The 62516-nt window shown below is 45.7% G+C and overlaps 1 protein-coding gene across 2 annotated transcripts; it reads right to left on the bottom strand.

Moving 5' to 3' along the window:
- Nucleotides 1–22100: 22100 nt before the first annotated feature.
- On the bottom strand, nucleotides 22101–55868 carry zgc:154093 (uncharacterized protein LOC777623 homolog). 2 transcript variants are annotated; one of them, XM_055663777.1, is made up of 2 exons: nucleotides 55168–55868; nucleotides 22101–23300 (listed from the first exon to the last, which is right to left on the bottom strand). In XM_055663777.1, exon 2 carries the CDS (start codon nucleotides 23086–23088, stop codon nucleotides 22363–22365), a length of 726 nt encoding a protein of 241 aa, XP_055519752.1. In that variant the 5' UTR covers nucleotides 23089–23300; nucleotides 55168–55868; the 3' UTR covers nucleotides 22101–22362. The 2 variants fall into 2 exon arrangements, with proteins under 2 accessions (XP_055519752.1, XP_055519753.1); XM_055663778.1 differs by lacking the exon at nucleotides 55168–55868 and adding an exon at nucleotides 25851–25946.
- Nucleotides 55869–62516: the final 6648 nt, after the last annotated feature.

Consider the following 62516-nt stretch of genomic DNA (forward strand, 5'->3'; position numbering starts at 1 on the left):
GGTATCAAGTGAAACCAATGTGGGTCAAATCGTGAAGTGAAAGTCCAGCACGCGCTGACTGTACACCACAGCCACCTCACACTTCCCCTTTGTGTGGTCTTCCAGCACTGCAGCTCCAGCTTCAGCAAGATCAGATGATGTTTGGTTCTGGGACTCAATGGTCAAAGCCCCTTCATTTTACAGTGGTGATTCAGTTTAGAGATATAGCGTGGAAACATAGAAACATAGAAACATAGAAATTAGGTGCAGGAGTAGGCCATTCGGCCCTTCGAGCCTGCACCGCCATTCAATATGATCATGGCTGATCATCCAACTCAGTATCCTGTACCTGCCTTCTCTCCATACCCCCTGATCCCCTTTAGCCACAAGGGCCACATCTAACTCCCTCTTAAATATAGCCAATGAAGTGGCCTCAACTACCCTCTGTGGCAGAGAGTTCCAGAGATTCACCACTCTCTGCGTGAAAAAAGTTCTTCTCATCTCGGTTTTAAAGGATTTCCCCTTTATCCTTAAGCTGTGACCCCTTGTCCTGGACTTCCCTAACATCAGGAACAATCTTCCTGCATCTAGCCTGTCCAACCCCTTAAGAATTTTAAGAAACAGGCCCTTCGGCCCACCAGGTCCGTGTGCCGACCAGCGATCCCCACACACTAACATCATCCAACACCCACTAGGGACAATTTTTACATTTATACCAAGCCAATTAACCTGCAAACCTTTACGTCTTTGGAGTGTGGGAGGAAACCGAAGATCTCGGAGAAAACCCACGCAGGTCACGGGGAGAAGGTACAAACTCCGTACAGACAGCACCTGGAGTCGGGATTGAACCCGGGTCTCCGGCGCTGTGAGGCAGCAACTCTACCACCGTGACTGCCCGTGGAGGGTGCTCTACCAGTGTCGCCATTATGCCACCCTTATGCCACTCTAGTGCACCCGTGGCCACTCTCTGAAGCACCAGGCCTCTACACCAGATAGGCCCTCACTGTGACCACACACACACACACACCAGGTCCAAGCCTGTGCATTACTAGCCAAGAACCTGTGGTGGCACACATTGGCACGGCCAGCAGATCTGGAGCTCCTGACCCGGGTTATAAGTAATAGGAGCAGAATTAGGCCATTCGGCCCATCAAATCCACTCCGCCATTCGATCATGGCTGGTCTATCTCTCCCTCCTAACCCCATTCTCCTGCCTTCTCCCCATAACCCCTGACACCCATACCAATGAAGAATCTATCAATCTCTGCCTTACAAATATCCATCGATTTGGCCTCCACAGCAAATAATTCCACAGATTCACCACCCTCTGATTAAAAAAATTCCTCCTCATCTCCTTCAATCCTGATCTCCGGTGCTGTCTGTGTGGAGTATGTGCACCTTCTCCTTGTGATCTGCTCCGGGTGCTCCGGTTTACCCCTCCCCCCCCCCACGCATGCCAAAGATAAGGTACTAGGGGCGGCACAGTGGTGCAGCGGCAGAGCTGCTGCCTCACAGCGCCAGAGACCCAGGTTCGATCCTGACGAAGGGAGCTGTCTGTGTGGAGTTCGCAGGTTCTCCCTGTGACCACTTGAATTTTCTCCGCGATCTCCGGTTTCCTCCCACACTCCAAAGACGTGCAGGTTTGTAGGTTAATTGTCTCCTGCAAGTTGCCCCCAGTGTGGAGGATAAAACTAATGTGCTGGGTGTGTGGGAAGGAACTGCAGATGCTGGTCTAAACCGAAGATAGACACAAGAAGCTGGAGTAACTCAGCGGGTCAGACAGGCAGCATCTCTGGAGAGAAGGAATGGGTGACGCTTCAAGTAACAATCGATCACAAGACATTTGTAGATCATCAAAGATGAAATGAGAAGAGATAGCTAGGTCTCTCAATCCCAGTGGTATTAACTGAGTGTATATTCATTGGTCATATAACCATATAACCATATAACAATTACAGCACGGAAACAGGCCATCTCGGCCCTACAATGCCGTGCCGAACAAATTTTTTTTCCCCTTAGTCCCACCTGCCTGCACTCATACCATAACCCTCCATTCCCTTCTCATCCATATGCCTATCCAATTTATTTTTAAATGATACCAATGAACCTGCCTCCACCACTTCCACTGGGAACTCATTCCACACCACCACCACTCTTTGCGTAAAGAAGTTCCCCCTCATATTACCCCTAAACTTCTGTCCCTTAATTCTGAAGTCATGTCCTCTTGTTTGAATCTTCCCTATTCTCAAAGGGAAAAGCTTGTCCACATCAACTCTGTCTATCCCTCTCATCATTTTAAAGACTTCTATCAGGTCCCCCCTTAACCTTCTGCGCTCCAGAGAATAAAGACCTAACTTATTCAACCTATCTCTGTAACAATGTGTGCAATGTCATGGCCATTTGGGTGGCACGGTGGCGCAGCAGTAGAGTTGCTGTCTTACACCTGGGTTCGAACCAGACCATCAGCCACGATTGCATTTCGTTGTCTCTGTACTGTACGCTGACAATGACAATTAAAATTGAATCTGAATCTGAACGGTGGAGTAGACTGGATGGGCCGAATGGCCTAATTCTGCTCCTACAACGTGAACCTGTGAATTCCACCTCCTCACAACCAACTGTTCACAGATTTGAAGGTAACAGAAATGCTGGAGAAACTCAGCGGGTGAGGCAGTATCTGTGGAGCTGTGATGTTTCGTGTCGAATCCCTAAAGATTTGCAGAAGGTTCTGAAGGTCTGAAGAAGGGTCCCAAACCGAAACGTCGCCTGTTTCCTTCGCTCCATAGATGCTGCTGCACCCGCTGAGTTTCTCCAGCAATTTTGTCATTGATTCAAGATTCAAGATTCAAGATTCAAGATTCAATTTAATTGTCATTTGGACCCCTTGAGGTCCAAACGAAATGCCGTTTCTGCAGCCATACATTACAAACAAATAGACCCAAGACACAACATAATTTACATAAACATCCATCACATCGCTGTGATGGAAGGCCAAAAAAACTTATTGATTGTTGGTCGGCATGGACTCGATGGGCAGAAGGGCCTGTTAATACGCTGTATCTCTAAAACTACAAAACCACCAGACAAAAATGCTGGAGAAACTCGGCGGGTGAGGCAGCATCTATGGAGCGAAGGAATAGGTGACGTTTCGGGTTGAGTCCCTTCTTCAGACTCGAAAAGTCACCTATTCCTTCTCTCAATAGATGCTGCTGCACCCGCTGAGTTTCTCCAGCATTTTTTGTCTACCTTCGATTTTCCCAGCATCTGCAGTTCCTTCTTAAACTAAACTAAAACTACTGGTCTTTTTGGATGTGTTCTGTTTTTATCTACACTCACGGCTAAATTTTGACCAGTTGACGTTTCCCAATATTGGCCCCTGACCAGCGGACTCTTGCCCAATTGCTGAACCGTTGACGATCACCCTAGACTTCCCCCTCATCGCCACTTCCCCACCAGAGTTGGGTCATGAGTGAACCTATATGTCATAATGAACGATCAGTATTTCTCCACCACTGCAACTCTCGTGAACAACAACCGCAGCAGCATGTTGCAAAACACAACAGTTCATCATTACCGAGCGAGGCCCCACCCAAGATTCAAGATTCAAGAGAGTTTATTGTCATGTGTCCCAGATGGGACAATGAAATTCTTGCTTTGCTTCAGCACAACAGAACATAGTAGGCATGAATACAGAACAGATCAGCGTGTCCATATACCATTATATAAATATATACACACATGAATAAATAGGCAGATGAAGTGCAAATAAACAGATAATGGGCTATTAATGTTCAGAGTATTGTTTCAGTTGAGTTTAATAGACTGATGGCTGTGGGGAAGTAGCTATTCCTGAACCTGGACGTTGCAGTCTTCAGGCTCCTGTACCTTCTACCTGAGGGTAGCGGGGAGATGAGTGTGTGGCCTGGGTCCTTGATGATGCTGTGTTCAAGAAGGAACTGCAGATGTTGGAAAATCGAAGGTACACAAAATGCTGGAGAAACTCAGCGGGTGCAGCAGCATCCATGGAGCGAAGGAAATAGGTAACGTTTCAGCCCGAAACGTTACCTATTTCCTTCGCTCCATAGATGCTGCTGCACCCGCTGTGTTTCTCCAGCATTTTTGTGTACCTTGATGATGCTGCCAGCCTTTTGAGGCAGCGACTGCGATAGATCCCCTCGATGGAAGGGAGGTCAGAGCCGATGATGGACTGGGCAGTGTTTACTACTTTTTGTAGTCTTTTCCGCTCCTGGGCGCTCAAGTTGCCGAACCAAGCCACGATGCAACCGGTCAGCATGCTCTCTACTGTGCACCTGTAGAAGTTCGAGAGAGTCCTCCTTGACAAACCAATACCAGCAATACCCATTGCCATCCATTCTGATTTCTGTCGCGGCAGCTGATATCTTTCAGAGAGTTGACAGAAACAGACCGTACCCGACTGGTCGTTGTCAATGTCCAAGTTCTATCCAAACTTGCTCCCATCCCCTCCCTCACCTCCCCTCCCACCGCCCCTCTCTTCTCCTCTCCAGCAATGTCCTCTTCTTCCCCCTGTTTTCGGGAAAGGAACACAGGGCCGGCACGGTGGCGCAGAGGTAGAGTTGCTGCCTTACAACGCCGGGTTCGATCCCGACTACGGGTGCTGTCTGTACGGAGTTTGCACGTTCTTCCCATGACCGCGTGGGTTTTCTCCGGGATCTTCGGTTTCCTCCCACCCTTCAAAGACGTGCAGGTTTGTAGGTTAATTGTCTTGGTGTAAATGTTTCATTGTCCCTAGTGTGTGTAGGATAGTGTCAGTGTGCGGGGATCGCTGGTCGATGTGGACCTGGTGGTTTACGCGCTGTGTCTCTAAACTAAACTAAACTGAACACAGAAAGTCTTTGCTAATGTCTAGGTTGTGTGCAAACTTGCTACCACCCCTCCCTCTTCTCATTTCCCTCATCTCACCTGCCACCTCTCCTCTCCAGCAATGAGCTCTTCATCCCCTTGAACACAGGGGTGGCACAGTGGAGCAGCTGGTAGAACCACTGCCTCACGGCGCCAGACACTCCGGTTCGATCCTACCCTCGGGTGCTGTCTGCGTGGAGTTTGCATGTTCTCCCCGTGATGGCGTGGGTTTCCTCCGGGTGCTCTGGTTTCCTCCAACAAAAACGTGCGGTGGATGGTGGATGGTTGCAGGTGGATGTACAGAGTCTTTTACCCAGGGGAGGGAAATCAAGAACCAGTGGACATAGGTTTAAGATGAGAGGGGATGAGATGAGTTTTAATCAGAGACTAAGGGGCAATGTTTTCACACATAGGGCAGTGGGTGTATGGAGTGAGCTGGAATGAGAGGTAGTTGAGGCAGGGGTATAACAACATTTAAAATAATTTAGATAGATATATGGATAGGAAATGTTTAGAGGGTAATGGGCCAAATGCGGGCAATTGGCATAGAGTGATACAGCGTGGAAACAGGCCCTTCAGCCCAACTTGCCCACACCGGCCAACATGCCCCATCCACACTAGTCCCACCTGCTTGTGTTTGGCCCAGATCCCTCCAAACCCGTCCAAACCCGTCCTCTCCGCCTGGGCAGCTTGCGTCCGGATGGCATGAACGTTGAATTCTCCCAATTTTGCTAGCCCTTGCTGTCTCCTCCCCTTCCATTATTTATTATGTAAAAGAATATGTGTGTTATGATTGTGTTTATGATTTGTTTGGTTGTTTTGTTGTTTGTCTTTTGCACAAAAGTCCGCGAGCATTGCCACTTTCATTTCACTGCACATCTCGTATGTGTATGTGACAAATAAACTTGACTTGACTTGACTTCCTTAACCCTCGAGCTGTCTCCTCCCATCCCCCCGCCCTCGGGCTCCTCCTCCTCCCCTTTTCCTTCCTTCTCCCCCCCACCCCCCATCAGTCTGAAGAAGGGTTTTGGCCCGAAACGTCGCCTATCTCCTTCGCTCCATAGATGCTGCTGCACCCGCTGAGTTTCTCCAGCAATTTTGTGTACCTTCCGTCCTATCCATGTATTGTTTCTTAAACGTTGGGATAGTCCCAGCCTCAACTACCTTACCATTGTGCGTGGGTGAGTGATAGAATCTGGAGGGAGGTGGGGAGAATCAAATGGGAGGGGTGCAGATTTGGTGTAAGTGGGTGCTGGATGGCCGACTTAATTGTAATTGTACATATAAAAGTGCAGGTCACACTTGCAGATGCAGACTGCTGCCACCAGGTGGGGCATTGGCTCCAGATCTTCACTCCAGGACTCTGGTGTGGAGCTGGAGTGGTGATTGAAAGAGACTAAAGGGCCTGTCCCACCTGGCGATTTTTTCGGCGACTGCCGGCATCATCGACTGACATATCAGGTCACCGAAAAATGTTGGCGTGACAACGCTTGGTGTTTTTTATCAAGTGTCGCGACATTTTCTTTGTTGCCGCTGGATTTTGAAATGTTCAACATTTTTTGCCGACACTGATATAACGCAGGCAGTCGCTGAAAAATTTGCCAAGTGGGACAGGCCCTTTACATGGGCAGGACCAGGACAGTGGATAGTGAGGCTCGAGAGGGATCTAGGGGTGCAGGTACATAGTTCATTGAAAGTGGCAGCACAGGTAGATAGGGTGGTGTGAAGGGCACTCAGCATCGCCAAGGACTGCTCTCACCCCAGACACAGACTGTTTACCCTCCTACCATCCGGGAGGTGCTACAGGTCTCTCCGTTGCCGAACCAGCAGGTCCAGGAACAGCTTCTTCCCTGCGGCTGTTACATTACTTAACTCTGTACCTCGGTGATTGCCAGTCAACCCCCACCCCCCAACACTCCTTCCCCCAGATAAATTGCACTACTATGACTGTATGTACGTATATATATTTATTGCTCATTATTCTATGTTTGCTCTTCTGGGTGAGATACTAACTGCATTTCGTTGTCTCTGTACTGTACACTGCACAATGACAATAAAGATTGAATCTGAATCTGAATCTGAATCTGAAAAAGGCTTTTAGCACATTGGGCTTCATCAGTATTAAGTATAAAAGAAATGGGTGATGTTTCAGGATGAGACCCTTCCTCAGACTCTCAATCTGAAGCAAGGTCGCAAGCCAACAAATTCACCCATTTCTTCTATCAAGAAATGCTGCCTGTCCCGCTGAGTTGCTCCAGCATTTTGTGTCTAACTTTGGTGTAAACCAGCATCTGCAGCACGTGCGCGCGCGCGCACACACACACACACACACACACACACACACAGACACACACACACACACACACACACACACACACACACACACACACACACACACACACACACACACACACACACACACACACACACACACACACACACACACACACACACACACACACACACACACACACACACTCTTACACACACACACACACTTACACACACACACACACACACACACGCGCGCGCACACACACACACACACACACACACACACACACACACACACAGTCACACACACACACACACACACACACACACACACACACACACACACACACACACACACACACACACACACACACACACACACACACACACACACACACACACACACACACACACACACACACACACACACACACACACACACACACACACACACACACACCACACACACACACACACACACACACACACACACACACACACACATCGTACAGACCTTGGCTGGGAGCCTGGGGCTCACCAAAATTGTTCCCAATTGTGCCCCGCACCTCCTAAGGCCGGGACTAGTGTAGATTGGGCATGTTGGACAGTGTGGGCAGGTTGGGCTGAAGGGCCTGTTTCCACGCTGTGTCACTCTCTGTACACAAATAAAGTACATGAGTCATGTTGTTTTCAATGCCAGAAGGACAAGTCGCAGGGCCAACTATCACAATGCTCCCGAGATACAATGTATCGTTGACCTGTGAATCCCACTTCCTGTTTCCAAGGCTACCAGAAAGAATTAATTCTAATTTTATTTAAAAAGGAAACACGAATGAAGCAAAGGAAATCCTTTAAGGATCAGGAGAATGAATGCGTGAGATTGGAACAGTGTTTAGTTTACTTCAGAGATACAGCGCGGAAACAGGCCCTTCAGCCCACCAGTTCCTCCCAATCCAACGATCACCACACACGCAAACACTATCCTACACACACTAGGGACAATTTATACTTTTTACCAAAGCCAATTAGCCTACAAACCCGCACGTCTTTGGAGTGAGGGAGGAAACCGGAGCACCCGGAGAAAACCCACGCAGGTCACGGGGAGAACGTGCAAACTCCGTACAGACAGCACCCGTAGTTGGGATCGAACCCGGGTCTCTGGCGCTGTGAGGCAGCAACTCTACAGCTGCGCCACCTTGACAACAGGGTAACGGAAACACAGGGGAGGCCACTCACTGTTGAGCCATCCAAATAGACAGGAAGGAACTGCAGATGCTGGTTTAAACCGAAGATAGACACAAAATGCTGGAGTAACTCAGCAGGTCAGACAGCATCTCTGGAGAAAATAAATAAGTGACGTTTCGGGTCGAGACCCATCTGCAGACTTCAGGTACAAGTCAGAACAAGTTGATCTTCTTCTCTTCATGCGTACGGCGTGCACAGCCTAAAGTTGTAGGACAACTTGTTCTATTTGATTGCATTCGTTAAAACAGGGCGGACCACGTGAAGGTTGCAATCGCCCGCCCCAACAAGTTGATGAAGCGTTAACTTTCTCTCGCCACAGATGCCGACCGACCTGATGAGTGTTTCCATCATCTTCTGATTATACAACAGTGTTCTAGAACCTGCAGTTTTTTTAAATTTGCAACTATTTTATCAGCTTGATGATTTCAGCTCCATACATTGGAGTGACTGTGGGATAAACTCAAGGGCAGCAACATCTAGAATAGCTTTTATGATTATTGGCGCAAATAAAATATTTCTTGCTACAATGTTGAGAACTATCTTGTACTTTCTGTATGTGGAGCGGGGCCTTACAACGCCCGGCGCGGCTTTAATTTGCCGCGGACTTGCTAGCGCCCGCCGGGGGCTCCAACACCAAGACCCGGGGCAGGGCCTTATATCGCCCGTCGTGGCTTTGAGTGGCCGCGGACTTCTAGTGCCCGCCGGGGGCTTTGACCTCGACTTCGGGAGAGGAATGGAGAGACAAGACTTTGCCTTCCATCACAGTGAGGAGGAGACTCACCGTGATGGATGTTTGTGTAAATTGTGTTAAGTGTGTGTCTTGGTTCTTTTCTTGTATGGCTGCAGAAACCAAATTTCGTTTGAACCTCATGGGAATTTTCGAATGACAAATAAAAGGTATTGTATTGTATTGTGTGCTCTGCCAAGGACAAGAAGGCTCTGCAGAGAGTAGTGCGTTCGGCCGAACGCACTATGGGAACTTCACTCACCCCCCTGCAGGAACTATACAACAGGAGGTGCAACTCCAGAGCAAACAAAATCATGAGAGACCTCTTCCACCCCTGCAACGGACTGTTCCAGCCGCTACGGTAAGGCAAACGCCTCCGTTGCCATGCAGTGAGAACGGAGAGGTTGAGAAAGAGTTTCTTCCCCAGAGGCAATTCGGACTGTAAACGCCTTTCTCACCAGGGACTAACTGTACAGAACATTTTTCCTTCTATTATTTATTATGTAAAATAATATGTGTGTTATGATTGTGTTTATAATTTGTTTGGTTGTTTTGTTGTTCCGCGAGCATTGCCACTTTCATTTCACTGCACATCTCGTATGTGTATGTGACAAATAAACTTGACTTGACTTGACTTGACTTGACTTCTACACTGGTACCATCCTACACACTAGGGACAATTTACAATATAGAGTAGCCATATAACCTACAAACATGAACGTCTTTGGAGCACAGGAGGAAACCAGAGCACCCGGATGAAAAATGTCCACGAGTAAAAAAGGTTGTGAATTAGGTCATGAAAGTGGGACAGGCCCTTGAGGCAGCAACTCTACCGCTGCGCCACCGTGCCACCCCACGCAAAACAAAAGCTGCTCACGTGACAATAACAAACCAAAACCTTAGCAACATTTATTTTAAAAGTCCAAAACTGTCAACCGAAGTATGTTCCACCGAGCTGGTCCACTGGTGTAAATGCTTTCCTTAATGCCAAGCTAAGCTGCTTGTGAGAGGATTTGTTTATTAATAGAAATACTGGTTTAAAAAAAAAATCCCATTTTGAGAGAGTTCCAGATTGAAGCAGGGATGCAACAGATGTTTGGGGACCTCAGTGACATCTCATCACTTAACGGGAACAGAGGGATCCCAACAACACAATGAGATCAATCTCGTGTGGAACAGCTAACCTAGGCCAAACGCCTCCAGGTAGTCCTGGGAGGAAGTCCCGATTTAGTACAAAAGCTGATCCTTAACTTGACCTGCGCCTATTTTTCCTTGCAGGTCTCTCATTAAAGGGGAATATTAAACAAATGACAAGAGCCATCGACTCCCATTCCCGTAAACCACTGCCGATGCTGGGAAGAGTCCGTATAGTGGAGAGCAAAGCCAGGAAAAACTAGGAAATCAACGGCTAACGTGACTAGCCAGGGAAAGGTCGAACACACTAGAATTATAGATGTTTACGAAAGAACTGCAGATGCTGGAAAAATCAAAATCGAATGAGTCATCTATTCCTTCGTTCCATAGATGCTGCCTCACCCACTGAGATTCTCCAGCATTTTTGACTACCTAGAATCATAGATGGTCACTCTATAGATAGTCTGTGCCGGCTCTTGGAATGAATCGGTCAACTCATCCCAACCCTAGTCCCACTCCCCCCCCCCAAGAAAAGATGCAAAGTGCCCGAGTACCTCAGCATCTCTGAAGAAGGATCTCGGCCCGAAACGTCACCTATTCCTTTTCTCCACAGATGCTGTCTGACCCGCTGAGTTACTCCAGCTTTTTGTGTCTATCTCTAGAGAACATGGGTAGGTCGGGAATCAATCTAAAGAAGGGTCCCGACCCGAAACGTCACCTGTCAATGTACTGCCTGACCCGCTGAGGTACTCCAGCACTTTGTCTTTTTTTTTTGTAACCCATCATCTGCAGTTCCCTGTTTCTACATACCCCCATGTGACCAATATCAGGCCTGACAGAATCTGCATCTACCTCCCTTTGTCCTCATTGTCTCTGAGATTTATCTGCCAGGCACATTCACAGAGACACAGAGCTAGAGGCCTTGAACCGATTAACTCCATGCCAACCATCAGACCGTCATCTACAGTCGTTGTACACCAACCCCATTTCATTCTTCACACATCAACAGTAAGTCCATTACCACAGTTGTGGCCATGTACATGGCTGTATAAATGTGCTACTATTTAATTTCTGGGCAAGAACTGAGGCAAGACAAATTAAAATTGTCTACCCCAAGACAGTGTATGGGACTAGGGGAGAATACGTGTTCGGCACGGACTAGAAGGGTCGAGATGGCCTGTTTCCATGCTGTAATTGTTATATGGTTATATGGTTATAAGACAAATGAAATGCAGTTTTGAATACTTACAAAATTCTTAAGGGGTTGGACAGGCTAGATGCAGGAAGATTGTTCCCGATGTTGGGGAAGTCCAGAACAAGGGGTCACACAGTTTAAGGATAAAGGGGAAATCTTTTAGGACTTAGATGAGAAAAACATTTTTCACACAGAGAGTGGTGAATCTGTGGAATTCTCTGCCACAGAATGTAGTTGAGGCCACAGTTCATTGGCTATATTTAAGAGGGAGTTAGATGTGGCCCTTGTGGATCAGGGGGTATGGAGAGAAGGCAGGTACGGGATACTGAGTTGGATGATCAGCCATGATCATATTGAATGGCGGTGCAGGCTCGAAGGGCCGAATGGCCTCCTCCTGCACCTATTGTCTATGTTTCTATGTTTCTGTGAATAAGGCAGGCTCTTGATCTCCAATCGTTTTCAATCCTTTCTCCTGTTAATCTTAGATAGACACAAAGTGCTGGAGTAACTCAGCGAGACAGGCAGCATCTCTGGAGAGAAGGAATGGGTGACGTTTTGGGTCGAGACCCTTCTTCAGAACCTGTTAACCTTTCCTGTCGTAAGGAGAACCAGTCCAGATTATTCACATTCTTCCCTTTATAGTGTGTGGGTGTACACTGTGGACGGCTCGATTGTAATCATGTATAGTCCTTCCGCTGACTGGTTAGCATGCAACAAAAGATTCTCACTGTACCTCGGTACATGTGACAATAGACTAAGTGGAACTGAACCTGCTGAACTGTTGGGCTGTTAGAGCCACAACCCGACAAAGAGTCAGCATCTCAGAAGGATAAAAACATTGGAAACTTGCTATCGCTGTGCATAAAATGCTGGAAATGTTCGAGTCCCAGCGCCATGGGAGTAATTACAGAAAGAAAAGCATTTCCTCACATTTTCTGGAGTGAAATGATTACTTAATTTGAACAAAACACTTTCCCAAAATATTTCTTCCCAAGTAAACAGTCCAAGTTTCCCAACAAATTGCAAGAACTGCTCGTTAAATGAAAATAAACATTGGCTTTAATTCTCTCCCTTCAGTTCTCATGTTGGGGTTTGCAAGAGAACATAACCATATAACCATATAACAATTACAGCACGGAAACAGGCCATCTCGACCCTTCTAGTCCGTGCCGAACACATAATTTCCCCTAGTCCCATATACCTGCGCTCAGACCATAACCCTCCATTCCCTTCCCATCCATATGACTATCCAATTTATTTTTAAATGATAAAAACGAACCTGCCTCCACCACCTTCACTGGAAGCTCATTCCACACAGCATAGAACATAGAACAGTACAGCACAGGAACAGGCCCTTCGGCCCCGCATTGTCCGTGTGAAACATGTTGCAGTTGTATAAGACGTTGGTGAGACTGCGTTTAGAATATTGTGTTCAGTTCTGGGCACCATGTTATAGGGAAGATTTTGTCAAACTTGAAAGGGTTCAGAAAAGATTCATGAGGATGTTGCCAGGACTAGAGGGTGTAAGCTATAGGGAGAGGTTGAGTAGGCTGGGTCTCTATTCCATGGAGTGTAGGAGGATGAGGGGAGATCTTATATAGTGTACAAAATCATGAGAGGAATAGATCGGGTCTTTTACCCAGAGTAGGGGAATCGAGGACCAGAGGACATAGGTTCAAGGTGAAGGGGAAAAGATTTCATAGGAATACGAGGGGTGACTTTTTCACACAGAGGGTGGTGGGTGTATGGAATGAGCTGCCAGGGGAGGTAGTTGAGGCAGGGACTATCCCATCGTTTAAGAAACAGTTGGACAGGGACATGGATAGGATAGATTTGGAGGGATATGGACCAAGCGCAGGCAAGTGGGACTAGGGTAAGCTGGGACATTGTTGGTCGGTGTGGGTGAGTTGGGCCAAAGGGCCTGTTTCCACACTGTATCTCTCTATAACTCTACAGGGAGTGGTTGAGCAGGCTGGGACTCTATTCCTTGGAGCGCAGTTGGCTGATGGGTGAACTTATAGAGGTGTACAATAATAGACAGTAGACAATAGGTGCAGGAGTAGCCATTCGGCCCTTTGAGCCAGCACCGTCATTCAATGTGATCATGGCTGATCATCCCCAATCAGTACCCCGTTCCTGCCTTCTCCCCATATCCTCCGACTCCGCTATCTTTAAGAGCCCTATCCAACTCTCTCTTGAAAGTATCCAGAGAAACTGCCTCCACCGCCGTCTGAGACTGAGAATTCCACAGACTCACCACTCTCTGTGAGAAAAAGTGTTTCCTCGTCTCCGTTCTAAATGGCTTACCCCTTATTCTTAAACTGTGTGTGGCCCCTGGTTCTGGACAAAATCATCAGAGGAATAAATCGGGTAGACGCACTGAGACTCTTGCCCAGAGTAGGGTAATCGAGGTAGCAGAGGACATAGGTTTAAGGTGAGGGGGCAAAAATTTAATAGGAACCTGAGGGGTATCTTTTTCACACAAAGGGTGGTGGGTGTATGGAACAAGCTGTCGGAGGTGGTACTTCAGATTCAGATTCAATTTTAATTGTCATTGTCAGTGTACAGTACAGAGACAACGAAATGCATTTCGCATCTCCCTGGAAGAGCGACATAGCAAACGATTTGAATAAATAATAATAAGTGTCCGGGGGGGGGGGGGGGGGGGGGTGGTGATTGGCAGTCACCGAGGTACGTTGTTGAGTAGAGTGACAGCCGCCGGAAAGAAGCTGTTCCTCGACCTGCTGGTTCGGCAACGGAGAGACCTGTAGCGCCTCCCGGATGGTAGGAGGGTAAACAGTCCATGGTTGGGGTGAGAGCAGTCCTTGGCGATGCTGAGCGCCCTCTGCAGACAGCGCTTGCTTTGGACAGACTCAATGGAGGGGAGCGAGGAACCGGTGATGCGTTGGGCAATTTGAGGCAGGGGCTATTGCAACGTTTAAGAAACATTTAGACAGGTACATGGATAGGACAAGTTTAGAGGGATATGGGCCAAGCGCAGGCAGGTGGGACTAGTGTAGCTGGGACATGTTGGACGGTGTGGGCAAGTTGGGCTGAAGGGCCTGTTTCCACACTGTATCACTCTATGACTTTGACCACCTCCCTCCTGGTTCTTTTGCCGATTCCTTCAAATCCGTGAGCTCAAACTCCTGACTGCCCTGGCGGCAGAAACAGTTTCCTCTAATTTATTCCATCTGAACCTTTCACAGTGAAAATACAATGGCCACAAACTCCACCCGTTTGCGTGCGAATGCTCGTGAATGTTTAAAGATCTGGTCTCATTTATTACAATACAAGATATTGGCAGCTGATTATAATTCAACAGACATCTTTAAGCAACAGTTAATTTAACAGAATTTTCACAGAAAATCGTGTCTATTGAGTTTCTAACAATGTATTTACAGTATTAAAACCATTACATGTGCACCTGGAACCGAAAGGGTTAAAGTATTGAGTATGGACAGGTGGTCTACAGGTGCACAGTAGAGAGCATGCTGACCGGTTGCATCGTGGCTTGGTTCGGCAACTTGAGCGCCCAGGAGCGGAAAAGAATGCAGAAAGTTGTGACCACTGCCCAGTCCATCATCGGCTCTGACCTCCCCACCATCGAAGGGATCTATCGCAGTCGCTGCCTCTAAAAGGCAGCCAACATCATCCACTTCTCCAGAGCACCTCTCCAGAACCAGGGGCCGCAGTCTTAGAATAAAGGGGAGGTCATTTAAGACTTTTTCACCCCAGAGCGTTGTGAATTTGTGGAATTCCCTGCCACAGAGGGCAGTGGAGGCCAAATCACTGGATGGATTTAAGAGAGAGTGAGATAGAGCTCTAGGGGCTGGTGGAGTCAAGGGATATGGGGAGAAGGCAGGCACGGGTTATTGATAGGGGACGATCAGCCATGATCACAATGAATGGCGGTGCTGGCTCGAAGGGCCGAATGGCCTCCTCCTGCATCTAGTTTCTATGTTTCTAAGGACCCACACCATCCTGGCCACGCACTCATCTCTCTGCTACCATCGGGCAGAAGGTACAGGAGCCTGAAATCTGTTACATCCAGGTTCAGGAATAGCTACTTCCCCACAGCCATCAGGCTATTAAACTCACCAACAAACAGACTCTGAACTGTAACAGCCTATTGCACTTTATCTGCTTATTTATGTGTATATTGAACTGAACTGTTCTGTATTTATGTTTACACTATCCTGTTGTGCTGCAGCAAGCAAGAATTTCATTGTCCTATCTGGGACACATGACAATAAACTCTCTTGACTTGACTTGTATGGAGGCAGAAAGATTCATTTTAATCAGCTGGTTAACATCTGAGTTTATGTTTTTATATAGAGCATGGTGCCATGAATAACAACACCCTCCCCAGTCCTGACCCATGGTCAGAGTCGTTTACATTGTGGTGGTGTGGAATATCAAGCAGGCAGCAAATGACCAGGCAAGAAAATAAAGTAAAGGGCCTGTCCCACCAGCATGCGACTGCACGCGGCAAGCGCGACCTAACGTGGTCGCTGGAGCCGTACGGCCTCGCGGGGCCGGTCCCAGTTCGATCGGTGGAGCCGTATGGAGTTGTGCCGAGCTGGTCCCGACATCGCGCGGGGCTCCGAAAAACTGACCGTGTTCAAAAATTCCGCGCGGCAACAGCCTGCCGGCCCGCAGCATCTCCACGCCGTACGTCACGCGCGCTTATTCCCGCGGACTTCGCTCGAACGTCACGTCGCTCACTCGACCTCCGCGCGGCCCCCCGCTTCCGGTTTGGTCGCGCTCGCCGCATGCAGGTCGCATGCTCGTGGGACCGGCCCTTTAGACAAAAGTGCTGGAGAAACTCAGTGGGTGCGGCAGCATCTATGGAGCGAAGGAAATAGGCAACGTTTCTGAACTTACACCCGCCCAAAGCTCCACTGCGAGTGAAAAAAGTAACATTTTCATTTTTTCATAATCTGCTCTTAAATGTTCTAATCCAGACCTTTCACCTTGCAGAGACACAAAACAGGGCAGAGGAAGGAGGGAGGCACTGTCTGAAGGGAATCTGCAGATCTATGGGAATGTTTAGCAGTCCGTTACTAAGCCCCATCCAGTGGTGTGTGGTCTCTGACTGCCAGTGCAAGGTTAACCTTTTAAACTTTGTTATTCCTGAACGATTAACTTGGCAAGATTTTTCGTGCAGCCTGATGCATTCTGCTTTAATATGAAAGTCAGCAAGTCTGTGCCAGTTTCTGACCTGCTGGTGATTTATCTTAACTAACCCCAGCCCACTGCAGAGGTTAAAACACTGTCAGACCCACCACTGCTATACTGAGTGATACAGGCGGCAGAGGGGGAGAGACAGTGAGGGCAAATAGATGGAAGCAACACGGGGGAATGTGGTGTCACGGGTTACGGGGCGAAGGCAGGAGAATGGGGTTAGGAGGGAGAGATAGAATAGAATGGGCTGAATGGTCTACCTCTGCTCCTAAAAATAGCGGAGTCAGGGGATATGGGGAGAAGGCAGGAACGGGGTACTGATTGAGCATGATCAGCCATGATCACATTGAATGGCGGTGCTGGCTCAAAGGGCCGAATGGCCTACTCCTGCACCTATTGTCTATTGTCCATAACAGGGACCTATCTGCAGTTTCTTACGGATGGGGGGGGAACCTCATTAAAACTTGCCGAATAGTGAAAGGCCTGGATAGAGTGGATGTGGAGAGGATGTTTCCACTGGTGGGAGTCTAGGACCAGAGGTCATAAGATCATAAGTGGAGAACCAAGTCAGTGGATATGTTCTTTGCCACAGATGGCTGTGGAGGCCAAGTTAATGGATAGATTGATGCTTGATTAGAAAGGGTGTCAAGGGTTACGGGCGGAAGGCAGGAGAATGGGGTTGGGGGGAGAGATTGATCAGCCACGATTGAACGGCGGAGTACACTTGATGGGCCGAATGGCCTAATTCTGCTACTATTCCGTATGACCTTATGCACCACTTAATTCCTGCACCACCTCATCCCCAGAACTTCAGCAATAGATCTTTCACGGTTATCTCACAGTTTAAGGATAAGGGGGAAATCCTTTAGGACCGAGATGAGGAAAACCTTTTTCACACAGAGAGTGGTGAATCTCTGGAACTCTCTGCCACAGTAGGTAGTTGAAGCCACAGTTCATTGGCTATATTTAAGAGGGAGTTAGATGTGGCCCTTGTGGCTAAAGGGATCAGGGGGTATGGAAAGAAGGTAGGTACAGGATACTGAGTTGGATGATCAGCCATGATCATATTGAATGGCGAATGGTGCAGGCTCGAAGGGCCGAATGGCCTACTCCTGCACCCATTTTTCTATGTTTCTATGTTTCTATCCCCTAAAGAAATTGGACATTATTACCATAATCACCACACATTGTGCAACCTTCATTTCTTAAGAAATGGCACTCAGTTTAAAAAGTAGAACAAAGTTATTTTTTGGACCAATGTTTGGTATATAAACAAAGGAGATTAAATTCCTTTCCTCAAGAGAGCTGATGAGCTTTAGTCCCTCTTGTACTTGATGAGTTAGACACTGCATTCCTTGCATAGCGATGCAAGTCTGTGCTGTCAGCCCCACTCAGTTGATTAATGGACCATCGTTAAAACAGGGAAGAGTCAATAGAGCAACAGACCTTGATTCTTCCATGTCACATCCAGTCTGAAGAAGGGTCTCGACCCGAAACGTCACCTATTCCTTCTCTCCAGAGATGCTGCCTGTCCCGTTGAGTTACTCCAGCATTCTGTGGCTATCTTCAGTGATAGATAGTTCTGGTCTTATGCACATAACACAGTGCTGGTGGAACTCAGTGGGTCAGGCTAGGCAGCAGCCGTGGAGGGAATGGACGATGTTTCCCATCGGGACGTTCTTTCAAACCCTTCGCAGTATGAAGAAGGGTCCCAACCCAAAACGTCGCCTGCCCGTTCCTTCCACAAATACTGCCTGACCCGCTGAGTTCCTCCAGCACTGTGCCTTGCTTTAGACTCCAGCATCTTGGTGAATGGCGGTGCAGGCTCGAAGGGCCGAATGGCCTACTCCTGCACCTATTTTCTATGTTGCTATCTTGATCAGTACGGGTGTCAGGAATTAAGGGGAGAAATGGGGCAAGAGAATGGGGTTGAGTGGGAAAGATAGATCAGCCAGCCAGCCATGATTGAATGATGGAGTAGACTCGATGGTCCGAATGGCCTCATTATATTTCTATAATTTATGAATTTACTGGATAGACTTGGTTTATACTCTCTAGAATTTAGAAGATTGAGAGGGGATCTTATAGAAACTTACAAAATTCTTAAGGGGTTGGACAGGCTAGATGCAGGAAGATTGTTCCCGATGTTAGGGAAGTCCAGGTCAAGGGGTCACAGCTTAAGGATAAGGGGGAAATCTTTTAAAACCGAGATGAGAAGAACTTTTTTCATGCAGAGAGTGGTGAATCTCTGGAACTCTCTGCCACAGAGGGTAGTTGAGGCCACAGTTCATTGGCTATATTTAAGAGGGAGTTAGATGTGGCCCTTGTGGCTAAGGGGATCAGGGGGTATGGAGAGAAGGCAGGTACGGGATACTGAGTTGGATGATCAGCCATGATCATATTGAATGGCGGTGCAGGCTCGAAGGGCCAAATGGCCTACTCCTGCACCTAATTTCTATGTTCTATGTTTCTATGAACTAATCTGCAGTTTTTGTGTCTCCACAATCCTGGCCTTCACATACTCAAGAGTCAAGATGAAGAGAGCCAAGAGTGTTTTATTGTCACATGTCCCAGATAGAACAATGACATTGTTAAATACTCAGGCCTGATTTGACTTCCAAAATAACTGAACTGACCTTCACACTGAAATTGGTCCTATCCGCCCTGGGAAACAAGAAGTCAAAAAACAGATCCCTTCCCTATCCTTATCTAACTTCCAAAGATAACAGTGTGAATAATGAGAGGAGACAGGGAGCTGGCCATGTGAACGATACAGTCTGTGGAACAGAGATGAGCAGCCCACTACTTAACCCTTCCCATCAACAAATGGACAATCTGATGTTTCGATGAAGAGTCTACACTTGTTGACATAGTGGCCAACTGAATCATCCTGCCACAACCAGAGAGCAATGCTGAACACTCTTTGGTAACCCTCGGACTATCCTAGATTGGAAGATAGGATTCCTAGAGGATTCCTAGAATAAGGAGTAAGCCATTTAGAACGGAGACGAGGAAACTCTTTTTCTCACAGAGAGTGGTGAGTCTGTGGAATTCTCTGCTTCAGAGAATTCCACAGACTCACCACTCTCTGTGAAATGGAGGCGGGTTCTCTGGATGCTTTCAAGAGAGAGGGCTCTTAAAAATAGTGGAGTCAGGGGATATGGGGAGAAGGCAGGAACGGGGTACTGATTGGGGATGATCAGCCATGATCACATTGAATGGCGGTGCTGGCTCGAAGGGCCGAATGGCCTACTCCTGCACCTATTGTCTATTGTCGATTGGACTTTGCTAGCTTTACCTTCGACTAAATGTTATTCCCTTATCATGTATCTGTACACTGTAAATGGCTCGATTGTAAACATGTCTTGTCTTTCTGCTGACTGGATAGCTTTTCACTGTATCTCTGTACACTTGACAATAAATTAAACTGAATTTAGGTTTAGGAATCCAGATGTTCTCCACCCAGTGAGCTGTTGAGACACAAACAGTGTAAATACACTAATGGGTGATGTTTTGGATTCATTCTCATCGCTGCAGGGAGTATGTACCCAAATCCTAGCAAATAGTCTCAGTCCTTTCTTGGCCTGGGATGGGTAATAACAGCACATTGTGTGTATACAGTGCCCAATGTGTTCTGCAATGAACACTGTCAGGGGCAGCACGGTGGCTCAGCGGTAGAGTTGCTGCCTTACAGCGCCAGAGACCCAAGTTCGATCCCGACAATGGGTACTGTCTGTACGGAGTTTGTTCGATCCCCCCGTGACCTGCGTGGGTTTTCTCTGGGTGCCTTGGTTTCCTCCCACCCTCAAAGACATACAGGTTTGTAGGCCAATTGGCTTCAGGAAGTCATAAAATTGTCCGTATTGTTTGGTAGGTTGGTGTAGGGAGTGACGGCTGGTCGGCGTGGGCCAAAGGACCTGTTTCAGTGCTGTATCTCTAAAGTCCAAAACAAAAGTTGACCCCGACTTTGCAAGTTGATGTTAGGTCAGGCGGCCAAATGCTCAGTAGGGTAAATTTTAATGGTGGGGGGGGGAAGAGGTTATTCTGAACTGGGTCCACAATAGTTGAAGGCACACCCACTATAGGTGGAGTCAACAAACGCAGGTGCAGAAGGGGATTAAAACGGATGGGAGCCATGATATTGCAGGATTCTGGTTCTGGAGGCTGCCGCAGAGTCTGGGAGACACAAAATGATGGAGTAACTCAGCGGGACAGGCGGGAATGTCAGGAGAAGTGGTGGAGGCAGGTATAGTTGCAGTGTCTAAAAGACAGTTATGGATAGGACAGTTATAGGTTTGTTCTGGGTGGAAGGAATGGGTGGCGTTTTGGGTCGAGGCCCTTCTTCGGACCTCTTCGGAAGAAGGGTCTCGGCCTGAACACAATCCTTCTCACTAGAGATGCTGCCTACCCGGCTGCAAAATTCTTAAGGGGTTGGACAGGCGAGATGCAGGAAGATTGTTCCCGATGTTGGGGAAGTCCAGAACAAGGGGTCACAGTTTAAGGTTAAGGGGGAAATCTTTTAGGACCGAGATGAGAAAAACATTTTTCATACAGAGAGTGGTGAATCTGGGGAATTCTCTGCCACAGAAGGTTTGAGGCCAGTTCATTGGCTATATTTAAGAGTGAGTTAGATGTGGCCCTTGTGGCTAAAGGGATCAGGGGGTATGGAGAGAAGGCAGGGATGGGATGCTGGGTTGGATGATCAGCCATGATCATATTGAATGGCGGTGCAGGCTCGAAGGGCCGAATGGCCTACTCCTGCACCTATTGTCTATGTTTCTATGTTTCAGTGCAAACCATCTGCATCTGCAGTTCCTTCCTACACGGAGTCTGGGAGGATTAGTTGGTCTGCAGAAGGCGACAAATAGGGAGAATTGCTCAGCTGAAAACCAGCATGGCTGATTTAAAATGTAAGATGTTCTAAGATTATCAAATCACCACTGATGTTTAGCAGGGTTATAATGCAAATGATTAATGGTTCATTAATAATTCCAGCCACAACTTCATGCATATTTAATTCTAAGGTACACAAAAATGCTAGAGAAACTCAGCGGGTGCAGCAGCATCTATGGAGCGAAGGAAATAGGCGACGTTTCGGGACGAAATCCTTCTTTCAGAGTTTGTTTGAAGCCGTGTTTAATGGCCTGATGGCTGTGGGGCAACAGGAGCTAGGAAGGAAATAGGAAATAGGCAACGTTTCGGGCCGAAACCCTTACGGGTTTCGTCCCAAAACGTTGCCTATTTCCTTCGCTCCATAGATGCTGCTGCACCTGCTGAGTTTCTCCAGCATTTTTGTGTACCTTCGATTTTCCTGCATCTGCAGTTCCTTCTCAAACATCTTCAACTCTACTTTAGTATCCAATCGTGCATGCTTTCTACCATCTAAGTTCAGGAATTCAGCGGGGTTAAGCATTACTAGTTCCGCCTAATCCTTGTATCATCCTTTGAAAGCAGTTCAGTGAATGAAAAGCGACAAAACGTTATATATTTCTTCATTTAACTTTGCAAGACTCTTTACTCCAACATGGATGGAGTTCCACAGCTTCGAATAATAAAATTCATGAGTACATAAAAGCTGGAAGTATCCAAGTTTGTTCTCCGATCGAACTTGCAAGAAGGAGTTCCTCGGTCCATCGCTAGTAAATACTAGGATTCTGTTTGCCAGATTTGTTTTCTCATCTTCTTTTCGTTCACCACTGATTCACTGAACAAAGTCACGTCAGCTTTCTTTTCTTCTCCTTCAGTGGAGCTTGTACCCATCCATAATTCGGAGAACGTCATCCAGTATTGAAGGCCCCAAGTCCAAGTCCAAGCCAAGGGAGGATTCCGAACCGCTCATGTAGGAATTAGAAGGGAAGGGGCTGACATTGTTCAGGGACATCTCGCTGTTGAAGATCATGGCTCTCTTCCCGTCCAGCTGGCCGATGCCAATGACTGAGATTTCCGAGGAGGTGTGCGACGCTGCGGAGAGGGAAACGGACGAGCCGACCTTCTTGTCGAGCATCACCATGGTGGGCCTTTCTTGGTGGTTTTGGAAGCATTCTGCAGTGCAGCTGACTGACATGGACCTCTGGCCGGGGCCCTCTTCCAGGTGCAGCCGGGGGGGCTTTGGGGGAGCTTGCTCTTGGTCTTGTGACTCGCCGAATACAGGAAGGGAGATGGCGTTCTTCAGCAGGGTGGGGTGCCCGCCTGCCCCGTTGTTGAAGGGCCGCTCGTAGCCGTAGCCCTTCTCGGCGCTCTTCGAGGCGGGCCGCCCGTTGAGGCTCGGGAGGAGGTCGTACTTGCCCTGCAGGAAGGAGATGTCCCCAAACATATCGCCCTCGCCAGCCCTGCCAATGTGGGCACTGTGCCGGAAGTCACCCAGGGGAGGGCTGATCATGTCCCCCGACAGAACATCTCGTAGTCTCTGCTTCTTGCCCCGCTTGGGCGTCGATGTCTTTAGATACATGGGGGTCTTTGCAGGCATGTTGCACCAACTGGTCCACCACAGAGGAATCTAAAAAAAACAGGGACGAGTTCCTGGTGTCTCTTCAGCGTCAGGTCCTGGTTGATTAAAAGCCTTCAGCACTACTTGGAGATGGTTCTGACTTTAAAAGCACCTCCGCCGGCCCCGGTTATGCCTGGTGTGAACGGCAGACGCCAACACTGTACGATGTGTCACCTCGTATGCTTCACAGCCTGGAAACACACAAGCAAGGCAGGATTTCAGTGTTAAAGTAATCTCACGCACACAGTTAGGCGGGCATGCTTCAACCCTTCAATAGTCAATGGCATTAGGAGTTCAAATCATCTTCTTGTTTTACTTGAGTTTTGAGAGAGAGGGAGGGAGAGAGGGGGGGGGGGGGGGAGGGGGGGGGAGAGGGGGGGGGGGAGGGGAGGGGGAGAGGAGGGGGAGAGGAGGGAGAGGGAGAGAGGGGAAGGGAGAGGAGAGAGAGATAGAGAGGGGGGAGAGAGAGAGAGGGAGAGAGGGAAGGAGAGAGGGAGAGGGGAGGAGGGAGAGAGGAGGGAGGGAAAGGGAGGGGGAAGGGAGGGAGAGGGGCAGTGGGGGAGGGAGAGAGGGAAGGGAAGGGGAGGGAGAGAGGCAGAGAGGGAGGGAGAGAGGAGGAAGGGAAAGGGGGAGGGAATGGAGGAGGGAGAGAGGGAAGGGAGGGGAGCGAGGGAGAGGGGCAGGGATGGAGAGCGGGAGGGAGAGCAGAAGGGAGAGAGGGAGAGGCGGATGGAGAAGGGAGGGGGAGGGAGAAGGGAAGGGAGAGAAGGAGTGAGGGAGAGATGGAGAGAGGGAAAGAGATCCGGGTCCTTCGGAAGAGCTTTGGAAGAGCTTGCTCTTGGTCTTGGGTTTTGTGGGCATCACTCCCTCTCTCCCTCTCTCCCTCTCTCCGTCTCTCCCTCGCTCCCTCTCTCCCTGGTCTGGTCAGTGTACACTAGGAGGCCCATTGAGTCATCATGGGTCGAGGACAGATAAATGATTGAATTTATGCCCCATGGTCCAGGTACCAGTCTAGAAAATGTTCTCTTTAAAGTCTGCGATACAATACAATATAACTTTATTCATCCCAGGGGAGAAATTGATCTGCCAACAGTCACAAACAAAGATCCTATAGCGGAGATCTTAGGTCATAAACGCAAAATACATGGAATTAAAGTGACGAGTGGGAAGGATTGGGGATGTGCAAAGATTGTGGGGGTGGGGAGTCAGTCTCAGTCTACCCCACGACAGAAGGGGGGGGAGTTGTACAGTTTGATAGCCACAGGGAAGAAGGATCTCCTGTGGCGTTCTGTGCAGCATCTTGGTGGAACCAGTCTGTTGCTGAAGGTGCTCCTCAGGTTGACCAGTGTGTCATGGAGGGGGTGTGAGCTGTATTGTCCAGGATGCTCCGCCGTTTGAGGAGCATCCTCCCCTCTAAGACCAACCTCCCGTGAATCCAACTCCAACTCCAACTCCACCCCCAGGACGGAGCCGGCCTTCTTGATGAGTTTGTTAATCATATTGGTGCCCGCAGCCTTCGCCCTGCTGCCCCAGCACCAAACACCGAATAAGATAGCACTGGATACCACCAGTGTATTATATCTGCAGGGTCTTACTGCAGACTTTGAAGGAGCGGAGCCTTCTCAAAAGGTGCAGCCGGCTCTGTCCCAATGTACAGAGTCCCTTCTTGTCTCTGGAAGCAGCATAACCCATCCTCTACCCTCCAGTCTTGCACAGATCATATGATCAACCAACTGGTGCTCTATCCAATTCAGATTCAGATTCAGATTCAATTTTAATTGTCATTGTCAGTGTACAGTACAGAGACAACGAAATGCATTATCACTACCTATGCAACTACAACACAACATTATGCAAATGCAGTATCCACTACCTTTGACCAATAGAAACATAGAAACATAGACAATAGGTGCAGGAGTAGGCCATTCGGCCCTTCGAGCCTGCACTGCCATTCAATATGATCATTGCTGATCATCCAAATCAGTATCCCATCCCTGCCTTCTCTCCATACCCCCCTGATCCCTTTAGCCACAAGGGCCACATCTAACTCCCTCTTAAATATAGCCAACGAACTGTGTGGCGTCAACTACCTTCTGTGCCAGAGAATTCCACAGATTCACCACTCTCTGTGCAAAAAATGATTTTCTCATCTCGGTCCTAAAAGACTTCCCTCTTATCCTTAAACTGTGATCCTTTGTTCTGGACTTCCCCAACATCTGGAACAATCCTTCCTGCATCTAGCCTGTCCAACCCCTTAAGAATTTTGTACGTTTCTATAAGATCCCCCCTCAATCTTCTAAATTCTAGCGTGTACAAGCCGAGTCTATCCAGTCTTTCTTCATATGAAAGTCCTGACATCCCAGGAATCAGTCTCTGTATTCCCTCTTTGGCAAGAAATGTCTTTCCTCAGATTAGGAGATTAGGCAATGTGGCCTTTGGATGAGGTGCTCCTTGAACAGGTTGAGGTAGACGCTGGGCGCCTGTACGATTACTGGGGTAAAGGCCCTCCCTAGTTGGAGCCTCTGCTCTTGGTCTTTCTGCTTTCTTTGCAAGGTAGCCCTTTGTCTTTTGTCCCTCCTGCTCCTGTTCAAGTGACCACAGTGCAACTATACTAAAGCACCAACACACTTTAAGCAAAGAAGTTCAATCTCCGAAAAATACTTGCTGCATCGTTCTAAAACAACCTTGAAGCTCCCGCCCACAGTGCAGTTGCATCAATCCATATATCACTGTACACTTACCCTGGATCCGCCCTTGGCCTACGCCATCTCCCGCTTGCCAAACATTTGAACTCCGCTTCCCATTCCCACACCGACCTTTCTGTCCTGGGACTGTCAGAGTGAGGCCACACACAAATTGGAGGATTAGCACCTCATATCTTGCTTGGGCAGTTTACAACCCAGCGGTATGAACACTGGTTTCTCTCATTTCAAATAAACTCTGGCATTCCCTCCCTCTTATTCCCTCCCTCTTACATTCCCTCCCTCTTATATAGACTAAAAAACAGTTTTTACCCCACTGCTATAAAAGCACTAAGTGTGGCCGCCAAGGAACGCAGGGGCGATACAGACTAAGGGACTGTGGTAACGGTGAAATCGACAGAAGGATGGAGGGTTGGGTGTGTATGCGTGCTTTGTCTGTGTTTTTTATTTATTTGCTTATCTTTATTATTTTACCGTGGATGTTTCGTTAGCTTTAGAAATGTTTGAATGCTGCACTGACTGGCTGACATTTTAAATTTCGTTGTACATGGCCCATGTTACAATAACAATAAAGAAACTATTCTATTCTATTCTATTAGTTCCACTGTTTGCTTGTCGTTATCACCTCTTCTCCACCCTACAATGGGCCGTAATGGACTACACCCTTCCTGTGGTATCTGTTGCCAGCCCTGGCCAAAGATCCTTTGCTATAGGATCTTTGGCCCTGGCTTTCTCTCGCCTCCAGTTTCCCCGTTACCCTTCTCTTTGCTGCTTCACAACGCCGGAGACCCAGATTCCATCCTGACTACGGGCACCCTCTGTAAGGAGTTTATACATTCTCCCTGTGGCCGTTTAGGGTGCTCCAGTTTCCTCCCACATTCCAAAGACATACAGGGTTGTAGGTTAGACAAAAATGCTGGGGAAACTCAGCGGGTGAGGCAGCATCTATGGAGCGAACAAAATAGGCAACGTTTCGGGCCGAAACCCTTCTTCAGACTGATGGCCCTAAATGTTGCCTATTTCCTTTGCTCCATAGATGCTGCCTCACCCGCTGTGTTTCTCCAGCGTTTCTGTCTACCTTCGATTTTCCAGCATCTGTAGTTCCTTCTTAAACAGGGTTGTAGGTTAGGAGGTACACAAAAAAGCTGGAGTAACTCAGCGGGTGCAGCAGCATCTATGGAGCGAAGGAAATAGGCAACATTTCGGGCCGAAACCCTTCTTCAGGGTTGTAGGTTAATTGGCTTTGGTGAAAAATTGTAAATTGTCCCTGGTACGGCACGGATTTGGTGGGCCGAAGGGCCTGTTTCGGCGCTGTATCTCTTAACTAAACGTGTTTGCTATGTGCTTTGTATTGTACAATCAGAATATACATGATAGGCCAAAGACTGAGGCAAAATGCTGGTGTCACTCAGCAGCACAGGCAACATTTCTGCACAGAAGCAATGGGTGACATTTTGGGTCAAGACCCTTCTTCAGACTGAGTCATGGGAGAGGGAAAAACAGAAACGTTTCACGTGGTCAATGTTACCGAAGTTAATCCCATAATACTTTAAGGACAACGTTCTATGGCACTACAGATGAACAAATTAGTTAGGAAGACAACTAAGTCACTCAGGCCTTGTCTGCTCCGCCTCTTAAAACAGATCACTGCTGATTTTCACCTCAACTCTGAATTCCTGGCAACCTAAAGTAACCGTTATAGAATCAAAACTACCTCTGCCTCAATATTCAAAATATTTTAAAACTCTACTTCCATTACTCAAGTCCAGAGTAAAAACTATTTAATTGTCCTATGCATCCGATTCATTCCTCCTCATCTCCTTCCTAAAGGAACGTCCTTTAATTCTGGGGCTATGACCTCTAGTTCTAGACTCTCCCACGAGTGGAAACCAAAGATCTATAGTGGAGCAAGATAGACCACTCCTGCTAAATGCAATGGGCTGACGTGTAGTATGCAACGGAGCCGAACGTGGGCCTTTTTTTCATCCATTTCAGTAACCCGACCCGACCCGCAGTGTAATCAACGTTGCGGGGGAACAGTTTGTGTTAATAAATTATAATTCTGAAAATGAGGAGAAGATTTTTACCAAAGATGTTTGATTTTTACGAGGATGTTTCCGTAACCGGCTTCCGTTTCCACTCTAGTATCTTTGCTCCGCTACGGGATCTTTGGTGCGGAGACGGAAGACAGAGTGTTGTGAGTCTGTGGAATTCTCTGCCTCAGTGGGCGGTGGAGGCAGGTTCTCTGGATGCTTTCAAGAGAGAGCTGGATAGGGCTCTTACAGATAGCGGAGTCAAGGGATATGGGGAGAAGGCAAGAACGGGGTACTGATTGGGGACGATCAGCCATGATCACATTGAATGGCGGGTGACGGCTCGAAGGGCCGAATGGCCTACTCCTGCACCTATTGTTTATTGTCTATTGTTTTAACTAACACCAATACTTTAAACTAGACAACAACTTAAGTGAGAGGATGGCACAGTGGCGCAGTTGACAGAGCTGCTGCCAAGGGCCTGTTTCCATGTGGCATCATGAAATTAAACAGGGCCTCACCTATGCCTGAAATGGGTGAAACATAATCTCTGTATTTATGCATTCAACTCCCATAGCAATACAAAATAACATTTTGTGTTGGAAAGAACTGCAGATGCTGGTTTAAGTCGAATGTAGGCACAAACTGCTGGAGTAACTCAGCGGGACAGGCAGCATCTCTGGAGAGAAGAAGGGTCTCGATCTCAGACTGAAGAAGGGTCTCGATCCAAAATGTCAACCAATCAATCAATCAATCAGTTTTATTCATCCCATACACATTAAAATGCAGTGAAATGAATTTGCCAGCAGCAGTACCACCAAAAAAGAACACACAATACATAATAAAATTGAACACAAACATCCACCACAGCACTTCTTCGCTGTGGTGGAAGGCACAAAGAACAGACAGTCCTCCTTCTCTCCCGAGATGCTGCCTGTCCCGCTGAGTTACTCCAGCAGTTTGTATCTACCTTCAAAATAACATTTTGTTCGCTTTTCTTCATTATTTGACATTGGATAGGTATTGGTTTATTATTGCCACATGGACAGCTGCAGAGACATTGCAGATTTAAAAAAGTGCAAGGTGCACAAGCGAGGTAGATTGGAAGATCAGAAATCACTCGTAGCACAAGAGAGATCATTTCAAGAGTCTTTCAATGGGAAAGAAGCTGTTCTGGAAATCTGGTGGTGCTGGTTTCAAGCTCTGGTATCTTCTCTGCCCCCGGGGGAGAGAGGGAGAAGAGGAATGAGTGAGATACAAATGGGTTATTGATTATGTTGACGCTATGATTAAGAGGACACCAGACTGACGGCCCTGGACTTGGTATCTCTAGGGGACAACTCTCTAGGGCACAAGGTTCTTGATTCTAAGGCAGCAATCACATGTTGAATTCACAATGTTCACAAAGTATCAACTGTTTTTCTCAACTTCCTCAGGAAAAGAGTGGTTCAACAGAGGGATGAAATGCTGATTTATTCAAGCAACCACCTTGACCTCCTCCCTCAGGGTTTATTGTGACAAAGCTACACAGAACTTCCTCCCACATTGATTTTGTCCAGAAATATGAATGGTGGGATTTATAAATGCCTCCTTGGAACCCATTTTGGGTAAATGAAAATTGCTTAAAATCAACCCTTGAAAAGTCTGGACCATTTCCCATACCTTGCTTAGTTTACATTTAAAACCAGGTCACGCATTGAAGGTTTGGCGAGAATTCAGCACAAAAGGTTACATTGTAGAAACAAAGAACTGCAGATGCTAGCTTATAGCAAATATAGGCGCAAAGTGCTGGAGTAACTCACTCAGCATCTCTGGAGAAAAAAGGGTAGGTGATGTTTCAGATCAGGACCCTTCTTCGGATTGAAAGTAGTGGGTGGGGTGGAGAACTGGAGGGGAGGAAATCAGTGAGAGAAGGTTTTACGGAACTCCCATTCTTCATATTGCCAATTTTAACCCTGAATATATTCTCTTCTGTCATCATTCGTGAAAAAATGTTGCTTTTGCCTAAATTTAACAGAGAGTTTGCAAATAAGGAAAAAAGAAAAGAGTTGAATTACCACAGGGCGGGCACGGTGGCGCAGCGGTAGAGTTGCTGCCTCACAGCGCCGGAGACCCGGGTTCGATCCTGACTACGGGTGCTGTCTACGGAATTTGTACCTTCTCCCCGTGACCTGCGTGGGTTTTCACCGAGATCTTACGTTTCCTCCCACACTCCAAAGACGTGCAGGTTTGTAGGTTAATTGGCTCGGTAAATGTAAAAATTGTCCCTAGTGTGTGTAGGATAGTGTTAGTGTGCGGGGATCGCTGGTCGGCGCGGACCCGGTGGGCCGAAGGGCCTGTTTCCGTGCCGAATCTCTAAAACTAAAAGCTAAAATTTCACTGACAGAATGCCAGACATATGAATAGTAAAATAAAAGCAACGCAACCAGACCTTTATATAATTGAAGACATTTTGTCAGTGAACAAACTGCTGGCGGGACTCAAAGGGTCAGGCAGCATCTGTGGAGGAAGGTGGACAGACAACATAACCATATAACCATATAACAATTACAGCACGGAAACAGGCCATCTCGGCCCTACAAGTCCGTGCCGAACACATTTTTTTTCCCCTTAGTCCCACCTGCCTGCACTCATACCATAACCCTCCATTCCCTTCTCATCCATATGCCTATCCAATTTATTTTTAAATGATACCAATGAACCTGCCTCCCCCACTTCCACTGGAAGCTCCTTCCACACCGCTACCACTCTCTGAGTAACGAAGTTCCCCCTCATGTTGGTGTAAAACTTCTGTCCCTTAATTCTGAAGTCCGGTGGGTCGAAGGGCCTTGTTTGCCGAATCTCTAATCTAAAAGCTAAAATTTCACCCTATTCTCAAAGGGAAAAGCTTTATATCCACGTCAACTCTGTCTATCCGCTGGTCGGCGCGGTACCGTGGTGGGCCGAAGGGCCTCATCATTTTAAAGACCTCTATCAAGTCCCCCTTAACCTTCTGCGCTCCAGAGAATAAAGACCTAACTTATTCAACCTTTCTCTGTAATAACAGCAATAAAGAGATTAATTCATTCATTCATTCAACCTATTTACCGCTAAACTTCTGTCCCTTAATTCTGAAGTCATGTCCTCTTTAACATAATGAGTTGGCTTCAGACGGAAGGATGTCATCTGTCCTTTCCCTCCACAGATTAGGGCAGTACAGTGGCACAGCGGTAGAGTTGCTGCCTCACAGTGCCAGAGACCCGGGATTGATCCTGGCTACGGATTCTGACTATGTGGAGTTTGCACGTTCTCCCCGTGACCGCGTGGGTTTTCCCCGGGTGCTCCGGATTCATAGAAACATAGAAACAAGGTGCAGGAGTAGGCCATTCGGCCCTTCGAGCCTGCACCGCCATTCAATATGATCATGGCTGAACATTCGTCTCACACTCCAAAGACGTGCAGGTTTGTGGGTTACTTGGCTTCTGTAAATCGTCCCTAGTGTGCAGGGTGGAACTAGTGTACGGGTGATGGCTGGCTGGAGTGGACTCGGTGGGCTGAAGAGCCTGTTTCCAGATGCCTGACCCTTCTGAGTTCTTCCACTGTTAGTTTTTTCCCCTCAAGATTCCAGCACCTGCAATCTCTTGTGTCTCCAGGCATTTGTCAATGTTAAAACGTCACTATAGAGTCAGGGGACCACACACAGTCCATTCCCAACAATGCTCGGGTCAAATGTTATGAGAGAGAGATACACACACACACACACACAATAAATTTGCAGAAATGTTCCAATGTGTATTTTGAATTCACATCATATTCACTTGTAAATATGTGGCTTGTGTAATATTGGGTGGGTGTTCATTAAACATCGCAGCATATACTGGTGTCGATATGTTTCTGTGTAAAAAAGGAAAGACACCAGGGACTGCACAAGTTGTGCTATGGAGCAAAAAAACAAACTGCTGGAGGAACTCAGCAGGTCAAGCAGCATCTGTTCAGGCAGAGGGAGGGTTAGTGTTTCAGGTCAAGACCCAGCACTAGAACTTAAGAACAATAGGCCTCTGGTACAGACAACTCAAAGCATTATATTGACACATTCATATTCTTTCCACATCCCACCGTTTGGAGGCAAATGTAAAGTTTAGTTGAACACAAAAAGCTGGAGTAACGCAGTGGGTCAGACAGCATCTCTGGAGTAAAGGAATAGGTGGCTGAAGGATTCAGTCTGATGAAGGGTCTCAGACCAAAACGTCACCTATTCCTTTTCTCCAGAGATGCTTTGGACCTGCTGAGTTTCTCCAGCTTTTTGTATCTATCTTCGGGTTAAACCAGCATCCAGTAGCGGACTGGGTCTAAAAATATTGGTTGCCAGGAGACAAAGGGGGCCCACTTCATCAGGGGCCCACTTGATATAGGGGGCCCACTTCATCAGGGACCCACTTGCCATCGGGCAAGCTGACACCCTGGCCAGTCCGTCACTTCCAGCAACTGTAGTTCCTTCCTACACAAATTTTAGTTTAGTTTAGTTTAGATTAGAGATACAGCACGGAAACAGGCCCTTTGGCCCACCGAGTGTGTGCCGACCAGCGATCCCCGCACACTAATACTATTCTACACACACTAAGGACAATTTGCATTTATACCAAGCCAATTAACGTACACGCCTGTACGCCTTTGGAGTGCGGGAGGAAACCGGAGATCCCGGAGAAAACAGACGCAGGTCACGGGGAGAACGTACAACCTCCGTAGAGACAGCACCCGTAGTCGGGATCGAACCCGGGTCTCTGGCGCTGTGAGGTACCAATTTTACCGCTGCGCCACCGTGCTGCCCAAGGTTTGGTCAGACATCACGTTGAAGGAGTAGGTCTAGAAAACAGAGAGCTTTTGGAAATGGAAAAAAGACAAATCTGCTAATGCCTGTATCTACCCATAACTTATCCATAAGTACCCATAACAGCTGCATATCAAATCTCGTTGCACCTATGTGCAATGACAATAAAAGATATTATTATTGTTGTTGTTGTTGTTATTATTATTATTATTATTATTATTATTATTATTATTATGCAGCATTTATTATTTGTCCAGGTTATTGTATGCATGTTTGAAGGAAGAATAAAATATTAATTATCTTTAAAGGTCTAAGCTACATAGAGTCAAGGCATCTTTCAAAGACCACTAAGGTAAACGTTGTCAAGCAGATCTCGGAATCGAAAGGCAGTCATTTAAAGTTCCACACCAAATAACTGACCACCTGACACCGAGGAGGAGCGTTGCTGTCAGAGGAGCTGTTAGAAATGCTAAGCTACTTTCTTGTGCGAATGTGAAAAGATCCTGTGGCCACTTCTCTGTAGAAGAGCAGGGCCTGGCGGAATGACCCATATCTATCCCGCAGTCATCTAATTCATGGCTAGTTGTTGGGAGGATGGTTTATACAGACTGCCTGGTACATTGCAACTATAGATCGACTGTATTTTATAGGTAGATAAAAAATGCTGGAGAAACTCAGTGGGTGAGGCAGCATCATAAGAAAGAACTGCAGATACTGGAAAAATCAAAGGTAGACAAAAATGCTGGAGAAACTCAGCGGGTGAGGCAGCATCATAGATGCTGCCTCACCCGCTGAGTTTCTCCAGCATTTTTGTCTACCTTCGATTTTTCCAGCATCTGCAGTTCTTTCTTAAACAACTGGAAAAATAGAAGGTAGACAAAAATACTGGAGAAACTCAGCAGGTGAGGCAGCATCTATGGAGCGAAGGAAATAGACAACGTTTCGGGCCGAAACCCTTCCTTCAGAAGACATAGGCTGTTTTGGGTTTTTGAGATATCCTGAAGTTGTAAACTGTGCTACAGAAAGCATTTTCTGCATCATCATAAAGACACTGCCTCACTACAAAACCCGCCTGCTACATGCTGGTCGCTGGGGTAGATAGTGGAGAGGGAGAGCCTGCGGAAATACCTTATTCCCACCCAGCTGAAGATGCCTCCAGCCTCACAGCGCAGGCAAATTCATCCCCACCCAGCCCGTCAGTCTCCCAAACACTCACTCACTCCTTAAGTCTGCCGTTCATAATCCGGGAAGAACTGTACCCTTGGGGTGCTGAGAGGGAAGGGAAGATGTTTGTCTTTGTGGTGGTGGCATTACATTGAAAGTGGTATAGGTTACTGACGGCAATTGTAGACGCTGGTGGGATGGAAGGCAAGGAGATGAAACAGCTCTTCACCCCCCCCCCACAACCTCCACCCCACCCCGAAACGTCACAAATCCTTTTGCTCCAGAGATGCTGCCTGACTCGCTGAGATACTCCAGCACTTTGTGCCTATCTTTGGTACAAACCAGCCTCTGCAGTTCCTGGTTTCTACTATCACTTATCTGTGAGAATTGGTGAGAATTGAGGTAGGGAGATGGAACAGATAGATGTGCAAGAGGGAACTGCAGATGCTGGTTTAAACCAAAGATAGACTCAAAAAGCTGGAGTAACTCAGCGGGACAGGCAGCATCTCTGGAGAGTAGGAGTGGGTGACGTTTCGGGTGGAGACCCTTCTTCAGACTGATAGATGGAACAGATAACAGGTTGAGAACCCCATCAACTGCATTGGAGGAGAGGGCAAGGTTCTTCAGAGCAGATGCAATGGATCCAGGGACAGTTGGAGAAAGCAATGGTTTCCTAACAAGCTGGGTGGGAAGATGGGTGGTCAAGAACCTGTGGCTTTGTAACAGATATTGTTTGCTAACCAATCCTTGGAAATGGAAGTAAATATTTCATGATTCAATTATACTTTAATTTCACATGTGTCTAGGTACAGTGAAATTCTTGGTACTTGCATACAATCCGGTAAAATCATACAGTAGACCTCATCTTGGCAGTACACAGAGTCGCCACGTTTCTGGTGCCTACACAGTTACAACAAGGTCCATGGAAGGTCTATATTGCCTTGTAGTGGTGAACCGGGCCCGCCATTGCATGAGGCAGCTGGGCCCTCTTTCGATCTTAGTGGCCACCTCCCACTTGGCCCCCCTTAGGTCTCGGCGCCCCCCCCCCCCGGTCAGGTCCCCCTTTGATCTGGGTCGCCCCCCTGTTAGGTGCCCCTTTGATCTCGGAGGCCCTCGTCACTGGGTCCCCTAGGAGGCCAACAAAAGGAAAAGAAGATGGACACAAAACTCCGTAGTAACTCAGCAGGACAGGCAGCATCTGTGGAGAGAAGGAATGGGTGAAGTTTCGGGTCAAGTCCCTTCTTACACAAAGGGAAAAGAAGAATCAAAGATGGATTATGTGAAATAGGATGGAAATTGGCAACTAAGGTAATGAATGAATGTATGATTGAATGAATGAATGAATGAATGATTGAATGATGAATGAATGAATGAATGAATGAATGAATGAATGATTGATTGAATGAATGAATGATTGATTGAATGAATGATTGAATGATTGAATGATTGAATGGATGAATGAATGAATGAATGATTGAATGATTGAATGATTGAATGATGAATGAATGAATGGATGCATGATGAATGAATGTATGATTGCATGAATGAATGAATGAATGAATGATGAATGATGAATGATGAATGAATGTATGATTGAATGAATGAATGAAAACGTTATTGTCATTCAGATATACACCTAGACACAGTGCACCTTGAACGAAATTTTGTTGCATTTGACTCTCCAAAATCAGTAAAAAGTGCTAGGTGCATCCATAAAAATGCCTCTCAGTAATGCCCCACGATCGTACGTTAACTTGCAGCCTGCCTGCTGCAAGTTATGGAGCCGGACCTTAGAAAACTTATCGCTATCCCTAACGAGAGTCAATGCAGCCGCAGCCAACCAGGGTGCCGCCATTTAATGAAACGTTTCTGTACAAGAGCAGGAAGCACAAACATTACAGTCGCTGGATATGCAATTGTTTCATTTTATCTGTAGGTTCCTCCTCTCAATAGATAGCTTTTGATAATAAAAACAAACAATAATCATACTATTCAGAAAAATAATTATTGTTTCTACAGCAAAGGAAGTTCAGAGATTCAAAAAGGAACACCCATCATTGATTGATCCAACTTGGCTGTAGCATCTACAAATACACCTTGAGGAACCCATACACATGCTCCGTTGGTTGGGAGATTGTGTAAATGCATTAAATGTGTGTTTAAGTCACAGAAGGCAGCAGAGATGGCGAAAGGAGAGTGTTACAAGTGGAGTGATAAAACTGTGCAAAATCAAGGACAAATGAGAACGAAAACAGGACATAATACCTCAGAAGAACACAAAGAGAAAGGGACACAAAAAGCTGGAGTAAATCAGCGGGTCGGGCAGCATCTCTGGAGAAGAGGAGACTCAAGTCTGAAGAAGGGTCTCGATCAGAAACGTCACCTATTCCTTTTCTCCAGAGATGCTTTTTGCGTCTGTGGAATTCTCTGCCTCAGAGGGCGGTGGAGGCAGGTTCTCTGGATGCTTTCATGAGAGAGCTAGATAGGGCTCTTAAAAATAGCGGAGTCAGGGGATATGGGGAGAAGGCAGTGGAGAGATAAGTTTTTTTGGCCTTCATTAAATAAACATTTAATGTTTATGTAAATTATGTTGTGTCTTGGGTCTATTTGTTTGTAATGTATGGCTGCAGAAACGTCATTTCGTTTGGACCTCAAGGGGTCCAAATGACAAATAAATTGAATCTTGAATCTTGAATCTTGAAGGCAGGAACGGGGTACTGATTGGAGATGATCAGCCATGATCACATTGAATGGCGGTGCTGGCTCGAAGGGCCAAATGGCCTACTCCTGCACCTAATGTCTATTGTCTATTGTGTCTATCGTCGGTTTAAACCAGCATCTGCACTTCCTTCCTACACAAAGAATGAGGGAGTTTAGAAAAATGTTTCTTGAATGTGAGTAATATTGTGCCTTTGAACTGACTGGAATTTATTGGGAGTATTCCTATTCTTTGTGTAGCAAATCTGTTTCATTTACACTAGGCTGGAACTCTCCTGAACTAACATCGGGATTTAGAAATGACATCTGCGGAGAGGTCAAATTCTTAACCTCACCCAGTTCACAAGCTTCAGAGTGGTGTTTCCACAATAAACAGCAAGACTAGTGAGATTAGATTTAATACTATTAACTGCAGTAGAAGCCTTTGTAACAGGAAGTATCAATCTAGTTTAATTTCTATCTTAAGGGATAAATTTCATAGATCATAGTTGCAAATTTTAAATCTCAAGCTCATAGTTCTCAACTGACATTAACAACATTCTTGCCTTCCTGACAGACAGTAATAGGTTTAATACAGAACATACTGTCACGTATAGCGCAGTCTGACACTTCATTAAAGGATTGCCAGAGGAGCTGCCACTACTGAATCATTCATCAGGCCCCATTGTTGAGACAAAGAACTGCAGATGCTGGTTTATACCGAAGATCGACACAAAGTACTGGAGTAACTCTGGGTCAGGCAGCATCTCTGGAGAAAAAGGATGGGTGACGTTTCGGATTGGGGAAGGATCCCATCCAAACCACCCATGTCTGAAGAAGGGGTTTGGCCCGAAACGTTGCCTATTTCCTTCGCTCCATAGATGCTGCTGCACCCGCTGAGTTTCTCCAGCATTTTTGTGTACCTTCGACTTTCCAGCATCTGCAGTTCCTTCTTAATCATCCAAAAGAATAGATTTACTGGGCTTATATTCACTGGAATTTAGAAGGATAAGAGGGGATCTTATAGAAACATATAAAAGTATTAAGGGATTGGACAGGCTAGATGCAGGAAAAATGTTCCTGATGTTGGAGGAGTCCTGAACCAGGGAGTCACCGTTTAAGAATTTAGGACCGAGATGAGGAAAAACTTTTTCACCCAGAGGTTTGTGATTCTGTGGAATTCTCAGCCACAGAAGGCAGTGGAGGCCAATTCACGGGATGTATTCAAGAGAGAGTTAGATATAGCTCTTAGGGCTAACGGAATCAAGGGATATGGGGAGAAAGCAGGAACGGGGTACTGATTTTGGATGATCATATTGAATGGTGATGATGGCTCCAAGAGCAGAATGGCCTACTCCTCCTGCACATATTTTCTATGTTTCTATCCTTTTACTCCAGAGATGCTGCCTGACCCGCTGAGTTACTCCAGCAACTATTGCGGTTATACCATTAAAACTACGATCATCTGCATTTAGTTACAATAACTCCATGGCGATACAATCCACATTATTAATGTCCTTAAATATTACTACATACACCACGAGTTGGCAATTTCCAACAACATTTCTGGTTCAGTTTATGCTGCTTCAACATTTGTTTTGCACAGAAGATAGACACAAAAAGCTGGAGTAACTCAGCGGGACAGGCAGCGTCTCTGGAGAGAAGGAACAGGAGTACAGAGAAGGTTCACCAGACTGATTCCTGGGATGTCAGGACTTTCATATGAAGAAAGACTGGACAGACTCGGCTTGTACTCGCTAGAATTTAGAAGATTGAGGGGGGATCTTATAGAAACGTACAAAATTCTTAAGGGGTTGGACAGGCTAGATGCAGGAAGATTGTTCCCAATGTTGGGGAAGTCCAGAACAAGGGGTCACAGTTTAAGGATAAATAATAGTAATAATAGTAATAATAGTTTCTTTATTGTCATTGTAACATGGACCATGTACAACGAAATTTAAAATGTCAGCCAGTCAGTGCAGCATTCAAACATTTCTAAAAGCTAACGATACATACACGGTAAAATAATAAAGATAAACAACTAAATAAATATCACGAACAAAGCACGCATACACACCCAACCCTCCATCCTTCTGTCGATTTCACAGTGTACCACAGTCCCTTAGTCTGTATCGCCCCTGCGTTCCTTGGCGGCTACATTTAGTGCTTTTATAGCAGTGGGGTAAAAACTGTTTTTTAGTCTGTTCGTCCTTGTCCTTGTAGATCTGTACCGTCTGCCTGACGGCAACAGTTCAAACAGGGAGTGTCCGGGGTGGGAAATGTCCTTTATGATATTCTGGGTTTTTTTGGTGCAGCGGGAACTGTGTAAGTCCTCCAAGGTAAGGAGAGGGCAGCCGACAATCCTCTGGGCGTTGTCAATGGCCCTCTGGAGCGCTTTCCTCTGAGCCGCTGTGCAGCTGGTGTACCACACGCATACACAGTACGTTAGTATGCTCTCAATGGAGCACCAATAAAAGGACAGCAGCAGTCTCTGAGTGATGTTGTTCTTCCTGAGCACCCTCAGGAAGTGCAGTCTCTGCTGGACCTTTTTCAGCAGCGCAGTGGTGTTCACGCTCCACGTCAGGTCCTCCTCAATATGGATTCCCAGGAAGCGGAAATCCGCCACCCTCTCTACACAGTCCCCTCTGATAGTCAATGGTACCATGTCCGTTTTATTCTTCCTAAAGTCTATTATTAATTCCTTTGTCTTTAAGGTGTTGAGGAGCAGGTTATTTTCTTCGCACCACACTGTCAGCTGCTCCACCTCATCCCGGTAGGCGTACTCGTCCCCCCCGGAGATGAGTCCCACCACTGTAGTGTCATCCGCAAATTTGACAATGGTGTTGCTGTGGTGGGCGGGGGTGCAGTCATGTGTGTAGATGGTGTAGAGCAGGGGGCTCAGTACGCAGCCCTGTGGAGAGCCGGTACTGAGGCTGAGGGCCGTGGATGTGTGATGGCCCACTCTGACTCTCTGGCTGCGACCCGACAGGAAGCTATTTATCCACGTACAGGTGGAGTGTGGAAGTCCCAAGTCCCCCAGTTTGTCCACCAGTTTGTGGGGAAGGATGGTATTAAAAGCAGAGCTGTAGTCCACAAAGAGCATCCGCACGTAGCTCCCCCGCTGCTCCAGGTGAGACAGTGCAGCATGGAGAGCTGTGGCTACAGCGTCCTCTGTGGATCTATTTGCTCTGTACGCAAACTGGTGGGGGTCAAAGCTTCGGGGCAGAAGTGATGTGATATGACCCCGGACCAGTTTTTCCAAAACACTTCATCACCACTGCTGTCTGTACGGAGTTTGCACCTTCTCCCCGTGACCATGTCGGGGGAAATCTTTTAGGACCGAGATGAGGAAAACATTTTTTACACAGAGTGGTGAATCTCTGGAATTCTCTGCCACAGAAGGTAGTTGAGGCCAGTTCATTGGCTATATTTAAGAGGGAGTTAGATGTGGCCCTTGTGGCTAAAGGGATCAGGGGGTATGGAGAGAAGGCAGGTACGGGATACTGAGTTGGATGATCAGCCATGATCATATTGAATGGCGGTGCAGGCTCGAAGAGCCGAATGGCCTATTCCTGCACCTATTTTCTATGTTTCTATGTTTCGGATTGAGACTTTTCTTCAGACTGAGAGGGAAACGAGAAAGAACAAGTGAATAAACAAATTACCCGAAACGTCACCCATTCCTTTCCTCCAGAGATGCTGTCTGTCCCGCTGAGTTACTCCAGCTTTCTGTCTCAACCTTTGGTTTAAACCAGCGTCTGCAGTTACTTCCGACACATTTGTTTTACACACCTGACTTCTCACCCTCAGCCACCCCATTAGTCTGAATGCTTTCCAAATTTACATGTCAATTGTCTATTAAACTGACCAAGCGAAATATCAATTAACAGTAAGTGCTTCTTAAACAGGGGATAATTGTTATAGCAATGACAATCAACATCTCAGACTTACAATAGAAACAATTTAAACAGCTGACTCTCAAATTCCTGTGCGTTGTAAATACTGTATTTCCCAGAGAATTTAAAATGCTTAAAATATTTTAAATTCAAATTTTAGGCCCAAGTTCTTTTCTATCGTTCCTCCCTCTCCTTTTCAAATCCAACCTAGCAAGATATCAGCAGGTCAGGCAGCATGTCTGGAGGACAGTGACGTTTCGAGTCGAGACCCTTCTTCAGACTCCTACATTTTTCTGCTCCTCTGCGGGGTCTGAAGAAGGGCCCCAATTCAAAACATCGCCGATCCACGTCCTCCAGAGACACTGCCTGATCTGCTGAGTTACACACTGAACCTCTGAGTTACTCAATCACTTTGTTGGTTTAGATTAGCCATACGGTGTGGAAACAGGCCCTTCAGCTCCCCGAGTCTGCAACAACCAGCCATCACCCCATCCAGTAGCACTGTCCCACACACCAGGGATAAACGGGGTACTGATTGGGGATGATCAGCCATGATCACATTGAATGGCGGTGCTGGCTCGAAGAGCCGAATGGCCTACTCCTGCACCTATTGTCTAATTTACAATTTTTACCAAAGCCGAACTCTGTACGTCTTTGGAGTGTGGGAGGATACTGGAGCACCCAGGGAAAATCGACATGGTCACGGGGAGAACGTGCAAACTCCGTACAGACAGCACCCGTGGTCAGGATCCAACCCGGGTCTCTGGCACTGTTATGCCCCTGTCCCACTTAGAAAACCTGAACGGAAACCTCTGGAGACTTTCAGTATCAGTATATCAGTATATCTTTATTGTTATTTCCTGAGTACTCACATACCCAGAGGAAACAAAAAAACGTTGCTCAACCAGTGTCCCTTCAGTGTGCAGTACAAATAACAACAAGTAAATAGAAATAAAAATACATATATCATGAACAAATTAAATTAAATTAAACTGATCTGCTGAGTTACACACTGAACCTCTGAGTTACTCAATCACTTTGTTGGTTTAGATTAGCCATACGGTGTGGAAACTGGCTCCACTTTGCGCCCCACCCAAGGTTTCCGAGCGGTTCCCGGAGGTTCCTGGAGGATTTTGTCAGTCTCCCTACCTGCTTCCACTACCCGCAACCTCCGGCAACCACCTGCAACCTCCGGGAACCGCACGGAAACCTTGGGTGGGACGTAAAGAGGTCTCCGTTCAGGTTTCCTAAGTGGGACAGGGGTATAAGGCAGCAACTCTACCGCTGCGCCACCGTGGTCTAGAAAAGATTCCAGCACCTGTAGTTCCTTTTGTACACATTTGACAACCATATTTGCTTACATAGAAATAATGGTACATTTCATTGACTGCAGATCATCTTGGAATGCTCCCAAAAGAAATGAAAGACCATATGAAGAAATAAATACAAGTTCCTTCCTTCCAGCTTTATAGTCCAGTTACAGATGTCACAGATAAACTGAATTAACCAAAGACACTCATGTTTATAGTCAGCATTTCTGTGCGAGAGTTCTGTTCAATGTATTTTTATCAAATTGTTGCCATGTGTAACACATATTCTTATTAATATAGAGAACCTCTAGGTGAAAGGTCAAGGCTTCTCATGCAGGGCATCAACAAGCTTGAGCAGAGCGGAAGATGAGAAAGGTTCAGAAGTGTCATCTAATACCTTTGATGGAGTAAACGGGGTGAAATAGTTTCATGAGAATTTAAGAAGGAACTGCAGATGCTGGAAAATCGAAGGCAGACAAAAGTGCTGGAGAAACTCAGCGGGTGCAGCAGCATCTATGGAGCGAAGGAAATAGGCAACGTTTCGGCCCGAAACGTTGCCTATTTCCTTCGCTCCATAGATGCTGCTGCACCCGCTGAGTTTCTCCAGCACTTTTGCCTACCTGTGAAATTGTTTCTCATGGGCGAAGGGCGGAAAAACAACTGGCTTAGTTTTCAGACAAATGGCAAATGAGCCAGAAATGATCTGAAGAAATGTGCAGGAAGGAATTTATTTTGGACCAGCTCCGCTAGGCAGGGAGAGTGTTAGTAGAGGGGAATTGGCTGGTTCTGCGGTCGAGAAAGAAACAGAGGAGTTTAAGGCCTTCCTGGTGGGGGGATTGAGGTACAGAGGGACAGAATGTCCGTCTGAAGAAGGGTTTGTCCACTTATTCCTTTTCTCCAAAAGTGCTGCTGAGTTACTCCAGCATTTTGTGCCTATTGTCTGAAGAAAAATGGTTTCACTTAAGACGTGGTGAGGATTTAAATGCCTGATGTGTTGATAGAATCAAATACTAATCTTGCTAATGTAGTTTTCGAGCAGGAACGCGAGGGAGGAACACACTGCGGGGACCTGGAACACAGAGCAATGTGTGGGACGGAATTGGAGATGCACTGAAGATATAGACATAAAGTGCTGAAGTAACTTAGCGGGACAGGCAGCATCTCTGGAGAAAAGGAATGGGCGACGTTTCGGGTCGAGGCCCTTCTTCAGACTGAGAGAGGGAGACACAAAGAATATGTGAGCAATGGTTGGGATCACATTCGACACACAACAAACTGCAGGCGCTGCTTACAAAAAAACTCACAGAGTGCTGGATTACCTTAGCAGGTCAGGCAGCACCTCTGGAGAACACGGATAGGCGACATTTTCAGGTCGAGACCCTTCTTCTGACATGCTGCATGACTTGCTGAGCTACTCCAGCACTTTGTTTGTGTTAAATGGTTGGAACCAACGGGACTGTTGTTGAAAAGTGGCAACCTGGAATCATTAGGCCTAATCCTGTCCTCCTGTACGGCAATAACCCCCCTTTAAAAACAGTAGGGGAAAATTAGGGAAATTAGATATAGAGTTTACCGAATCTTAGAGTCTGGAGCAGGGTCTCGACCCAAGACGTCACCAGTTCATTCTCTCCAGAGATGCTGCCTGTCCCGCTGAGTTACTCCAGCATTTTGTGACTTATCTTCGGTGTAAGCCAGCATCTGCAGTTCCTTCCTACACATTACATCTGAACATGTCACCATTTGATCCAAACTCTTTTTTTCAATGCATTAAGCTCAGAATGAGGATTGCAAAGAATGAATGAATCAATCAATTAATTAATTAATCGATTAATTGATTAATTAATTGATTTATTGATTGATTAGCTAATTAATAAGTTTATTGGCCAAGTATTCACATACAAGGAATTTGCCTTGGTGCTCCGCCCGCAAGTGACAACATGACATACAAGTGACAACATGACATAGGAATGATTGTGCAGCATTACAGTCAATAGAGAAAAAAGCTTCAAGTAGCATTGATTATAGCAGTCAAGCATTTGTGCTATCTATACACAGTTTGTACGTTCTCCCTGTGACTGCGTGGGTTATCCCTGGGTACTCCGGCTTCCTCCCACACTCCAAAGATGTAGTGTGAAGTCTGAGTCTGAAGAAGGGTTTCGGCCCGAAACATTGCCTATTTCCTTCGCTCCATAGATGCTGCCGCACCCGCTGAATTTCTCCATTTTTGTCTACCTCCAAAGATGTACATGTTTGTACGTTAATTGGCTTCGGTAAAGGATTGTAAATTATCCCTAGTGTGTTGGATAGTGCTAATCTGTGGGGATTGCTGGTCGGCGTGGACTTGGTGTGTGGAAGGGCCTGTTTCCGTGCTGTATCTCTAAACTAAACTAAACCCTGTTTCCAAATCTCTACCCATTCTCGTATGATCTCCTCCAGCCCCGTGACATTTCTGACCACCATTTAAGTGCTCATGAGTAGTTGTATCTGCTCCACCATTGGGAAGTACGCCTTTAATTGCCTAGACCCTGAGCTCTGGATTTTCCTCCCTAATTGTCCTTGTTTCACATCTCTTGGGAGATTGCAACCTTCACATGGTCCACCCTGTTTCGACGAATGCAATCAACCCTGCGTGCACAAACAAGTAAGATCAAATAGAACAAGTTGTCCTACAACTTTAGGCTGTACACGCCATACACAAGATCTCTTTCTCCCATTTAACAATGCTACTTTAAACCCTTCTCTTCCACCACACTATTGGTCATCTATCTTGTTATCCTCTTATGAATCTCACTTAAATTTTGTTTGATATTGCCCCTGGGAAGTGATGTGGAACATTTACTGTATTAAAGTTCAGGTTAAATAGGTTGAATGAATGAATGAATTAATCTCTTTATTGCTGTTATTACAGAGATAGGTTGAATAAGTTAGGTCTTTATTCTCTGGAGCGCAGAAGGTTAAGGGGGGACTTGATAGAGGTCTTTAAAATGATGAGAGGGATAGACAGAGTTGATGTGGACAAGTTTTAACCCTTTGAGAATAGGGAAGATTCAAACAAGAGGACATGACTTCAGAATTAAGGGACAGAAGTTTAGGGGTAACATGAGGGGGAACTTCTTTACTCAGAGAGTGGTAGCGGTGTGGAATGAGCTTCCAGTGGAAGTGGTGGAGGCAGGTTCATTGGTATCATTTAAAAATAAATTGGATAGGCATATGGATGAGAAGGGAATGGAGGGTTATGGTATGAGTGCAGGCAGGTGGGACAAAGGGGAAAAAAAAATTTGTTCGGCACGGACTTGTAGGGCCGAGATGGCCTGTTTCCATGCTGTAATTGTTATATGGTTATATGGTTATATGTTGTATCAGGATGTGTGTGAAGGGTGCAGGCCCCTTTATAAATCTGTCTGCAAGCAGGATTTGGAGCCAAATCCAATAAGAACATGATTTAACTTGTTGTTTAACCTGTCTCAATTTGCTTTCTTCTACAGGTGTCCTTGCTTATCTCAACCACAAATCCAAGCCATCATTTCTACCTAAAGAGGGTTACATTTTGAATTGGTTGTGGTGAACCACTAATTTGGCCTTCTTACACTCTGCTAAATGGTGGGGGGGGGGGGGGTTTCTAAGCAACTCGAACGGCCAGGAATGAAGGAGACTACAAAAAGTGTTGAGCACAGCCAGGTCCATCACGGGTACTAACCTTCCCGCCATTGTTTAGTTTAGTTTAGAGATGCAGCGCCGAAACAGGCCCTAAGGCCCACCATATCTGCACCGCACAGTAATAATAATAATAATAATGGATGGGATTTATATAGCGCCTTTCTAGATACTCAAGGGGCTTTACATCGCATTATTCATTCACTCCTCAGTCACACTCGGTGGTGGTGAGCTACTTCTGTAGCCACAGCTGCCCTGGGGCAGACTGACGGAAGCGTGGCTGCTAATCTGCGCCTACGGCCCCTCCGACCACCACCAATCACTCACATTCACACGCAGGCAAAGGTGGGTGAAGTGTCTTGCCCCAAGGACACAACAACAGTATGCACTCCAAGCGGGATTCGAACCGGCTACCTTCCGGTTGCCAGCCGAACACTTAGCCCATTGCGCCACCAGTAGCATTAGTCCTACGCACACTCTAGGGACAATTTACATTTATACCAAGCCAATTAACCTACAGACAAACCTACAAACATGTACGTCTTTGGAGTGTGGGAGGAAACCGAAGATTCTGGAGAAAACCCACACAGGAGAACGTACAAACTCCGTACAGACAAAGCAACCATAGTCAGGATGGAACCCAGGTCTCTGGCGCTGTAAGGCAGTAGCTCTACCGCTATGCCATCGTGCTGCCCATTGAAGAGATCTATAGGAGGAACTGCCTCAGACGGGCAGCCAGCATCATCAGGAACCCACACCACCTTCCCCATGTATTCATTTCACTCTTGCCATTGGGAAGAAGGTATAGGAGTTTGAAAACTGTAACGTCCAGGTTCAAGAACAGCTTCTTATCAACAACCTTTGGGCTATTAAACACTGCGAGCACCAACCAAACTCCGAACTGCCAGGGTTGCACGAGGAATTTTGAGCTTTGTTTTGCATTTTTGCTCTATATTATTTTTTTATTTGGTGAACTTTTTCAATGTTTATTATATTCTCTGTTGAGTACTGTGTTCACAAACCTGCAAGTAAAAATGTCATTGTTGCAGTCTGTACATATATGACAATAAAACACTCTTGACTCAAGCATTCTTGGTAAAATGGAAATACAAGAGACTGCAGATGCTGGAATCTTCAGCAAAGGAGAAAGTGCTGGAGGAACGCAGCTTCAACATGAGGTTAGTGCCCACTGTGAATTGTCAAAAGCCATAAGGAATAGGAGTAGAATTAGGCCATTTGGCCCATCAAGTCTACTCTGCCATTCAATCATGGCTGATCTATCTCTCCCTCCTCTCCCCTTTCTCCTGCCTTCTCCCCATAACCTCTGATACCTGTACTAATCAAAAATCTATCCATCTCTGCCTTAAAAATACCCACTGACTTGGCCTCCACTGCCTTCTGTGGCAAAGAATTCCACAGATTCACCACCCTCTGACTAAAGAAGTTTCTTCTAAAAGAACGTTGTTTAATGATTTAATTGTTCCTGAACAAACAAGCTTCTTGGGCCATTTCAGAGGCTGTTGGGCCACACAGGCTAGACTAGGAACGAAGATCAGATGTCTATTGATGAACATCTGCACTCAAAATTCCCAAATGGATCAAATCGTCTTGCTGGATGTCTCATTGAAATCATGGTCCCACCCCATGCAGCTGCTGGAAGGTCACCAGTCTGACACTCTGTAGGCAGAAATCCTAAACGGAATACATTCCTTCTGCCTGGTTGCAACACACCAATTCTAAGCAGATAATTGACTCCATATTTTGGTCAAATGCCTGCGTGCAACTTGGTCTTTGATTAAAATCGAGCCTATAACTCACCGTCTGATAGATAGAAGAGCAGACATTCAGATAGACAAATGGGTAAAGGCAGACATATTATACATCCGAATCTCCGATATGATTTGAGAGACAGTAGGTTTAGAAATTTTCAACAGGTCAGGGCAACATAGAAACATAGAAAATAGGTGCAGGAGTAGGCCATTCGGCCCTTCGAGCCCGCACCGCCATTCAATATGATCATGGCTGATCATCCAACTCAGTATCCCATACCTGTCTTCTCTCCATACCCCCTGATCCCTTTAGCCACAAGGGCCACATCTAACTCCCTCTGTGGATGGAGACAACAATGTAAATATCTGGACAATTACCTCTCAAAATAAATTATATAACTTGAAATGTTAAAATATGTTTCTTTCTCCAATGTCGACTGTCCTGCTTTGTAAGTGTTTAAGAAGGAACCGCAGATGCTGGAAAAACCGAAGGTAGATAAAAATGCTGGAGAAACTCAGCGGGTGAGGCAGCATCTATGGAGCGAAGGAATAGGTGACGTTTCGGGTCGAGACCCTTCTTCATTTCTTGACCCGAAACGTCACCTATTCCTTTGCTCCATAGATGCTGCCTCACCTGCTTTGTAAGTACATCAGTTTCTGGTTTTATTTCAGATTTTCATCAACTGCAGCTTGTTGGTTTACCTTTACGATTTAATACTGGTAGTTCTGCTATAATACAATAGTTGTGTTCATAATAATAATAATAATAATACATTTTATTTGTATAGAGTGTTTTCACGAAAGGTCACTGGAGCGTAGATCCGCACCCACGTGACCGAAAATCTCAAGTGGAGGACATGCTATACATCCGGTACATGTTAGTGAATGGGGAAACACGCACTTTCACACCCGTTAAAAACAAAACCGGCCAGTTTTTGAGCTGCAATTTACTGTGCCAGTCGGGGTGACCGTGAGGCACAGCTACCTAAATTTACAGTCCAAAAAAAAGATAGAAACTAAGGTAAATTCAAGAGGGAGCTGAAGGTGCAAATCCAGCTGAAATGCTTATCGGACATTTGCCGTGGAGATTTAAAGATCCAAAATATCGGGAATTATCGCGTTTGCTCGCTGCATTTCATCAAAAGTAAGGCATTATTGACTTTTTTATCTTTATTGATGAAATGCAGCGAGCAAACGCGATAATTCACGATATTTTGGACCTTTAAATCTCCACGGCAAATGTCCGCTGTTCATTTCCACTGGATTGGCACCTTCAGCTCCCTCTTTAATTTACCTTAGTTTCTATCTTTTTTTTGGACTGTAAATTTAGGTAGCTGTGCCTCACGGTCACCCCGACTGGCACAGTAAATTGCAGCTCAAAAACTGGCCGTTTTCAATGTTTTTAACGGGTGTGAAAGTGCGTGTTTTCCCATTCACTAACATGTACCGGATGTATAGCATGTCCTCCACTTGAGATTTTCAGTCACGTGGGTGCGGATCTACGCTCCAGTGACCTTTCGTGAAATCACCCTATAGTGCTTTTCAAGGACTCAAAGTCGCTTTACATGGTGAGTCAAGAACAAAACAAAATATAGCAGTAAGACAGAGATACAAAGGGGAGGGGGACATGGGACTAAGGGTATGCAGAGGTGAAGAGATGGGTCTTGAGGCGGGACTGGAAGATGGTGAGGGACTCAGAAGTTCGGATCAATTGTGGGAGGGAGTTCCAGAGCCTGGGAGCTGCCCTGGAGAAGGCTCTGTCTCCAAAAGTGCAGAGGTTGGATTTCAGAATGGAGAGGAGACCGGCTGAAATGGATCTGAGGGACCGTGAGGGTTGGTAGGGGGAGAGGAGGTCAGTGAGATAAGGAGGGGGCCAAGTGGTTGAGGGCTTTGTAGGTGAGGACTAGGATTTTGTAGATGATCCGGTGGGAAATGGGAAGCCAGTGAAGTTCTTTGAGGACTGGAGTGATGTGATGCAAGGATTTGGTGTGGGTAATGAGCTGCATTCTGGACCAGTTGGAGTCGGTTGATGTTGCTGGAATTAATAAGAGACCGTGTGTTATAGAAAATTGACACAATAGACTGGAGTAACTCAGCGGAACAGGCAGCATCTCTGGAGAGGATAAATGGGTGACGTTTTAGGTCAATACCCTTCTTCAGACAAGAAAATGATAGAAAATCATATTGTATTGTCAATGGGGAAAGGGGGCTAGAGGCTGGAGAGTTTCTGTCTCACAATAACAAAGTTATTTTTCCCACAATAGTTTCTAAAATTATGGTCTTTCTAATAGCAACAAGTTCGTTTTTGTTACTTAAGTTAAAAATAGTAAAGGGAACATGTTATATTGTTTAATACAAGATCATTACACAAGTGTCAATAGAGGCTATTGTTTTTCATTTTCAATATCCACTGTGGTTAAAGTACTAGCTGTGTTCTTGATAAACCATGGTGTCTTCACCTACTGTGAAGATGTTATATGGACACAGTTTTCTCCCCCTATACTGTTTACATCCAAGACAGCTTTTTCTACGTGTCATAGAAACATAGAAACATAGAAATTAGGTGCAGGAGTAGGCCATTCAGCCCTTTGAGCCTGCACCGCCATTCAATATGATCATGGCTGATCATCCAACTCAGTATCCCGTACCTGCCTTCTCTCCATACCCCCTGATCCCCTTAGCCACAAGGGCCACATCTAACTCCCTCTTAAATATAGCCAATGAACTGGCCTCAACTACCCTCTGTGGCAGAGAGTTCCAGAGATTCACCACTCTCTGTGTGAAAAAAGTTCTTCTCATCTCGGTTTTAAAGGATTTCCCCCTTATCCTTAAGCTGTGACCCCTTGTCCTGGAATTTTCTTTTTAAGTGGTTCTGTCATTTTCTTTTTAAGTGGTACTAAAAATCGCAAAAATCACAACCAATTCAGCCCACGTAACTTAAATAGTGTTTCCTAATTCATTACTGGCGTGTATTCAATTTGCTTTGTGGAAGCAGGCATTACATGTGGTCCAAAATCTCTGACACCATTAATTGAATTGAACAGTGTTCTCTACAAGATGAATATGATTGTGGCCACTAACATGGCTGATCTATCTTTCCCTCTCAACCCCATTCTCCTGCTTTCTCCCTGATCCTTCACACCCGTACTAATCAAGAATTTGCAATCTCCACCATCAAAATATCCATTGACTTGGCCTCCACTGCCTTCTGTGGCAACGTATTGCATAGATTCCTTGATTCCTCCTCAACTCGTTTCTGAAGATACATCCTTTTATTCTGAGGTTATGCCCTCTGGTCCTGGACTCTTCCACTAGTGGAAACATCCTTTCCACATCCACTCTATCCAGGCCTTTCACTGTTGTGTGTTTCAATGAGGTCCTCACTCATCCTTCTAAACTCCAGCGAGTACAGGCCCAGTGCCATCAGAAGCTCATCATATGTTAAACCAATCTTTCCTGGGATCATTCTCGTAAACCTCCCCAACACCAGCACAATGTTCCTGAGATAAAGGGCACAAAACAGCTCACAATGTTCCAAATGAAGTCTGACCAGTGCCTTATAAAGCCTCAGCATTACATCCCTGTTGTTATATTCCAGAACCACAGCATTACATCCCTGGTTTTATATTCTAGAGCCTCAACATTAAATCCCTGTTTATATATTGTAGTACATCAGTGGTTCATTTCTTATTCTCATTTCTTTCCAAAGCATTTTGTTGTCAGTGGTATATCATTGCAAGATGGCCAATTTACAAATAAAGGGCTGCAAAAGCATCCAGAATATTGAAATCAGCATTGACCATATTTAAGCAAGGCCATTAATGCATTGGAAGTCAGTTCAGAGAAGGCTTCCGAGATGAATACGTGGACAATAGGCCACACTAGGATGCATCTGCTGAAGTTTGGAAGAGTAGGAGGAGAAGATTGAAACATTTAAGTTCATAAGATCATAAGTGATAGGAGCAGAATTAGACCATTCGGCCCATAAAGTCTACTCCGCCATTCAATCATGGTTGATCCAACTCCCTTTTTACCCTACTCTCCTGCCTTCTCCCCGTAAATAAGAAAATAAGTTCCTGAAGGGTGTAACAATGTGGATGAGGACAGGATGCTTGTTCTGTGGGAGAATCTAGAATGGCAGAGCAGGTCAGGCTAAATGACTTACTCCTGCTCCTTATGGTTTGAATGATTTTGGTATTGTTTGAATAGTTTGCACATATTCCCCTGATCTTCTTGGAAATAATACAATGAGATCTATTGCATTCACCTGAAAGGAAAAGTCAGGCTTCAATTTAAAATATTATGTAGGCAGACCAACAATGAAGCATTCCTTCAGTACTGTCCTGAGATTGTCAGAAGATAGACACAAAGTGCTGGAGTAACTCAGCGGGACAGGCAGCATCTCTAGAGAGAAGGAATGGGTGACGTTTCCAGTCGAGACCCTTCTGACCCTTCAGACCTGAGATTTTTAGACTGGTTTATTAAAAAATGTGGAGATAGATTCAGCACTTGCTGAGTATCATATAAATCTAAATTATGTATTTTGATTATTAAACTTCAAAGAGAACCTCGTCAACTAGATGTACATAGAATATTTATGTACCTCCTGCACCTATTTTAAGGATAAGGGGGAAATTTAAGGATAAGGGGAAATCTTTTAGGACCGAGATGAGAAGAACATTTTTCACACACGAATTTCTATAACGACACTGGCCACTTAAAAACATCTTTGGATGTTTGAAAAAAAAACCCCTCCCGATTGCAAACAAGTGGGGAAGGAATTAGTCTTCAGTGATGAGAGTGGTGAATCTCTGGAATTCTCTGCCACAGAAGGTAGTTGAGGCCAGTTCATTGGCTATATTTAAGAGGGAGTTAGATGTGGCCCTTGTAGCTAAAGGGCTCAGGGGGTATGGAGAGAAGGCAGGGATGGGATACTGAGTTGGATGATCAGCCATGATCATATCGAATGGCGGTGCAGGCTCGAAGGGCCGAATGGCCTACTCCTGCACCTATTTTCTGTGTTTCTATGTTTAGTCTGAAGAAGGATCTCGGCTCGAAACATCACCCATTCCTTCTCTCCAGAGATGCTGCTTGTCCCGCTGAGTTACTCCAGCAATTTGGGTCTATCTTTGGTTTAAACCAGCATCTGCAGTTCCTTCCTACACATCGAATGTTTAGAACGCAGGTCTAATAGGCAAGAACACAGTATTGTCAAAGTGCAGACACTATTGTAATGCAGGAATTATAAAAGGCAATTGGTAAATAGTGACATTCCACAAACAATTAAGAACACAACCACATAATCTTTCTTTTAGTGCTGTAGATTATTGCATGGATGCGGGCCATGACTGGCGAGAACTATCCTGCTGATTTGGTTTATTACAATTGCTCTTGGAAATGACTTAATTGGATGGGAAATATTTCAGGAAATCCTGACACCCTGAGAGGTGCTGCATCCAAACAACTCGTTTCTTGCAAACAGCTGGATTTAGTTAACTCTGTTACAATATCCCCTGCACACATTGGGTTTGGTGGGTATAATGAGCCTCTGAAATATCTGGGTACAAAGAGGATGACACAGGTAAATGTGGCAGCCACATTGGTCGGGTTTGAGGACAACAGTATTACAAGCTGTGACATACTGTGGCTTAGAATTTGATGGCAAAATAGCCAGGAGCCAGTATTAGCGTAAATATATTGCAAAACCAGTGGCAAGGGAAAATCTCCACCTTTCCTTGATCATTGCTGCTGCCGTTGATTTGTTCTTTTCAATAGACAATAGACAATAGGTGCAGGAGTAGGCCATTCGGCCCTTCGAGCCATCACTGCCATTCAATGTGATCATGGCTGATCATCCCCAATCAGTACCCCGTTCTTGCCTTCTCCCTATATCCCCAGATTCTGCTATTTTTAAGAGCCCTTTCTAGCCCTCTCTCGAAAGCATCCAGAGAACCTGCCTTTTCATACCTTTCTTTCTTGTTTTTTTGTACCTTATCATACCTCTAATTTCCCTTTCCCCGAACTCTTAGTCTGAAGAAGGGTCTCGACCTGAAACGTCAACTACTCCTTCTCTCCAAACGTCCTGCCTGAGTTGTTCCAGCATTTTGTGTCTATCGGCAAGGGGAAATCACTGGAGTGGGAGATTGCAACCTTCACGTGGTCTGCCCTGTTTCGACGAATGCAATCAACCTGGCGTGCACAATCAAGTAAGAACAAATAGAACAAGTTGTCCTACAACTTTAGGCTGTACACGCCACATGCAAGAAGAAGAAGGGAAAATCACTTGGTTTCGATCACCGAACTCTTTTAGCTTCGCAATGCCCAGTGTTTATCTTCAAAAAGATGAATATCATTCCTAATTAAACTTATCATGGAGCTTTATAGCCCTGTCCCACTGTACAAGTTCATTCAAGTGCTCCCCCGAGTTTAAAAAAAAATCAAACTCGTGGTAAGCACGTAGAATGAACGTAGCGGGTACGTCGGAGCTCGGGGACGTCTCTTAGCGGCTCGTAACGCTAACGGCAGGTACTCGGGAAACGCGGTAAGCCCGGGAAGACTCGTGAAGATTTTTCAACATGTTGAAAAATGTCCACGAGAGCCCTGGGTACCGACGAGCGGCCATTACCGTAAATCTCCGAGTTCGAATCAGGGGCAAACTTCTCTTTGAATGAACTCGTACAGTGGGACAGGGCTTTTAGCAAACTAAGAACCATTTAATGATGCGATTGATATTTATCAATTACATTCAACTTTCCAAGCTCAGAAACATAACAACTGAACCAGTGAGCAACAACTTAAACAGTGAAATCTTATTCCCACAGCTGATAAATAAAGCAGATTTTTGGGAGAACTTTACAGAGGCCAAATGTATCCACTTATACAAGAACTAAACACAGACCAGTGGAATTAAATTCCAGTTCAATATGAAAACACATATGCAGTGTTTGGAGCAGTGTTTTTTTTAATTGTCTTTTTCTGTCTCCTTTTACTTTAGTTTTTATTCCATTTTAATTCAGTATCTTATTATTCAAGGATAAAGATAGTTTGTGCCTTTCTGCGTCAAGGTTCTGGATAATCCATTGACTTTTGCCATCAGCTTATTTTTCCATTAATTTGTAGGCCAAAAATATTTTTCTGCTGAAACGGTAGAAAAGAAATGTAACTAAGGAGATGACCAGATGCAGGGAAAAACCTAGCTTATTATTAAAGCAATTCAGCAGTTATGGGCATAGCAATTGTGGAGATGTCCTTAATGATATGTTAAAGGGCATAATTGAAAAGATTCCGATTCAAACTTTATTGTCATTGTACAGTGTACATAGAAACATAGCAACATAGAAATTAGGTGCAGGAGTAGGCCATTCGGCCCTTCGTGTGAGAGTACAGTACAGTCAAGTCAAGTCACATTTATTTATCTAGTACATTTAAAAAACAACTCTCGTTGGCCAAAGTGCTTTACATTTGTTATAAGAATAGCACAACAAAACAAACTACATGTAGCCCTCACTCAGAGGACGTCAGGAAAGGCTTGGGAGTGTAGATAAGTCTTTAGTCTTGACTTAAAAGAGTCGATGGAGGGGGCAGTTCTGATGGGAAAGGGGATACTGTCAGTCTGGGGCAACAAAATGCAGTTAGCATCTCCCTAGAAGAGCGACATAGAATATGAGCAATAAAAAATATATTTACGTGCATACAGTCATAGTAGTGCAATTATTATTTTTCCTGGTGGAAGGAGTGTCCGGGGGGGGTTGGGGGGGGGGGGTGTGATTGGCAGCTTTTGTCGATTAAAATATTGCTTCCCCACAGTTGCGATTCATAATAAAAAGCACTGGTAACCACAGAGTGGAGTACGGGGAGAATGCATTGGACAGAAATGTCTAAAGCTGAATTTATGTACCAACACAAAAAAAAAATGCTTTAAAGAGAAAAAAAATCGAAATGTTTATCATATGAATACAATGTTCTCCAGCTCAACAGCAAAATTCCAAAATAACTTTTTCTGCAGAAGTAATCAGAGATTTCTTACCAGAATAAACTGTCCATTCAGATTCTAAATAGCTTTTGTCCTTTTTGTTTCTTCTCCAACTGAAGATAAATTGATGAAAAGAAAAGCTAGAGTGGAGATTGTGTGTGTGTATCAGCACAGAGTGTTCTGCAGTCACTAGATCCGGAACAGGCAGCACACAGCTGGAGTGTCGAGGAGAATTCTTAACGTCAAGCAGTCACTCCGGCATCTGCCTTGAAGTGTGAGAGTGTGTGCAGTGAGAAGGAATGGAGAGGGGAGGGGAGGGGAGGGAAGGTTAACACACTGCAGCTTCAACAGACTCAGGAAATACTGACGTCAGAATGGCAACTTTGCCTAAGCTTATCCACAGCTGTCCCTTCCTGAGACGCTGGAAAATGCTATCTCCCATTTGGATTATGTCTCTCCATTGCTGACTGACCCAGCTGGGTGACTGACTCGTCTCCTCTACTCCTGTTTTTTTAATGTTTACCGTAACATAGTACAGCCTTTTCAAAAAAAATCAAATCAGAGCCAGGGGTTGATTTTTTTATTGTAAGTGATCAAGCTGCTATTAAAACAGCCCCTACTCTGTGTAGGAAGGAACATCGGATGCTAGTTTAAACCGAAGATAGACACACAAAAAAACTGGAGCAACTCAGCGGGACAGGCAGCTTCTCTGGAGGGATAGAATGGGTGACGTTTCGGGTCGAGACCATGAAGAAGGGTCTCACCCAAAATTTTTCACACAGAGAGTGGTGAATCTCTGGAACTCTCTGCCACAGAGGGTAGTTGAGGCCAGTTCAACTATATTTAAGAGGGAGTCAGATGTGGCCCTTGTGGCAAGGGGATCGGGGGTGGAGAAAGAAGGTACGGGACGAGTTGGATGATCAGCCATGATCATATTGAATGGGGTGCAGGCTCGACCCAAAACTCTGCACCTAATTTCCCTATTCCTTCTCTGCAAGGATGCTGCCTGTCCCGCTGAGTTACTCTGGCTTTTTGTGCCTATCTTCAGCCCGTAATCTGTGGTGCCTTTTGAGGTGAGGAAACATTAAGGTATGGTGAAGAGGGACAAGATTCAAGATTCAAGATTCAAGAGAGTTTATTGTCATGTGTCCCTGATAGGACAATGAAATTCTTGCTTTGCTTCAGCACACAGAACATAGTAGGCATGAATACAGAACAGATCAGTGTGGCCATATACCATTATATAAATATATACACACATGAATAAATAAACTGATAAAGTGCAAATAACAGATAATGGGCTGTTAACACAAAAAGCTGGAGTAACGCAGCGGGTCAGGCAGAATCTCTGGAGAAAAGGAATAGGAGAAGTTTTGGTTCGAGATCCTTCTTCAGACTGAGAGTCTGAAGAGTGACAGCGAGTGGTGACAGAGAAAGGTTTGAGGAACAGGTATATTTCAGGTTAAGAATAGTTACATTCTGTTAGAAGGTGTGAATTTTTTGACTGAAAGCAAACTGCACGATGGAATGAAGCAGTCAAAAGTAAATCAAATACTTTATACTTACCTAAATCTTTCAGTAGTTTAGTTTAGAGATACAGCATGGAAGCAGGCCCTTCAGCCCACTGAGTCCGTGCCGAATAGCGATCCCCATATTCTAGCACTATCCTACACACTACACACTAGGCACAATTTACAATCTTTACCGAAGACAATTAACGTACAAACCTGGAGGTTTAGTTTAGTTTAGAGATACAGCGTGGAAACAAGACCTTCGGCCCAACGGGTCTGTGTCGACCAGCGATCCGCGCAAACTAACACTGTCCAACACACACTGGGGACAATTTACATTTATACCAAGCCAATTGACCTACAAACCAGTACGTCTTTGGAGTGTGGTGGGAAACTGAAAATCTTGGAGAAAACCCACGCAGGTCATAGGGAAAGCTTACAAACTCTGTACAGACAAGCACCCCATGTCAGGATCTAATCTTGGTCTCTCGGGGCGCTGTAAGGCTCTACTGCCACCCTGTAGTAAAATAAAATCTAGAATTTTTAATTTATGATAGTATGATGTTAACCATTAATAAATATGGTTCCCATCCCCCCCCCCCCCCCCGCTTCAATCTGACCAATCCCTCATCTGATTAGTTTATGACACTATCCTCACTCAGTTCCAGTTCACTTCAAAGTCATCTTGTTGAGTCTCATTCTCTGTAACTTGTTCTCACCTAACACACAGCTAACGATGGCCTGTTTCCATTATCATCGTTACATTTTTGCATATCTTTCATTCAGTTGTTCTATGTCTCTCTACATCACCATATATATCTCTCGTTTCCCTTTCCCCTGACTCCCAGTCTGAAGAAAGATCTCGACCCGAAACGTCACCTATTCCTTTTCTCCAGAGATGTTGCCTGACCCGCTGAGTTACTCCAACTTTTTCTGTTTACCCATTCTAATCAAACTAATCAATACTTCAACGCGTTTAAGAAGGAACTGCAGATGCTGGAAAATCGAAGGTACACAAAAATGCTGGAGAAACTCAGCGGGTGCAGCAGCATCTATGGAGCGAAGGAAATAGGCAACGTTTCGGGACGAAACCCGTAAGGGTTTCGGCCCGAAACGTTGCCTATTTCCTGTTTCCTAGCTCCTGTTGCCCCACAGCCATCAGGCCACTAAACATGGCTTCAAACAAACTCTGAAAGAAGGATTTTGTCCCGAAACGTTGCCTATTTCCTTCGCTCCATAGATGCTGCTGCACCCGCTGAATTTCTCCAGCATTTTTGTGTATCTTCAATACTTTAACGCTGAAGTTCTAACTTGGAGGGCTTGAGCTGGGTAATGAATTTTAGCCAACTAATTGTCATCAGGTGCGGTGCAGTATTAAATCCAGGAAAGACTTCTGGATTTCATTTTTGCTGCTCCAGATCTCTGCTGGAAGATTGTTTGTTGCTTTAAATCCAAGAAAGTTGTGTGACAAAAGATTGATGGTTGGAAGAGAAGCAGGAATTTAACATAGAACTTTAAAAACACCCTGTCAATTCTGAGAACTTTTATACAATAGACAATAGGTGCAGGAGTAGACATAGAGACATAGAAAGTAGGTGCGAGAGCAGACCACCAGGTCCATCGAGCCCGCACCGCCATTCGCTCATGGCTGAACACTAAACAGACACACTTACCCACAAACAGTAGACACAAGACACAGAACACAAGACACTACCCTCACTCAGTTACCGCTTCACCCCTCTCAAAGAACCTCATCTCCTGGGGGAGGCAAAAAAACTCCCAGGTCCAATGGGAAAAAAAATCGGGGAAATTCCTCTCCTAACCCAATCTAGGCGATCGACACTTGTCCATTAGATCACTCAGGTCTTACATACTAACCATACCTAGGTCCATATCCCTGCCCTCTCCCCGTAGCCCCTTATCCCCTTGGCAGCTAAAAAACCATCTATTTTAGTCTTAAATATATTTCAAGTTTCTGCTTCCACTGCTCCCTGGGGCACTGAATTCCATAAATTAACCACCCTCTGGGTGAAGAAGTTCTTCCTCATCTCAGTTTTAAAAGAGCCCCCCCTTATTCTGCAACCGATGTCCCCTAGTTCTAGTTTTCCCCAGAGATCCTCGGGGCATCCACCCGATCAGGCCCCTCACATCTTATATGTTTCAATGAGATCGCCTCTCATTCTTCTAAACTCCAAGAGTAGAGTTCCAGCGTACTTAACCTTTCCTCATATGTCAATCCCCTCATTGCAGGAATGTAAACCTTCGCTGCACTGCCTCGAGGGCTAGACAAAACATCCTTTCTTAAGTATGGACCCCAGAACTGTACACAGTATTCCAAATGTGGTCTCACTAATACTGTGTACAGCTGCAGCAAGACCTCCGGCGTTTTTATACTCAATCCCCCTAGCAATAAAGGCCAAAACTCCATTGGCCGTTTCGAAACGTTCCTGATTGCTTGCTGCACCTGCATACTAACTTTCAGTGATTCATGTACTAATACCCCTAGATCCCGGCGTTCATTACAACGCAGCTCCTCCTCATTTAGAAAATAACTTGCCCTATCATTTTTTTTCCCAAAGTGAATGACTTCACATTTATTCGTATCCATTTCATCTGCCAAGTTGTTGCCCACTCGCCTGAGTTTCTCCATATCCTTTTGCAGACTCTTCCTATCTCCTCATCCCCTACTTTTCCTCCCATTTTTGTTCGTAAATTGGAGGGCTTACACTTGGTTAATGAAATCATTTATATAAATTGTGAACAACTGTAGTCCCAGCACCGACCCTTGCGGAACAGCTAGTTAATCCGGTTGCTAGTTTCTGGTATTTCATTTTTGCCCTTCGAGCCAGCACCGCCATTCAATGTGATCATGGCTGATCATCCAACTCAGTATCCCGTACCTGCCTTCTCTCCATACCCCCTGATCCCCTTAGCCACAAGGGCCACATCTAACTCCCTGAAATATAGCCATTGAACTGGCCTGGAAGAGTGGCAGAGAATTTCCAGAGATAGAACTTTGTGTGAAAAAAAGTTCTTCTCATTCTGAAAACTTTTATACCCTAGATCAATAAGCTGTGTAGGAGTTCCCCATTTCGGCGATCCTTCGAGCATCTAGCCGCCATTTAAGAATTTTGTAAGTTTCTATAAGATCCCCTCTCAATTCCTAAATTCTAGAGAGTAAAACCAACCTATGCGTCGGAAAATTCTGAAATGTTCTCTATGAAGAAAGAAATCAGTTTAGTTTAGTTTAGAGATACAGCACGGAAACTAGGCCCCACGGCCCACCAAGTCCACGTTGACCAGCGATCCCCGTACAGTAACACTATTAATGCTGTCTATAGGGGCAATTTTACAATCTTTACCAAAGCCAATTAACCGACTTTGGAGTGTAGGCGGAAACCGGAGCACCCAGGGAAAACTCACGGGGAGAACATATAAACTTCATACAGACAGCACAAATAGTCAGATCAAACCTAGGTCTCTGGCGCTGTAAGGCAGCAACTCTACCGCTGCGCCACTGTGCTGCCCCCGAAATGTTTCAGATTAATGCCTGTTCATTACTGGCTATCTGCTTTTCATATCTTATAATATTAGAATGTCTTAAATAGTAACAAAATTGGTGATGTGCATATTCTGTTGGCTCGCAAAGGCAACATGGAATGCCGGAGTAGACTAGACGGGCTGAAGAGTCTAATTCTACTCCTATCACTTTTGATCTTATGTACTCAAAAGTTCTGGAGCAACTCAGCGGGTGCAGCAGCATGTATGGAGCGAAGGAAATAGGCAACGTTTTGGGCCGAAACCCTCCTTCAGACCCGAAACGTTGCCTATTTCCTTCACTCCATAGATGCTGCTGCACCCGGTGAGTTTCTCCAGCATTTTTGTCTACCTTCGATTTTCCAGCATCTGCAGTTCCTTCTTAAACACTTATGATCTCATGATCCCTTGATTTTTTTAAATATCCAAAAACCTAGCAATCTCTGTCTTTAGCGCACCCACTGATGGATCCTCCATAATTCTAGATTCCTTACCCTCTGGATAACCAAACTGCTTCTCATTTCAGTCTTGAATGACACCTTATTTTGAGTCTTATCCCTGGCCCGAGACTGCAGCCAGAGGAAACATCACGCCACTGATCACAGGTCTTCGATCCGAAACACAACCTCTACTACCACACTCTACCTCTTACCTCCAAGCCAACTTTGCATCCAGTTTGCAAGCTGATCTTGTATCCTCTGTGATCTCACCATCTGGTCCAGCCTACCATGCTGAAGGAAAGATCTTGACCTGAAACATCATTTATTCCTTTTACTCCAGAGATGCTCCCTGACCTGCTGAGTTACTGCAGCATTTTGTGTCTATCTTTGTTGTGAAGCAGCATCTGCAGTTCTTTCCTACCAACATTGGGCGGACTCACAATTCCTGGGTACCTCCTACTCGCAGCAAATTCCGAGTATATTTGCTCATTCATTTTATCTAAAATTATGAAGTGTAGATCTTCCCCATGGCTGGAAATTGTCCGATTGTAATGACAGCATTTTGATATTGAACTGCACTATTTTTGAGGATCTAAAAAAAAAGCCGATGGGCAGCTGACTGGTGGGATCTAGAGGAACCAATCTTCAAGAGGTTCATCGGGCTTACTGCTGAATAGTTAAGGGTGTTCCTGAACTATATCATGGATATATTCTGTCACTTCATGGTGTGCCTCTAAGATTGCATCAGTTACACAAGATTACGGAGAGTCGGTATGTCAAGGAGGACTCTCTCGAACTTCTACAGGTGCACAGTAGACAGTATACTGACTGGTTGCATCGTGGCTTGGTTCGGCAACTTGAACGTCCAGGAGCGGAAAAGGATGTAGAAAGTTGTGACCACTGCCCAGTCCATCATCGGCCCTGACCTCCCCACCATCGAAGGGATCTATCGCAGTCGCTGTCTCAAATAGGCTGCCAACATCATCAAAGACCCACACCATCCTGGCCACACACTCATCTCTCCGTGACCATGGGGAAGAAGGTACAGGAGCTTGAAATCTGGAACATCCAGGTTCAGGAACAGCTTCTTCCCCAAAGCCATCAGGCTATTAAACATGACATCAAACAAACTCTGAACTATAACAGCCTATTGCACTTTATCTGATTATTTATGTGTGTATATAGACACACTGAACTGTTCTGTATTATGTTTACAATATTCTGTTGTGCTGCAGCAAGCAAGAATTTCATTGTCCTATCTGGGATACATGACAATAAAACTCTCTTGACTTGACTTGACTTGACTTGACTTGACTTGACTTGACTTGACTTGACTGATACCCAGAAAGGCTCAGTCAAGTTTCTATTGTGATGAGAAATCACATATCCATCATCCAGGAAACGTATATTGTTCAATAGTCAAAGGTCATGTGAGGAATAAAATGGCATCAGGCTGTGCTTCAATTAGTGGGATGTGAAGGCTGACATTGACCTGTTGACCCAAAACATCACCCATTCCTTCTCTCTCCAGAGATGCTGCCTGACCCGCAGAGTTACTCCAGCATTTTGTGTCTATCTAAGATATAATCATCGTTGCTCAGGCTTTTGTCTTAGAAAATAGAAAATAGGTGCAGGAGGAGGCCATTCGGCCTTTCGAGCCAGCACCGCCATTCATTGTGATCATGGCTTCTAAAATGTTGAAATATATTTTAAATTCATTTTTGGTTAGTTCTACCCATTTTGCTTAATTCTATTTAAAGATGGCTCCTGGAGTGATTCCTACTGCATCTGTAAGAGCACCTTCACTCGAAGGACTGCAGCAGCTTAAAGAACCATGCATTGACGGACTGTTAGGGAGGAGCAATTGATATGAGGGGCCTATAGGTGGAACTCTACACTTTCCAGAAAAAGAATG

The sequence above is a fragment of the Leucoraja erinacea genome, chromosome 38 (assembly GCF_028641065.1).
Source record: "Leucoraja erinacea ecotype New England chromosome 38, Leri_hhj_1, whole genome shotgun sequence".
Classification (NCBI taxonomy): domain Eukaryota; kingdom Metazoa; phylum Chordata; class Chondrichthyes; order Rajiformes; family Rajidae; genus Leucoraja; species Leucoraja erinaceus.

Excerpts from the sequence above, each read along its gene's own strand:
- zgc:154093 (XM_055663777.1), bottom strand. The coding sequence starts at position 23,088 with ATGCCTGCAAAGACCCCCATGTATCTAAAGACATCGACGCCCAAGCGG.